Source organism: Leucoraja erinacea, chromosome 4, assembly GCF_028641065.1.
Source record: "Leucoraja erinacea ecotype New England chromosome 4, Leri_hhj_1, whole genome shotgun sequence".
Taxonomy (NCBI): Eukaryota; Metazoa; Chordata; class Chondrichthyes; order Rajiformes; family Rajidae; genus Leucoraja; species Leucoraja erinaceus.
In genome coordinates, this window is record NC_073380.1 from 13096626 (window position 1) to 13168714 (window position 72089).

The 72089-nt window shown below is 43.9% G+C and overlaps 1 protein-coding gene across 3 annotated transcripts; it reads left to right on the top strand.

Annotated features, from left to right (window-relative positions):
- The first annotated feature begins 6170 nt into the window (after window positions 1–6170).
- Window positions 6171–39155, top strand: plekhf2 (pleckstrin homology domain containing, family F (with FYVE domain) member 2). 3 transcript variants are annotated; one of them, XR_008723281.1, is made up of 2 exons: window positions 6171–6315; window positions 11045–11096. XR_008723281.1 is itself a non-coding variant. In XM_055633705.1 (2 exons), exon 2 carries the CDS (start codon window positions 34239–34241, stop codon window positions 34983–34985), a length of 747 nt encoding a protein of 248 aa, XP_055489680.1. In that variant the 5' UTR covers window positions 6171–6315; window positions 34231–34238; the 3' UTR covers window positions 34986–39155. The 3 variants fall into 3 exon arrangements, 2 of the variants coding, with proteins under 2 accessions (XP_055489680.1, XP_055489681.1); XM_055633705.1 differs by lacking the exon at window positions 11045–11096 and adding an exon at window positions 34231–39155; XM_055633706.1 differs by lacking the exons at window positions 6171–6315; window positions 11045–11096 and adding exons at window positions 6607–6624; window positions 34231–39155.
- The last annotated feature ends 32934 nt before the right edge of the window (window positions 39156–72089 follow it).

Consider the following 72089-nt stretch of genomic DNA (forward strand, 5'->3'; position numbering starts at 1 on the left):
AGCCAATTAACCTTGCAAAGTGCACGTCTTTAGACTGTGGGAGGAAACCGAAGATCTCGGAGAAAACCCACGCAGGTCACGGGGAGAAGGTACAAACTACCTACAGACAGCACCCGTCGTCAGGATCAAACCCAGGTCTCTGGCGCTGTAAGGCAACAACTCCACCGCTGCTCCACCGTGCTGCCTTGTTGCATTGTAAGCTATACCAGCGGAATATGGAGTGCTGTTCCTCCGTTCTGCGTGTAGCTGTTGGTATGGCTGTGGGATTGGTACCGTTAGTGATTGCCCGAGCATATTACCCCAATACAGTTTTCATGTGGAAGATTGACCTTGATGATGTGGAAAAAGGCTCAACTGATTAGCTGGTACTTTCTGCTTAGTGGCAGAGTTCTTATCTTACTGAATCAGAACGGCAACAAATAGGCAGATTCGGGAAAGCTGGTCGTGACTTGCAACCTCTATTCTAGAAGCATGATTAGCTTTAACCAGGAAGGTTGGCCAGTGGAAGTGAATTTCTGTTGAAAATTACATACCTTAGGGAGAAAATACATGGCCTGTGTAGGAGAGAACTGCCGATGCTGGTTTAAACCGAAGATAGGTTTAAAATTGAAACAGAAAAAATTAAATTCTTGGGTATCCAAATTACTAGAAAATATAAATCATTATTTAATGCCAATTTCATGCCGCTATTAACTAAATTGAATTCACAGATTAAATTCTGGAAAACATTGCCGTTAACATAGGCAGAATAAATGCTATAAAAATGATTTTTTATCCACAAATATTATACCTATTCCAATCAATACCATTATACATACCAAACAACTTATTTAAAAAACTAGACTCTAATATTACAAATTTCATTTGGGACTATAAATCACACAGAATCCAAAGAAAACATTTGTGTAAACCAAAAGATGCTGGGGGACTTTCACTCCCGAACTTTTTGTACTACTACTGGGCAGTGCATATAAAAAATATAATCTATTGGTCGGACAATTCTGCCCAACAGTCAGAATGGATAAGAATGGAGAAATAGGACTGTTCTCCTTTTAATATAGGAGCGATCCTCTTCTCCCCGACAAAAATGAATAACACAATATATAAGAAGAACCCAATCATCCATAATACAATACGAATTTGGAAACAAATAAAATTAACTTTAAAATTAAAAAACCTATCACTTTTAACTCCATTAGTTAATAATCCAGCATTTAAACCATCTTTCACTGATAAAACATATAACCAGTGGGAAAAACTGGGAATTAAATGGATCGGTGATATGTACGAAATGGGAACCTTGTTATCATTTCAACAATTACAATCAAATTACATGCTGAAAAATAACCAATCCTTTAAATATCTTCAGATCCGTGACTTCCTGAAAAAAACATATACAAGGATATCAAACTTTAACTCTAGACTCATTGGAAGAAGCAATGAACAATAAGGCTGAATCAAGGAAATTAATATCATATTTATACAATAGTATCTTAAATATAGAATTACCACCGACAGAGGCACTTAGAGATGAATGGGAATGAGAACTAACGATAAAAATCCCGAAAGAAACTTGGGAAAAACACTTGGTATATATACATAAATGTTCGATTAATGCAAGACATAATTAAAAATGTGTGTGTGTCTCCCTGTGTGTGTGTGTGTGAGTCTCCCTGTGTGTGTGTGTCCCCTGTGTCTGTGTGTCTCCTTGTGTGTGTGTGTGTGTGTCTCCCTGTGTGTGTGCATGTCTGTGTGTCTCCCCTGTGTGTGTGTCTCCCTGTGTGTGTGTCTCCCTGTGTGTGTGTCTCCCTTTGTGTGTGTCTCCCTGTGTGTGTGTCTCCCTGTGTGTGTATCTCCCTGTGTGTGTGTCTCCCTGTGTGTGTGTGTGTGTCTTCCTTTGTGTATGTGTCTCCCTGTGTGTGTGTTGTCACATCCTGGCCTTAGACAGGGTTGCCAACTCTCATGCTTTGAGCGTGAGAGTCACGCATTTCAGCCAATTCTCACGCTGATGACAGAATTCTCACGCTGTCTTCAGTCCCTGCACATGTTTGTCTTTTTGCGCCACATCAGAGCGATCTGTGCGGTCTGGGGAAGCGCGTCAATTGGCGGCTGTGAGTGACGTCGCGTCTCTTCTCTTCTCTTCTTTCTTGGTTGGATGTGCAGCCGCCGACAACATGAAGCAGCCGGAGATAAAACTAACCAGATGAATCAGTTGTAAAACATGGGGAGGACCACAATGAGGCCAAACATGTAGGACAGGGGTCGCCCGTAACCTACACATGGGCTGTAACCCACAAAAACCTGAACACCCTCCTCCCATCCCCCCCCCCCCCCCCCCCCCCCCCCGGTCGCAACGCTCCCTCGCAATTTCTCACTCTTAACTCTCACCCAATGTTGGCAGCCCTGACATTAACACTATCTTACCCTCACTAGAGACAATTTACACAAACACCAAGCCAATTAACCTACAAACCTGTACGTCTTTGGAGTGTGGGAAGAAAACGAATATCTCGGAGAAAACCCACACAGGTCACAGTGAGAAAGTACAAACTCCGTAGAGACAGCACCCGTAGTCGGGATCGAACCCAGGTCTCTGGTGCTGTGAGGCAGCAACTCTACTGCTGCGCCTCTGTGCCGCCCTTCTTCAGTCTGCTGGCAGCATCTCTGGATAGAAGGAATGGGTGACGCTTCGGGTCGAGACCCTTCTTCTGACTGGTCAGTCTTAAGAAGGGTCTCGACCCGAAACGTCATCCATTCCTTCTATCTAGAGATGCTGCTTCACCTGCTGAGTTACTCCAGCATTTTGTGTCTATCGCCACCTGGAACACCCATAATGAAACAATGACCAAGAAAACACACCAACACCTCTACTTCCTAAGAAGGCTTACGAAGTTCGCCACGTCCTCAAGAACTTACAGCAAATTTTGGACGCAGCCCAGACTATCACACAAACCAACCTCCCTTCTATTGACTCCATTTATACCTCACGCTGCCTCGGCAAGGCCAGCAGCATAATCACGGACGAGTCGCACCCTGGCCACTCCCAACCAGAGAGCAATGCTGATCTACTATCTACCTCATTGGTGACCCTCGGACTATCCTTGATCGGACTTTGCTAGCTTTACCATGCACTAAACGTTTTTCCCTTATCATGTATCTATACACTGTAAGTGGCTCGATTGTGATCATGTTTTGTCTTTCTGCTGGCGGGTTAGCATGCAACAAAAGCTTTTCACTATACCTCGGTACACGTGACAATAAACTAAACGACTAAACTCACAAAGGTACGGTCCACGAGAGGTGCGGAGAGAGATATACCATGTCGCAGCTGGTAGAGCTGGTGCCACCCAGCTCCAGAGATCGTTCCTGACCTCAGGTGCTCTCTGTGAGGAGCTTGCATGTTCTCTGTACAGAGTTTGTACGTGCTCCCTGTAACCTTGTGGGTTTTCTCTGGGTAGTCTGGTTTCCTCCCACACCCCAAAGATGTGCAGGTTTGTAGGTGAATTGGCTTCAGGTTCCTACGAGTAAGTATCACCAGCATCTTGTCCTGGACCAGCCATATTGAAGCAATGGCCAAGAAACCACTCCACTGCCTCTCCATCATTAGAAGGCTTATGAAGTTCGTCCTGTCCCCTACAACTCTCCCCAACTTTGAGAGATGTTCCATGGAAAACGTCTTATCGGGGTGCATCACAGTATGGTTTGGGAACATTTCATCCAAGACCGCAAGTGAGGCCCAATGCAAATTGGGAGGAACAGCACCTCACATTTCGCTAACAGTATTAATATTGATTTCTCTAACTTCAAGATAACTTCTCTGAACACTTTCAAGAGAGAGCTTGATAGGGCTCTTAAAGATAGCGGAGTCTGGGGATATGGGGAGAAGGCAGGAACGGGGTACTGATTGGGGATGATCAACCGTGATCACATTGAATGGCGGTGCTGGCTCGAAGGATCGAATGGCCTATTCCTTTACCTATTGTCTATTGTAACTCTTGCTTTCCCTCTCTCTCCACCCTTCCCTCACGCTACCTCGTCGACTAATTTCACTGTCCTGATTAATTTTACTGATTGTATGCCTCATCGTCCGCTTTGATCTGTCGTTTTCACACCTTCCATATGTCTAGTTCACCTTGCCCCTGTCTCTCTCTCTTCGGTGTAAACCAGCATCTGCAGTTCCTTCCTGCACGTCTCATCTACGGGCTCTCATTTCACTCCTACCATCGGGAAGAAGGTATAGGGGTGTGAAACCAGTGACCACCTGAGTCAATCCACCGGAATCCAATAGACAATAGACAATAGGTGCAGGAGTAGGCCATTCGGCCCTTCGAGCCAGCACCGCCATTCAATGTGATCATGGCTGATCATCCCCAATCAGTACCCCGCTCCTGCCTTCTCCCCATATCCCCTGAATCCGGAGGTAAGATAGACACAAAATGGATCTGAAGATGGGTCTCGACCTGAAACGTCACCCCTTCCTTTTTTGCGTCTATGTTTGGTGTAAACCAGCATCTGCAGTTCCTTCCTACACAGCATCTCGAGGTGTGTGTTTTCACACTTCTGTACCTTTTGCTTGCTGGGAGAGGTCACTCGCATGTAAATCCAAGGGCTGGATAACAAGCAGTGGTTATACATTCTGTTGTGCTGCTGCGAGTAAGAATGTCATTATTCCATAAAGTCATAGAGTGATACAGTGTGGAAACAGGCCCTTCAGCCCAACTTGCCCACACCGGCCAACATTTCCCAGCTACACTATTCTGGTCTGCATTTGGCCCATATACCTCCAAACCTGTCCAATGAACGTACCTGTCTGACTATTTCATTAAATGTTGGGATAGTCCCAGCCTCAACTACCTCGTTCCATACTCCTACCACCCTTTGTGTGGAAAAGGTACCCCTCAGATTCCCATTAAATATTTTCCCCTTCACCTTAATATATCCTATCATCCTTGATTCACCTACTCTGTGCATCTACCTGATCTATTCCTCTCATAGAAACTTAGAAAATAGGTGCAGGAGTAGGCCATTCGGCCCTACGAGCCAGCACCTCCATTCAATACAATCATGGATGATCATCCAAAATCAGTACCCCGTTCCTGCTTTCTCCCCATATCCCCACATTCGATTTTCCAGCATCTGCAGTTCCTCCTTAAACACTTTGTCTACTCCACTGCGAAATCTCCTCAAGGTATGCCTACTTTGAAGAAATTCTCCTCCTCCCTCCGAAAACAGTTTTCCTCTTCTTTTCTCCTTTCCTCTCCCCGCCCCACCCCCACCCTACATCAATCTGAAGAAGGGTTTTGGCCCGAAACGTTGCCTATTTCATTCGCTCCATAGATGCTGCTGCACCTGCTGAGTTTCTCCAGCACTTTTGTCTACCTTCGATTTTCCAGCATCTGCAGTTCCTTCTTAAACACTTCTCCCATTATCCCTTGTTTTATGCACCTCAAGAGACTCTGTGCATCTACCTGATCTATTCCTGTCATGATTTTACACACCTCTATAAGATCACACCTCATCCTCCTCCCCTCCAGGGAATAGAGACCCAGCCTGCTCAACCTCTCCCTGTAGCTCAGATCCTTGATAAGTACAAGCGTCAGGGGTTATTGGGAGTAGGCAGGAAATGGGGTTAGGAGGGAGAGATAGATCAGCCATGTTTGAATGGCGGCCTAGACTTGATGGGCCCCATGACCTAATTCTGGGAGGCCACCTGGGACATGAGACAATAAAACACTTTTGACTCTCTTGGTTTGCAGCCTTCATCAAGTCAAGTCAAGTCAAGTTTATTCGTCACATACACATACGAGATGTGCAATGAAATGAAAAGTGGCAATGCTCGCGGACTTTGTGCAAAAAGACAAACAAACAAACAACCAAACAAACTATAAACACAATCATAAACACACACATATTATTTTACATATTAAATATTGGAAGGAATATTGACAGTCAATGGCCATCTCACGTGATGTGTGTGTGGGGGGGGGAGGGGGGGGTTGCCCTCCTCCCAGCCAGGCCTCCCTCCCCGTCACGTGATGGCAAGTGAGGCTTGCCCTTCCCACGTGACGCGGGAGGGGGGGGGAGAAATTCCCTCCTCTCCCGGTGACGTAATGACGTGAGCCGACCGGGAGCTGTGCGTGGCGACGCCCGCGTTGCCCGTCCCGCCGCCGCCGCCACCGCCACCGCCATCTTGTGACCCCCCTCCCGCCCGCTGGGGGGTGAAGGCGAGAGCGAAGTGAAGAGTACTGGAGCGGCGGACAGCGGCCCAGCCTCAACCCTCACCTCCAGCCCGGTTAACGCCCGGCGAGGTCAATGGTAAGCGCGGGGGGAGCGGGAGCGGGAGATGTCGCTGGAAGTTGCGGTGGTTTGTGGTGACTTTTTTTACCTCAGGCCGGGCGGGCGGGCGGGCATCGACTTGACGCCGCAGTTTCACTTTGCGCGGTGTGGGAGTAACGGCGGAGTTTGTGCGCTGCGAGTTTTCGCCGTAGTTTGCGCGGAGTTGCGCCGTAGTTTGTGTGTGTGTGTGTGGAGCGGGAATATTGTTTGTGTGATGGAAATGACGGCGAGATTACTTTTTGTAGGCGGGTGAAGGGCTAACGACGCCGTTTGTGAGGCTGAGAGAGAGTAAGTTCAACTTGCGCCGTGTGGTGGGGGCTAAGTTCGGCGAAGATTGTGCGGTGCGGAGTTGCGCCGCAGTTTTGTGCCATGAGTGCAAGTAGTAGTTGAGTAGTTTGGTGCGGAGTTGCGCCAAACCGCGGTTGCGAGTTGCTCCGTCGTAGATGCGGTGGGAAGTTGCGCCCTAGTTTGCGCGGTGAAAGGTGACACTGGAACCGTGAGCCTTGGACAAGTTGGGCTGAGCCGAACCGTCTCCACACTGTCTCCAGGTCCCGGGGTCCCGCGGGTGGGGGGTGATCCAGCATCTGACGGGTGGGTTGGGTTGAGATGGGAAGGGACGGGATGGTTTGGGAGAGGGTGGGGTGGCTGGTCTAGTCCCATGCGCCTGTGAGGCTCCCCGACCCACCCTCTCCTTGTCCCTAACCCTGTGCTCAGATCACTGAAAACTTTTCATCTTCTAGTTTTATTATTGCGATCAACACGATCGTAAATAAACGGAGACAAGGCGCTTCGAGTCTGGTGTTCGGAATAAACGTTATATTTTGACAAAATGTTTTTAAGCCGCTCCCAGTTTTGTAAGAAAAAATACTGAGATCACATGCGTTCACTTAAAAAAAAAATCATCTTCGTTTCTGGGTGTGTACTTTCTGGCAGGACTGGTAATGTGAGCTTTGACGGTGCGATTCTTCGTGCAGGTTGTCACACACTAGAATTGCTTGCATGTGTTATGTATAAACAGACGGCCGTCAGTTGTATCCAGGGTGATTAAACTGGGTTGCCTGACACTTTTTTAAATGTTTATATGAAATCCGGAAAAAGACTGCGTGTATCAGCCAAACAAGCAAGATTATTATGCTTACACTCCCTTCTGCTTTAAACCTGAATTAAATATATGCTAGGTGAGGGTTTGGGGCTGATCTTGTGATACCAGGATCAGACTCTGTTAAGCACCTGATGCAAAAGTTGGGCATTTTGAGTTGAAGTGGTTAAGACAAAGATGGATAAAACTCTGTCATGTATCCTACCAGGAGATCTCAATCAATGCAGATAATTGGAAGTCAGTTATTGATTGACCTTCGGACAAGCTTAGGTATTTGAATGTACACAAAAATGCTGGAGAAACTCAGCGGGTGCAGCAGCATCTATGGAGCGAAGGAAATAGGCAACGTTTCGGCCCAAAACCCTTCTTCAGATATTTGAATGATCTGTTCCCATTAAAAATGATCGTGGTGGTCAAATAATTATTACTCTGGCTTGTGGTTAGTTGGTATTGTATGATGTATTACATTTATTTTGTGGCATTTTTTGGTTGTTTCCAGAATTATTATGTTGATGTGAACATTTAAACTTTTACGAACCAGTTTTAAATTAATACTAAAATGTGTGTAAGCTGTTTGACCCATAAGCCTGTTCCACCATTTTTTAGCTGCTGATTTTCCTTCGTGCTTTAATGAGCAATGTTTCGAATTAAGTTCTTGTAATAAGGCAAAATTTGGTTACTTAAATTTGAAAGTTCTTTACAAGGTTGCTGAAGTTGCTGTTGATAATAATACATTTGTTGCTTAGCTGAAAGATAGAATATGTTCTTTATCTCGCATGTACGGTAAAGATCATATCGCTGACTTAGTCAACTTGGTTAAAGCTTTGCAGATCATATAGATAAGTAGCGCATAAAACAGCACAAAAGCAGGTCCTTGATCCAGGATGTTTATGCCACAATTATGCCAATTTAAACTGCACATCCTCCTACACTTGGTCTATATTTTTTAATTCTGTCTGTTCACGTCTGTCCAAATGCCTCTTAAATGTTACTGTCATACTTGCTTCCACGAGTTCCCCAAGCAGTGTATTCTCAGCTCTACCACTTTCTATTTTAAAGAAAAACCTCCCACATGTGTTTAAAGTTTCCCCTTTTATGTTAAAGCCATGCTCCCTATTATTTGAAATTGGCTTCATGGGGAAAAGACTATCTGCCCTGTCCATGCCTCTCTTAAATTTTATATATTTTTATCGGGTCGCTCCCTCGGTCTCTGATGCCCCAGAGAAAACTTCCAATAGCTAATATCTTTACTCCAAGCAACAACCTGGTGAACGTCTCTTGCACCCTCAAGTCTCCACTACTTTACTGTAATGGACGAACAGAACTGCACAAAATATGCAAATATGTCTAACCAAAGTTTTGTAAGGCTGCAACATGACATCCTGTCTTTTATACTAAACCTGTGATGACAATCATGCCATAAACAGGGCTCTCGCTTAACTTTTTTTCCTTGTTGCCAGCCGGGCAACCTTGGCAGCTTTTTAGGTTGCCAAATGACATTTTAGGTGGTCATTTAAGATGGCTCGCATGACGCGTGCTCGGACGAAGTGCGCAGTTACCAGTCGGAATTATGCATTCACATATTATTTCTGCTTCAAATAAAGTCACAAACTAACATATTCACCAATCAAGACATGATATATACCACAATGACATGCAGTAAAATTATAATACGGTATCTCAACTCTTTTTACACATTGCAATTAATGCAATTTTTATTATTTATTTCCACTTCCAAACAAAAATGTGGTTGGATTATTCAGCGTATGATCAACCTGTGTCAATAAATCCTGGACCTTGATAACATATATGCTTAACCATGCACACTACAAGCATGTTTTCTGTGAAGGACCGAACATTATCATGACATGGCCATAGCATGGGTCGTTATTGCTATTGGTACAGAAACACACTCGCTTCCCACATAATTTATCCACAACAAAATGAATCGGTGTGGATTGGATGGATTGAGGCAGGGGAATTAGTGAGTGTTGGCTGGAGTAGGTAAAATTATGAGGGGAGAGCGCGGGGGATGTCAGTGGGGTTGAATGGGGGGGGGGGGGGGATCTGTGCAGGATGGATGGGGGGAGCAGTGCAGGATGAAGGGGTGAGCAGTGCAGGATGGATGGGAAGGGGGTCAGTACAGGATGAATTGGGGGACCAGTGTAGGATTGATGTGGAGTGGCAGGAGAATCGATGCGAGGTGGCTAGGGAGGTCAGTGCAGGATAAATAGATGATGGGGGGGGGGGGGGCACAGGGGATGTCAGTGAGGACTGAATAGAGACAGGAATGGGGATCAGTGCGGGATGAAGAGGAGGGCTCTCAGTATAAGGGGAGTGGAGGGGGGTGTGAGAGAGAGAGAGGAAGGGGCAGAGGAGGTGGGAAGGAAGGCCAGCGCTCCTCGTACAACACATGTCAGGCACAGAAATTGCAACCAAAATATAGAGTGGACCACGGACACTCACACACACGCGCGAGGCTTCTGTGAACGGTAATTTCAGCTCAATCCAGCGCTAAATGCAGCTCAGCTGCCTGTCTCGCCTACAGCCCCGTCTGGGGGCGCCGTGCCCGTCTGCCTCCCGACACCTCTGGCCATCCCCGGGCGTATGGAGGCTCTCGGGTGGGGACGGGGATGGTCCAGCGATTGCAGCGCCGGAGACCGGGATCGATCCTGGCTGCGGTGCAGGTCTGCCGAGAGTGTTTTCGTTTGTCTCCCTCCTCCAATCACCCCCCTCCCCCCTACCCCTACTCTACTTCTGCCTCTGACCGACATCTGCCTCCTCCAAGGGTCTGTTTTGAAAGCGCCGCTGGTGGAGTGGCAGCAGCTGCCGCTAACAGGCCGGGCGGGGCGGAGTGCGGGAGGAGGAGATGGAGCCGTCGCCGCTGCTGCCCATCTTTAGCTCCGACCCTCCGTCACGCCACACTTAGCATCTTTCCCACAACCGTCGCCGATACAAAACGTCACGTTCTTTTTCTCCAGAGATGCTGCCGGACCCGCGGAGTTACTCCAGTTTTTGTGTGTCTATCTTCGGTATAAACCAAGTTGCCAAGCTGGGCAAAATGACTCGCCGTTTAGGTTGCCCGGCGGCAGTTTGAGTGCTCATTGGCACCCGGGCAACCGTGAATTTCGAGCCCTAATAAACCTTTACCACCCTACTTATTTGTTTAGTTTACATAGATACAATGTGGGAACAGGCTATTTGCCCAAGCCCCCCCTCCCCTCCCGAATCTACACCGACAGGCAATACTAACACCCCATATACACACACACTAGGGACAACTAGTGATAGTCGGAGTATAGAAGTGAGATCGACTGATTGATCAAATGGTGCCAGCACAACAACCTGGCTCTCAATATCAGTAAAACCAATGAACTGATTGTGGACTTTGTAAGAGGAAGGATGAGGCCCCACAATCCTGTTTATATCAACGGGACGATGGTGGAGAGGGTAAAAAAACTTCAAATTCCTGGGTGTGCATATTTCTGAAGATCTTTCCTGGACCCAGCACACTGATGCAGTTATAAATTAAGCATATCAATACCTCTACTTCCTGAGAAGGTTAAGGAGATTTGGTATGTCAAAGAGGATTCCCTTGAACCTCTACAGGTGTACAGTGCAGAGCACATTGACTGCTTGCATCATGGCCTGGTTCGGCATCTTGAACATCCAAGAGCGGAAAAACCTGCAAAAGGTTGTGAACACTGCCCAGTCCATCACCAGCACTGACCTCCCCACCATCAAAGGGATATATCGGAGTCGCTGCCTCAAAGGCAGCCAGCATCATCAGAGACCCACACCATCCTGGCCACACACTCATTTTGCCATCAGGAAGAAGGTGCAGGAGCCTGAAAACTGTAACGCTATGGTTCAGGAACAGCTACTTCCCCACAGCCATCGGGCTATTAAACACAACATCAAATAACCTCTGAACTACTATAGACTATTTTTATTTTTATTATTATTAGAAACATAGAAATTAGGTGCAGGAGCGCTGCCTCAAAGGCAGCCAGGCATCATCAGAGACCCACACCACCCCTGGCCACACCACATCTCTCCCTCTTTATGCCATCGGGACCTCAGAAGGTGCAGAGAGTTCCTGAAAACTGCGTAACGCTATGGTCATCTCGGTTTTACAGGATTTCTACCTTCCCCACCTGGACTTCCCTAACATCGGGAACTATCTTCCTGCACACAACCCCTTAAGAATCAAATAAGATCCCCTCTGAATCTTCTAAATTCTAGAGAGTATTTCTATTTTTTCTTATAAGACACTACTATTGTTTGGTTTTTCCCCCTCTAGAGTGTGTCCTTCCTCAATTTGGATATAAAACTGTGTGTATCCATGTATATAGATATGTGTGAACCTCTCTGTGTGTGTGTTTGCAATGAAAGCTAACATACCCTTCGCGCTCGTTACTGCCTGCTGCACCTGCATGCGTACCTTCAATGACTGGTGTACCATGACACCCAGGTCTATCATCTCCCCCTTGTTTAGATAATATCTGCTGTTTTTTGCCACCAAAATGGATACTATGTTCCACATATTCTGTCAAACATTTTCCCACTGCTGCAGCAAGTAAGAATTTCATTGTTCTATCTGCGACATATGACAATAAAACACTCTTGATTTACATTTGTACCAAGCCAATTTATTGACAGACCTGTATGTATAGGGCAAGATTATAGTACATTCTAACACTTTATGTCTTTGGAGATTTGGAGGAAACCAAAGATCTCGGAGAAAATCCATGCAAGTCACGGAGAGAACGTACAAACTCCGTACACAGCACCCATAGTTAGGATTAAACCTGGGTCCCTGGTGCTGTAACGCCAGAATTGTGTTGCCATTTGCTGAAGTAACGTGACTGAGAGGACTGGAATAATGTATTGGGATGGGAAGCAGTGACTATCCCATGATATTGTTGTTATTGTGTGGAAATGGTGCCTTATTGAATTGCTGCAGTGCATGTTATATAACATGCCTATTGCACCCAATACGTTGTCAATTTTAGAAGTTGAATCAAATGACCAGGTTTCCCATCAGGTGAACTGCAGGGTATAGAGATAATGTTCCCCAAGACCTTGACTTTCACCCTGTTGCCTTTGTGCCCAGTGCACCATCTTTTGTCATTCCTGTCAGCTGCAATGGGATCGCGCCACTGGCCACGTCTTCTGCAGGGACCACTTTCTCTGAGACATTGGTCTGTTGTTTCTTATCCACCCACTCCTCCTTGACCCCCTAGCACATTTCCCTACAACTGCAGGAGGTGCAACACCTTTTCCTACACCTCCTTCCTCATCACCATCCATGGAACCGAATGGCCCTTCCAGGCAAGAATTCATCTGCACTGCCTCCAACCTCATCTCTTGCCTCTTTAAACTTTATATATTCTGATGCCCGAGAGTAAACTTTGGGCTCACAAACTGACTCTGCTTCATCGGCTGTTTTGTAAAACACTTGATAAAGGCACAGTGCTGGAGTAACTCGGTGAGTTAGACAGCCCCAACCTCATCTACTGTATCCGTTGTTCTAGATGTGGACTCTTATGCATCGGTGAGTCCAAACATAGACTAGGCCATAGTTTCTTGGGACACCTTCGCTCAGCGTGCCTGGACCTACCTGATATCCTGGTTGTCAAACACTTTAATTCCACTTCCCATTTCTGTCCAATGTCTCCTCCATTGTCAGAATGAGCCTAAAAGCAAATTGGTGGAACAGCATCTTATATTTTGCTTGGGCAGCTTACCGCCCAGTGGTATGAATATTGATTCCTCTCACTTCAGGTAGCCCCGGCATTCCCTCTCTCTATCCCTCCCCCACCCAAGTTACATCAGCTTCTTATTTTCACCCAACAAATAGCTTACAATGGCCTGTTTCCTTTTTCATCTTTATTTTTTTTGCATATCTTTTATTAATTGTTCTTTATCTCTCCACATCATCATCTACATTCCCACACATCTCTGGAAGATATGGACAGGCGACATTTTGGGGCTGGACCCTCTTCTGACATTCTGGTGGGGGGGGAGAGCTAAGAAAAGGGGTTGGACAAGACCTGGCAAGTGCTGGATATTTACAGGTGGGGGCACAAACCAGAGGAATAATTGTTCCTATTCTTCCTGGGTAGTTTACATCCCTATGGTGTCAAAATTGAATTTTACAATTTAAGTTAACCATTATTATCTTCCAATCCACCTTGACCTTTGTTTTTGCCCATACAGCCCCTTCATACATTTTCATCGCCTTCTGGTTGAATTCACCTACATCCAACACATCTTACCCACTAGATCTCCACCATCTAGCTCGATATGCCTTTTATCTCTCCCATAATAGATCCATTATCACATTTCTTACTGATCAGACTGGAACACGTAGACTTTGTCCCTTATCAGTTCATCCCCTCCCCACGTTGGTTCCATCTTCCCTCTTTCCTTGTAAATTTCCACCTATTGCCAGTCTGTATCTCCCAACCTGATGCCTCCCCTGGCTCCATCCATCTATTATCCATCACATATTTTACCTTCTACCCTCTCACCCATCCCCCTCTCCTGTTTATACCTGCTCTCTTCCCCCTCAGTCCCGCTGCAGGATCTCATCCTGAAACACTGACAATTTATTTTCAGTTCAGTCCCCCTCCCTTCATTCTCTTTGATTTTGTTATTCCAGTGGTTTGTTTCGTGTGTCTCTAATCAAGTGAACTGCTCTGTTATGTTATAAAAAAATGACATTTTATATTTCATTTGGTTTTCAATTTCACTTCTGATATGATTCTTGGAATTGAACCTTGAAATTGTGGAGAGGTTTTGAAGGAAGATAAGGTATTTGTCAGACCTTATCAAACTTCTGCACTACTTTTCTGGCTATCTTGTCTGCATGGCTTCTAGTTAATGGTGCCATTTCTTTTGTAGATGATAACAATGGGGAATCTTGCTGGTATTACGTCAAGGCCAACAGTGATCTTGAAACAGTGCCCAGTTGAAACCCCACTCCCAATGCATTGTTAATTTAGGTGAATGATCATGGAAAAATGGGCAAGTGGTCTGGGTTGATGGGCAAATCTCTATTTCAAAGGTTGGGAATTTTCATCTTTTTGTTTTTCACTTCTCTGCAGTGTTATTTCAGTGGCACAAGATTAACAGTATATCAGATGGGTACATTAGTATTATGTAGTAATTGCCCATATGTACGGTGTCCATATTTTTAGTGTTTTGGAGCACGTGCCAAATAAGATTTGGAGTGAAATCCTAAAGTTAGATTTGGTAATTTTTTCCTTATCTTAAAAAATGGTAATTACATTTAATTGAGCAGTATTTTATCGGATATAAATGAGACTGTAGACTCTGGAATCTTGAGCAGAACACAATGCCTGAGGAACTCAGTGTGTCGAGCAGCATCTGGTGAAGTAATGGACTGGTGAAGTTTTGGGATGGGACCCTTCTTCAGATTGAAGAAATATCAACCAGAAACATTGCCTGTCTATTCCCTCACCAGATGCTGTCTGAACTACTGAGTTCCTCCTGCATTTTGTGCTTTCCTCAGTATTTTATTGATACTGGTTTATTATTGTCACGTGAATGAAAATACAGTGAAAAACATTGTGATATTTGCAACTAAGTTATTGTGAAACTTTTTCAAATTTACAGTTGGTTCTTGGGCATAATTATTCTGCATATACGCTATAAAAGTCAGTTATGTGCTGGGCAGCTGTGAATTAACATTACACTGACTCATTTATAAAACAGAACATTTAAAAGAAAGGTCTCGATCCAAAAAAAATGTGTAAAAGGTTGAATAATGACCAGCTCCAGTGATGGGATTCAATCCTGACCTCCATTACTCTCTTTGTGGTTGTTCGTTTTTCATTCACCCCCTCCCCCCCCAGCCGGCATGTTTCCTCCAATAGCTCAATGGTGTGAGAATTGTTCGGTTAATTGCCACTATGATGAGCGTTTGTCGGCACTGGGCCTGTATTTGCTGGAGTTTAGAAGAATGAGGGGTGATCTCATTGAAATGTACAGAATAGTGAATGGCCTGGATAGAGTGAATGTGGAGAGGATGTTTCCATGAGTGGGAGAGACTATGGCTAGAGGTGATAGCCTCAGAATCCAAGGACGTTCTTTTAAGAAGATGAGGAGGAATTTCTTCAGTCAGAGGGTGGCGAATCTGGAATTCTTTGCCACAGAAGGCTGTGGCGGCAGTGGATATATTTAAGGCAGAGATAGACAGATTCTTGATTAGTACGGGTGTCAGAGGTTATGGGGGGGGGGGAGGCAGGAGAATGGGGTTAGGAAGGAGAGATAGATCAGCCATGATTGAATGACGGGCTGAATGGGCTAATTCTACTCAATTACACTCAATTATGTGCTGGGGAGGGGCAATTTATGGTACTGTGGGGAGAATAAAGTGGGATTAGTGAATGGGTGTTTGATGGCTTGTGCGGGCTTGGTGTACCAAAGAGTCTATTTCAAACAGTTTGTCTCTACTATCCAACTTGTAGGTTCACTTATTCACATCAAATTGTGTCAGAAATGTCTTAAAATTATATAAGGGATGCGTTTATAAATTTAAAAAAAAGGTCTCCCTCATCTATTACAGTGCCCTCTATAATATTTGGGACAAAGACCGATCATTTATTTATTTCCCTCTGTACTCCACAATTTGAGATTTGTAATAGCAAAAATCACATGTGGTTAAAGTGCACGTTGTCAGATTTTAATAAATGCCATTTTTATACATTTTGGTTTCACCATGTAGAAATTACAGCAGTGTTTATACATAGTTCATTCAGTACATTCAGCAACCATACATGCCCAGGCCATAACACACCCGCCACTGTGTTCCACAGATGAGGTAGTATGCTATGGATCTTGGGCAGTTTTCTCTCCATATTTTGCTCTTGCCATCACTCTGGTATGTTAATCTTTGTCTCATCTGTTCATAAGACCTTTTTTCCAGAACTTTGGTTTTTCTTTTTACTTCTTGGCAAACTACAACCTGACCATCCTATTTTTGCGGCTAACAAGTGTTTGCATCTTGCAGTGTAGCCTTTGTATTTCTGTTCATGAAGTTTTCCATGGACAGTGGTCATTAACAAATCCACACCTGACTTCTGAAGAGTGGTTCAGATCTGTCGGACAGGTGTTTGGGGATTTTTCTTTATTATAGAGAAAATGTTTCTGTCAGCAGCTGTGGAGGTCTTCCTTGGCCTACCAGTCCCTTTGCGATTAGTAAGCTCACCAGTGCTCTTTCTTCTTAATGATGTTCCAAATAGTTGATTTTGGTAAGCCTTAGTAGGCCCCCCCCTCGGTCATGATTGACCATGGGTGATGCATCCTAGTTTGCACGTGATGTATGGTCGGATGCAAGCCTGGGCGATGTCATATGGAGGACAGGCTGTTGCCCATGCAGTACGTCCCCCCTCTCTACGTTGCTGATCGATCCAAAGGAACAGCAGGACCGTTACAGTTTGGCACCAGCGCAGTCGCAGGAGCTGCCAGAGCGAGGTTGTAGACGACGACAAACTGTCTTGGGGGCTATGAATCCGGATTTTCTTGAGGTTTACTCCAGGAGCCTTTCCCATGACTGGATATGGCCACAAGGCAGTGGAGGTTTTAAATTGCCTTCCAAGGCTGACTAGCCCCATCTGCCCGAGGTAAGCTTAAAGTTTAGCTAATGTCTCTAACGGTTTTTCTTGTTTCTCAGTCTCATAATGGCTTTTTTGACTTTCATTGGCACAACTTTGGTCCTCATGTTGATAAACAGCAATAAAAGTTTCCAAAGGTGATGGAAAGACTGGAGGAAAGACTAGGTGTTGAGAGCTCTCTTAAACCTGCATTAAGATGGCATTTAAACACACCTGAGCAATTACAAACATCTGTGAAGCCATGTGTCCCAAACATTATGGTGCCCTGAAATGGGAGGGGGGAAACTATGTATAAACACAGCTGTAATTTCTACATGGTAAAACCAAAATGTGTAAAAATGGCCTTAATTAAAATCTGACCGTGCACTTTAACTACATGTGACTATTTCTATTACAAATCTCAAATTGTGGAGTACAGAGGCAAATAATTACATGATGGGTCTTTGTCCCAAACATTATGGAGGGCACTGTAAGTACTTTGCCATGAACTGGGGTTTCATTTATGTAGCATGTTTGTGACCTCGGGACTGTCATAGCACTTTGTAGTATGAAACTTCCAATGAAGGAAAATTTGACTGCCAATCTGTGTTCCCTGGTGATAGCAATGTGAACGCAATATGGCAACAAAGGAAGGTGTTTTTGATTCAAGTTTTTCTTTACTAAGGCCGATTAAGAAACTCATTTTAATCCAGAAACTGCCGCAAACTATTACTTAAAATGTTCCGGAGATAAATGTTTTGCCACCTACAAGGTAATATGACTTGCACTGATCCATTCTGACGAGTTTTAATGAAATTTTCGATTAGGTTTCCCTCTGCATTTTAAGATTGATTTTAATAGAGTTGCTGTAGTGCAGAAATTGTTTGTGCTGCTGCACAGCTCTGGTGAGCTGGGTGTGATTCTGATCTTGGGTGTTCTTTGTGTGGAGTTTGGACGCCTTTCCTGTGACTGTGCATTCTCCTGTGTGCTTTGGTTTCCTCCCACTTTCTGGCTGGTAGTGTAATAGACAATAGGTGCAGGAGTAGGCCATTTGGCCCTTCGAGCCAGAACCGCCATTCAATGTGATCATGGCTGATTATCCACAATCAGTACCCGGTTCCTGCCTTCTCCCTATATCCCTTGACTTCGCTATCTTTAAGAGGTCTATCTAACTCTCTCTTGAAATCCAGAGAACCGGCCTCCACCGCCCTCTGAGGCAGAGAATTCCACACACTCACAACTCTCTGGGAGAAAAAGTTTCCTCATCTCTGTTCTAAATGGCTTACCCCTTATTCTGAACCTGTGGCCCATGGTTCTGGATTCCCCAACATCGGGAACAAGTGAGTCACAAGAGAACATGATGGGGAGGAAAGGTTGGTGGGAAAGGAGTCGATGGGCATGTGAGAGAGAGTAGGTTACTGGAAAGTAAGTGGGAGAATAGTTCATGGGAATGCTCTGAAAGTCAGCAGAGACTAGAAGTCTGAATGGCCCCCGATATCGTAAGAAATTGAGAAATTCTTTAAAATTTGCAGTATTTTACAGGTAAATTGCAATGTCCATTTTGAAATGCAAAGCTTTGTAGGGCCAATTTCAATTCATAATAAGTAATTGAGTCAGCATTACTTCCTTTCCCCACTCAGTACTTTTGTGTGCTTTTTTTTAAACCACAATCCTCTATAGTCAAAGATCATATTGGTTAAAATAAAATTGAGTTAAAATGGATCTTGAGAATGAGCATTAATGCAGTATCCTGTATGAGAAATCTAGTTCTATTAAACCAATGTACATGCTCTGCTTGAGATTATTTTAAGGCTAACTGGCCGTAGAATTTTAAAAGCAAACTAATGTGGTATTTTCTATATACATTATACATATACATTTTGCATGACATTGATGGATCCTGCTCTTTGAAAAATAACTGATTAGCTCGAATACTTTACTATTCTTAAAATAATAAAGGGTGCATAGAATAGTTTGAAAAATTGCCTACAAAATGCATGGGACATTGTTTGTGTTGGTGTCATTCTGTTTGTAGCTCAAATTCAATTTTTATTTAAAAAAAAATCTGACCTTACCAGCTATTATCCACATATCTAGAGTGTTCTAAATATTCACAAACCAAGGAAATCTTGATAGAGTCATAGAGTGAAACAGTGTGGAAACTTGCCTGCACTTGGTCCATATCCCTCCAAACTTGTCCTATCCATGTACTTCCTAACTGTTTCTTAAATGGGATAGTCCCAACCTCAACTACCTCCTCTGGCAGCTTGTTCTATACACCCCCCTTTGTGTGAAAAAGTTACCCCTCTGATTCCTATTAAATCGTTTCCCCTTCACCTTGAACCTATGTCCTTGATTCCCCTACTCTGGACAAGAGACTCTATGCATCTACCCAATCTATTCCTCTCATGATTTTATACACCTCTATAAGATCATCCCTCATCCTCCTCTGCTCCAAGGAATAGAGACCCAGCCTACTCAACCTCTCCCTATAGCTCACACTCTCTAGTCCTGGCAACATCCTCGTAAATCTTTTCTGAACCCTTTCAAGCTTGACAATATCTTTCCTATAATATGGTGCCCAGAACTGAACACAATATTCTATATGCAGTCTAACCAACGTCATGTACAACTGCAACATGACCTCCCAACTTCTATACTCAATACTCTGCATGATGAAGACCAAAATGCCAAAAGCCTTTTTGACCGCTTTATCTACCTGCGACTTGACCTTCAAGGAACCATGTACTTGCACTCCTAGACCCCTCTGCTCTACAACAATCCCCAGAGGCCTACCATTTACTGTGTAGGTCCTGGCGTTGTTGGACGTCCCAAAATGCAACACCTCACTTCTCTGTATTAAATTGCGTCAACCATTCCTCAGCCCACCTGGCCAATCGATCCAGATCCTGCTGCAATCTTTCACAACCATCTTCACTATCTGCAAAACCACTCACTTTTGTGTCATCAGCAAACTTGCTAATCTTGCCCTGTATGTTCTCATCCAAATCATTGATGTAGATGACAAAGAATAACGGACTCAGCACCGAACCCTGAGGCACTAGTCACAGGCCTCCTGTTATCAATTTCCACTGGAGAAACAGCTTAATGTTAAGAACTCTGACCTTTCAAGCATTTAGTTTCCAAGGGATCTTGTCTCATTCTTCTAAATTCCATCAGTATGGGTCTATTCTACTTGACGTTATAGATAGCATTATAATTTACAGCTCTCATTAACAACCACTCTACTTATGAAGTAACATTTTGTTTTGTGCTGTGGAAAATCTTGCGGCACAGTTTGATTTCATCAGTCTGAAGAAGGGTCTCGACCCGAAACGTTGCCCATTCCTTCTCTCCAGAGATGCTGCCTCGCCCGCTGAGTTACTCCAGCGTTTTTGTCTACCTTCGATTTTTCCAGCATCTGCAGTTCTTTAGTGTGTTGGATGAATTTGTGGGGAAATATGATATGAAAGATCTTCAACTGACCACCTGAACCTATTTTTCCTTCCTTATTTCCCTGAAAGCCAAATCAAGTCAGGTCTGGAGAAGACTTGCACTTCTATAGAATTCTCATGTGGAAGAAATACTGTGTAGAAAATCTCTGGGTGAATGGACAATTATAGATTAATTAAGCAATGAGAAGGATTGGGAAATTGCATAAGAAAGTGTACCAATAAACACATTGGCTAATGCTTTAAACACTTGGTGTATAGGTAATGTTTTTTTAAGACAAATGTAATGAAAATATCGGCTGGCAAAGTGCCCCAGCCAAGGTTGGGGGAAATAAAATAAAGATAACATTGAATTAAAATTTTTTTTTAAAAGTCTTGTTATTAGAAAATAGTTAGGGCTGAGGATTTGGGAAAATTTAACAATTCAACTAAGGACAGCCAAGGCATTCATAAAAAATAATGTCACGTACATGAGAACGCCAGCAAGGAGGATAAAAACAGACTTTAGGAGCTTCTACAGATACATGGAAAACATTGTAGATTCCTTACAGACTGGAACGGGAGAAATTATGTTGGGGATTAAGGAAATGCCAGAGAAATTCAATATTTTGGTTTTTATTCTTGGAAAAAGATGTTGAAAATCTGGAAGTATTGGAGACTTGCAGGTCTAGAGCGAATGATGACCTCAAAAAACTGCCATTGATGAAAAATTAAATCCCCAACAACTTTTAGATAAGTGAGTAGAAATATTGATTGCTGATTCTTGAATGGTTCTCATGGATTGGAAAGCATTAAATGAAATCCCAACTTAAAAATGACAGTGTGAAATGGGAACCTGCGTATCAGTTAGCTTAACAGATGTAGGGAAAGTGCCTGAAACTCTTGGTAGAGGCAACAGACGTTTCAGACAATGGTCCCCCACCGATTTTCCGGCACCCTTGGTTCCAGAGCCTTGCCCTATTATCTATTTTGCTGGGCCACACAGGTGGTAGAGGGGGGGGGGGGGGGGGGGGGGGGGGGGGGGGGGGGGGGGGGGGGGGGGGGGGTGGGGTGCGAGATTCTGGCTCGCAAAGTCAACAGTGGAAATAGGCTATGGGAAAGGATCTGCAGGCTCCAGTGGGCTCGAGTACCCAGTGCTGGAGGAAATTCAACCCGCCGATCGGCAGAGAAGTCACAATGACATTGAGCGCCTCATCCGGACTAGGCGCCACATTTTCGGGGGGTCTTCTGAGGGGGAGTTCAAATGTGCTTTTGTAATTGTATCTGGTTTAAAGGAGGTGCCAGAGCACCAGTTTCTGGAAAATCTGTTGTGGACCTGAAGTAGGACTGGGCACAATTGACATGCAATAATGAAAGGGACACTTGTTAGTTTTTTTTGAGGTTGTAACTAAAGGATAATGGTGAACCTGCTTCAGTGAGATGCCCAATGAGATTAATGTAAAATTTGAGGACGTGTTTTTGGAGGTAAAGATTAAAGGTTGGTTAAAGCATAGAATGGATAGGATTAAAGAGAGCAAATCGTCCATTTCCTCATTGTTTAATTGCAGGAAAGTTTGGAACGTTTTGCAACAAGCAGCTTGGTTTGGTTTAGAGTACAGCATGGAAACAGGCCCTTTGACCCAAGTCCGTGCCAAGCAACAATTATCCATACACTATTTCTATCCCAGGGACAATTTACTGGAGCCAATTAACCTACGAAGCTGCACATCTTTGAAATATGTCGGTTTGGAGGGATATGGCCACAGCGCGTGACAGTGCGGCCGCACAGAGGGAGACGGGGCGGATGTTCTTTGAGTGACAGATTCTTAATTGATGAGGGTGTCGGGGTTATGGAGAGAAGGCAAGAGAATGGGGTTGAGAGGGAAAGATGGATCAGCCATGTTTGAACGATGGAGTTGACGTGATGCGCCTAATAGCCTAATTCTGCACCCGGAACGTGAATAATGTTATAATACTTTCTACCCGTGTGTTTTGAGTACACCTGTGTAGTCACTATATTTCCAGCCCCTTAATATCGCAGCATTGATGCCTTATTGCTGCACTTCCTCTGAAGAAGCAATGCTGGTCGCTTTTTAAAAACAAAAGTTAGGTTGGGATGAGCTCTGAAATCGGCATGCTTTAAATGACTTGTAGGAAACAAACATTCTTATCAATACATCAGTATGTTGATGCTAAAAGGCCTGTCCCACTTTCACGACCTAATTCACGACCTCTGCCGAGTTTGCCCTTGACTCGTACTTGCAGCACGGTCGTAGCAGTCCGTGATGCTAGTTGTAGGTGCTCGTGGCATCAAGTAGGTCGGGGCGTTTTTCTAACATGACGAAAAATGTCCATGAGTAAAAAGGGTTGTGAAACCTTAAGGGTTGAAAGGATCTCCAGCAGAGCTCTGTGGAATCTGAGAAATGATTTAATTTTTCATGATGCTGCATGTAATGTGAACTTGTTAAGACTTGTATTTACTGTATTTTTGCAACCAAAGTTAGGTAAATCATGTTAGCCATGGCTCGATGATGGAATCCTTTCTTTGTAAAAAATAGTAGGGAGTGGCTCAACTTTAGGAAATTGTGCAGATGCTTCTATGCTGTGGAAATATTATTGTACTATTACTAGTGTTGTTTCCAATAAAGCATTAAATTAAGGCCTTGTCTGTCTTTTAATGGCAGTTTAGAGATACAGCATGAAAACATGCCTTTTGGCCTACCGAGTCTATGCCGACTGTCGATCACCTGTTCTTACTGCTTCTATCTTAACTCACTTTTTCATCCACTCCGTACACGCATGGGGCAATTTAGTGGCCAGTTAGCCTATAAAACTGCACGTCTTTGGGATGTGGCAGGAAGCCGGAGAACCCAGAGGAAACCTGTGGTCACATCAAAAACATGCGAACTTTACACAGACAACACCCAAGGTCAGGATCGGACACGGGTCTCTGGTGCTGTGAGGCAGCAGCTGCATCATTGTGCCACTCGACAGCATTTTGAAGTCATAAGAAATTCTTTTGATTCCCAATATTTATCACTGAAGTAAAATTAATGACAAAAATCTGTCAATAACCAGAAAATGTGTGCAATTGAGCTGCCACTTCAATATTACACCAATAACTGCAATTTAAACATTTGTAAAGTGCTTTACAATGGCATAAGGCCACGAGTGTTGCAAATAAATTGTTTATTTGGCTCCTTCTCTTTATATTTTTTGCATGATTAAATTCTGGCTTTTCTTAGTTTATTCAGGATTTGTTTTTCTCATTAGTGAAGATATTGCAATAGGTAACTGGTATGAATTTGCTAAGTCTGAAGTGTTGATATTTTGTCAAAATAATATTGAGATTAAATATTGTTACTTGTAAATCGTACAGCAACGTGAAGCCAGGGGCAGAAACACGGTTGGGATCAACACCAAATATCCTGTCAGCAAAGTATAGGGGAACCTAAATTACTGGTGATAGACCTTGGTGCTGACTCTACATAGAAGATATGGAGTTTATTAAACCTGTAATGAATGAAACTACCAGGTGTCATGACATTCTCTGTTTTTCACCAATCTCCTTTTAGGAAGCAAAATCGTCCATCCTTGTTTGATTAAGATTTGACTCATAACTTGCTGTTGACTCAGAAATCACTCAGTTCAAGGACAATAAGTGGTGACTTTACCACATCTTGTGAACAAATTAAGGACATTTATGCCATTGTAAAGTTAATTTTGCTGAATGGCAAGTCCCCGGCTGCTGCTTAATTGAAAGCCGTGAAATTCCAGGGTTTGAGGTAGATAGAGACAAACCCGTTAGCAAATTTGCAGATGACACAAAGCTGGATGGCAGTGTGGACTGCGAGGAGGATACTATGCAAATGCAGGGTGATTTGGACAGGTTGGGTGAGTGCGCAGATGCATGGCAGATGCAATTTAATGTGGATAAATGTGAGGTTATCCACATTGGGAGCAAAAACAGGAAGGCAGATTATTATCTAAATGGTGTCAAGTTGGGAAAAGGGGAAGTACAACGGGATCTGGGGGTCCTTGTTCATCTGTCAATGAAAGTATGCATGCAGATACAGCAGGCAATGAAGAAAGCGAATGGCATGTTGTCCTTCATAACAAGAGGAGTTGAGTATAGGAGCAAAGAGGTCCTTTTGCAGTTGTACAGGGCCCTAGTGAGACCACACCTGGAGTATTGTGTGCAGTTTTGGTCCCCTAATTTGAGGAAGGACGTTCTTGCTATTGAGGGAGTGCAGCGTAGGCTCGCAAGGTTAATTCCCAGGATGGCTGGACTGTCATATGCTGAGAGAATGGAGCGGCTGGGCTTGTATACTCTGAAATTTAGGATGAGAGTGGATCTTATTGAGATCTATAACATTATTAAGGGTTTGGACACGCTGGAGGCAGGAAACATGTTCCTGATGTTGGGGGAGTTTAGAAAAAAGGGCCACAGTTTATGAATAATAGAAACATAGAAAATAGGTGCAGGAGGAGACCATTCAAGCCAACACCGCCATTCGTCGTGATCATGGCTGATCATCCCCAATCAATAACCCGTGCCTGCCTTCTCCCCATATCCCTTGATTCCACTAGCCCCTAGAGCTCTATCTAACTCCCTCTTAAATCCATCCAATGACGGCCTCCACTGCCCTCTGTGGCAGGGAATTCCACAAATTCACAACTCTCTGGGTGAAAACGTTTTTTCTCACCTCAATCTTAAATGGCTTCCCCTTTATTCTAAGACTGGCCCCTGGTTCCGGATTCGCCCAACATTGGGAACATTTTTCCTGTTAACATCTAGCTTGTTCAGTCCTTTTATAATTTTATATGTTTCTATAAGATCTCCCTCTCATCCTTCTAAACTCCAGTGAATACAAGCTTAGTCTTTTCAATCTTTCCTCATATGACAGTCCCGCCATCCCAGGGATCAATCACGTGAACCCTCGCTGCACTGCCTCAATCACAAGGATGTCCTTCCTCAAATTCGGAGACCAAAACTGGACACAATACTCCAGATGTGGTCTCACCAGAGCCCTATACAACTGCAGAAGAACCTCTTTACTCCTAATAAGGGATAAGGCATTTAGAACAGAGATGAGGAAACACTTTTTCACACAGAATTGTGAGTCTGTGGAATTCTCTGCGTCAGAAGACCGGTTCTCTGGATACTTTCAAGAGAGAACTTGATAGGGCTCTTAAAGATAGCGGAGTCGGGGGATATGGGGAGAAGGCAAGAACGGGGTACTGATTGTGGATGATCAGCCATGATCACATTGAATGGTGGTGCTGGCTCGAAGGGCCGAATGGCCTACTCTTGCACCTATTGTCTATTGTCTATAACCTCAAAATTAAAGGGCACTCTCTTGGAAAGGAGGTGAGGTGTAACTTCTTTCTTCAGAGAGTAGTTAATAAGGAACATTGCCACAGAGGGGTGTGGAAGCCAAGTCAGTGGATATTTTTAAGCCAGAGATAAACAAATTCTTGATTAAAACAGGTGTCAAGGGTTATGGGGAGAAGGGAGAAAATTGGGATTAGTTGGCAGAAATCAGCCATGTTTGAATGGCGGAGTAGACTCGATGGGCCAAATTACCTAATTCTACTCCTATAACTTGTGAACTTGTGAAATCCTCAAACTTGATCATAAATTGATGGTCTGTTACGCCAAAAAGTTTTCCCCTGATTCTAGATTCTTTATCTGAGGAAGCTTCCTCGCTGTATCTACCATGTCAACAACTCAATCTTGTGTTTGAGTAAGATTATGTCAAGGAATACTTGGCCCAAATTATTCTGTTTTTCCACATAAGACAATGTCTTAATTCTGAGTATCAATCAAGTGAAAGTCTGCACAGTTTTCAATACAAATATATCCTTAAAAAGGAGACAAACTGTACTCCAGACATGGTTTCAACAAAGCACTGCATAGTTATAGCAAGATAACTACTCTACCGTCTGGCAGTCATCATCGGCGGTCACTCAAAACTAGTATGACTGTCCTCTTTTGGGAGGACGCCTGTGTGAGACTTTGTTTAATGTGTGGAGACTGGTGCACAGACAGCCACCAGACGGTCCTTGACAGATCTGGGTCAGGATCCAATGGCATGGAGTCCAAGACGACCAGAGACCTTTTTCTGCTGCAGCCTTCATCCGCTTTCCCAGCCATGTGACGCTCCACTAAAGTCAGCCATCGTCCTCCGTCTGTTCCACCGTTGAGGTCTTGGTTGGATTGCTCTTTGTCGGGGACCTCCCCCTCAACCATACCGCCATGTGTGGCTCTACCAGGAGCATAGCTCCAATGTATCTACCGTGTCTTGTGTGAAGCTCCCACCCACAGAAGCCCATGTGGTCTTGTGGTGAACATGCAAACTCTGCCCTGAGGTCGCAGTGCTGACTGTAACTCTGTTACTCTGCCACCCTGCCTGTCTATTTTCTAATGTTCCTTGGAATCCACTTCTCAATATTTTTAAGCATCCTGAGAGTCATTGTGTCATATCACGTGGAAACGGGCCCTCCGGCCCAACTTGCCCACACTGACCAACATATCCCAGATACTTTAGTCCCACCTGCCTGCGTTTGGTCCAAACCTGTCCTATACATGTACCTGTCTAAATGTTTTCTTAAATGTCAGGGTAGTCCCAGCCTCGACTACCTCCTCTGGCAGCTCGTCCCATACTCCCACCACCCTTTGTGTGGAAAAAGTTACCTCTCAGATTCCTATTACATTTTTCATCTTAAACCTATGCTCTTTGCATTCTAAAATGTTAATCCTCTAGTCTACCGCAATCTTTTGCAATATTATCAGCTTTTCTTTGAATCTATACTAAGCCACAGATGGATCCCTTTTCTGGTAGAGTTTTTGCTTTAAAGTACATATCTTTATTAAGGTTATGATAAATTGTAATTATGTAGCCGTTTATTTGCTACTGAAAATTACATTTTGTGTGCAAAATCCGTTTCCTCAATTTAATTAGTATCTGCGATTAAATAAATTATATGTTTTCTTTTTTTAATTTCCCTTTTACTAACTGGATTTTTATGTGGTTTATTTGTATTCAAAGTTTGCACAGGGCTGTTTTGATTTAGGGCTGTTGAAGAGCTGCACTTTGCTGGTGCAAACCACAAATTTCCTGTCAGGTTTGCTGCTTTGGATCAGATAACAGCAAGTCACTGTATCGAAAACCATGAAAAATATTGCAGGCAGGTGATGACATAACAAACACCTTTACGGACCATAAAAATCCAGGCAAACATATCTCCCCTTTTTGCGTATAATGGTACTCTTGGTTACTTAGAAATGTACATTGGTGGGTCCTAATGTCAAGAGTATTTAACTGTCATATGTACTGAAAGTGGAATCATGATATTCTTACTCGCAGCAGTATAACAGGCCTGTAAACACAGTTCATAGATAACGTAATAAACAGAAAAAAGTCAACAAAACCCGAATCTTAGTACAAAAAAAGCTTGTCCTTAACGCAACAAAGACAGTTTGTAGTTCATAGTTTAGTTGGGGCTGTATAGCCCGACGAAGAAGTTTGTACTTGAATCTGGTGGTCACGGTTTTTAGAATGCTATAGATGGCAGGAGAGAAATGAGAGCATGGCCAGTGTGGTGTAGGTCCTTTATGATGCTGGCTGCCTCTTTGAGGCAGACCTCCTATAGATCCTTTCGAATCAGGGGAGGTTAATAAGATGGACCAGACTTTTGCCGAAACAATTTCTGAAATTTAAAAATGTACACGGACTGCTGGTCATGGTGCAGCACTGTTTCTTTTTTTTTTTTTTTTTTTTAAAAGTAATTTTACCAAATGTAAAATATATAGCAAAGCAATTTGCAGATATACGAAGACAAATGAAAGTTGCACGTGAATATATGGAAAACTAGATTAAGTGGGACCCGTTGGGTCCCATGTTCACACGGGAGGGCTGGTCCCCCGACGCAATATTCCACCTCTCCACCAATTCCAATATTGGTGGCCAGTGGGGTGGCTTTCTGGAGTGCTGGTATGGGTTCTTGGGGTGGCAGCTCAGTCCCTCAAGCCTCATCTACTGGCAGCTCACTCATGGCTGGTGGCTGGCAGTTGACTCATGACTATTCCTTGAAATTCCATTTCAAGCAGGGTGCAAGTCCACCAAATTCAAATCCATGTTCCTACCATTTCAAGCAGGGTGCAAGTCCACCAAATTCAAATCCATGTTCCTACCATTTCAAGCAGGGTTCAAGGCCACCAAATTCAAGTGCAGTTTCCAACCACTTCAAGCAGGGTGCAAGGCCACTGAATTCAAGTGCAGTTTCATACCACTCCAAGCTGGATCCATGCAGGGTGACACCACCATAAAACCCACACAAAACACCAAACTCACAGTTCAGTAGATATTCAATGTGTTCAGTTGATTCACATCTCAGACAGTCATAACCTCTCCCTCCCCCATCATGCAGAGACTGAGCCACACCCACACTTCTGGATTTTATAACCCCTCCCCCCTCCCACCAGAAAAGGTGTGGCTTTCAGGGAGTGATTGACGGGAGAGATTCTCAACATTTTTAAACACTAATAACACTTATTTTTCATTGATGGGAAGAATTCTCTGCACCTGCTCAGCGGAGGGGGGACCGTGTAAGATGGCCAAAAATCACAGCCGTAAGTAGCGTTTTATCTAAAATCAATATACAGTGCAAACAGGAAGTAAGTGCATTTGCAGTAAATAGTGCATTTCAACTTCAAGCCAAAGTCAGTAAGAACTTCAAGCCAAATCACCCGCCACCATTTGCAGTAAGTAGTGCCTTTCAACTTCAAGCAAAGCACCCAAGCCACCATTTGCAGTAAGTAGTGCCTTTCAACTTCAAGCCAAAGCATCCAAACAACCATTTTCAGGCAGTGCCTTTTTACTTAAAAAAAAACATATTTTCATTTTCAAACCACATTAAGGGTACTCACAGTTGTGTAGACATTTGTTCAGTGTTATTCAGAGCTCAGAGAGACGTGATCCTTGGCTTCATCCATCTTGCAGAGTGAGTGAGGTACACCACTTCCTGGTTTTATAGTCCCTCCCCCTCCTTCCAGCAGGGGCAGCAGAGAGAATGGTGAATTTTTAAAAAACATTAATATCTCTCTGATTTGTCATTGATGGGAAAAATCCTCCGCACCGGTAAGGCGGCGGGGGGCTCTGGGCGAGGTGGCCAAAAATGATGGCCGTAGGTGGCGGCGTTCTGTCGGAAATCGCAGCACAGTAGGCCAAAAGCGGTCAAGATAAGAGATTTAGTAATATAGATGAATAACTTTTTGAAACATATTTGACTTTGGGAGCTTTTGTGGGTTATAACTGCATGATTCCTAGTGCTCATCTTTTTGGACTTGGCTTTGACGAAGAATGTTGGTGAAAATTAATTGCAATTAAGGTTAAATCTACACAACCTGCAAGTTATCCAGAAAAGTGTGGGTGCATGGAACTGGGGCTGCTAGATCTTGCGTAGAACACTGGCCTAATTTAGCTTGTCATGCAGCATCTGGGGAGGACATGGATAGGCAACATTTTGGGTCAAGACTTCACAGAAATCCCTTCATCTAGCTGGAATAGCATTATCCAGAGTATTTTTAACCTAGATATCGTGGCTGATGGAGAATGTATTTCGTGCAGCTCTGCTACTATTGATCAATTGAGCTGCCAATGAAAAATACCACTCCTGTGCGTAGGAATCCTGTAGCACAGGGGTCTCCAAGCCATAGCCTGCGGGCCACATCCGGCCCGCCACGAGATATTATCCGGCCCGCAGCAAGCTCTTAAGACGTTCCGTGCTGTAGGCTATTTAGCGGGTTCTGTGGTAGCGCGGGAACTTACACATCAGTTTGCCACAGGCTATCATTAAGGGTTTTTGTGCACCTGCTGACAGGTTACCGTCGATGGCCCTGGGGAGACAGTGGCGACAGTGGGTGTGTGTGTGTGGATGGGTGGGAGTGAGTGTGTTTGTATGGCCTGCAAAAATGTGCCAAATATATAGTGTGGCCCTCATGCTGAAAGGTTTGGAGGCCCCTGTTGTAGCAGCATCCCTTGGGGTTAAATTATTTAATTATCTCAAGAACAGCATGTGCTAAACATTCTGCTAGTTTAAATACTAAATGCTGTCGATTTTAAAGAAAAACTCCCAATGTTATCCTCTAGTTGTACAGTGGAAATTAATGATTTTGTATCTCCTGTAATTCTTTTAATGCCATGTCCAAAATTTGTTGTGCTCCTGCTTGCTAACAGGTTTTGTTAGATTAACATCAATTCCTCTCAACTGCACAGTTATACTGCATTTTCAAGACTTTTTGCAACTTGCAGGATGACATCTGGTCCAGTACATCATGCCAACTTACTAGCAGCTGTCTATCCCCCCCCATGTACAACTTTTTCATTCCCTTTTTAAAGCAGTTAAGGTACGGGTTCCATTATTGTTTCTAGTTGAGCATTTCAAGACTGCACAAACATAATATTCCTAGCTATGTACTGACCAGAGGCACTTGTGAAATCTGCATAATTGATTTGCATTCTTAGTGGTATAACTTTTTTTTTATTCCTGCCTGGTTTCTTCACCTGTAAATTGAATAGAATCCCTTAATTATGGCATGTTTTCTCTGTTTGAATAAAGGCAATTTGTATTTGTATGGTTTGTATTGTATTTTGATGCAGGAAACCATTCAGTCCAATGGATCTTTACCAGGGTGCATTCGCACCAGTCCCACTTTCACCTCTATTTTTGTTACCCGGTAGCCTTGCAACTTGTTACCTCTCGCATGCCGATCAACTCTCCTTTCACTTCCCCCTTCACTGCACCATAGGGCAGTTTGCAATGGCCAGTTCCCTACAAGCACATTTTTGGGATGTGGGAGAAAACCTATCTGGTCACAGAGACCAAGGGTGCATACTGCACGCACACTCACTGAAAGATGGCCTAAAAACGAGGCGTCAAACCTGTTCCATTGTACTGCCTTGCTGAATAATGGTTTCATCCACTGTTAAGATCAATTATTAGTCTCGACTGTAGGGTCTAGAGCACAAAAATCTAGATACAGATCTCTTTTCTTTGGGATGTTAAACTGAGACCTCTCTTGGATAGAACAATAAACAATAGGCCCTTCGAGCCAGCACCAGCATTTAACGTGATCATGGCTGGTCATCCACAATCAGTACCCCATTCCTGCCTTCTGACCATATTCCCTGACTCTGCTATCTTTAAGAGGTCAATCTAACTCTTGAAAGCATCCAGAGAATTGGCCTCCACTGCCTTCTGAGGCAGAGAATTCCACAGATTCACAACTCTCAGGGTGAAAGTTTTTCCTCATCTCTGTTCTAAATGGCCTATGGAATAATGGCCTTATTCTTAAACTGTAGCCCCTGCTTCTGGACTCCCACAACATCAGGAACATGTTTCCTGCATCTAGCGTCTAAAATCCCATAATAAACTTATATGTTTCAATAAGGTCTCCTCTCATCCTTCTAAATTCCAGAGTACACAAGCCCAGCCACTCGATCCTATTAACATATGACAGTCCTGCCAATTAACCTTGTGCATCTACGCTGCACTCCCTCAATAGCAAGAATGTCCTTCCTCAAATTTGGAGACCAAAACTGCACACAGTACTCCAGGTGTGGTCTCACCGGGGCCCTGTACAACTGCAGAAGGACCTCCTTGCTTCTATACGCGACTCCTCTTGTTATGAAGGCCAGCATGCCATTCGCTTTCTTCACTGCCTGCTGTACCTGCATGCTTACTTTCATGTCATAGATGGGAAATGGATCACATGATGCTTTTTCAAATAAGGACAAGGGAGTTACTCCTGGTTTCCTCTGCAATATTTATCCTTCACTCACGATTACTAACAAAAAATGTTTAGCTACTAAAATGTCTATTGAAGCCTGTTTGATATTCTTGTAGACTGGAAAGTGGCAAATGTAGCAATTTTAGGAAAGGGGTGACAAGTGCAAACAGGAAACTATAGACCAGTTAGCACTAATCTATCAACTTGCACAGAATAGGGGAATCGAGGACCAGAGGACATAGGTTCAAGGTGAAGGGGAAAAGATTTAATAGGAATCTGAGGGGTAACTTTTTCACACAAAGGGTGGTGGGTGTATGGAATGAGCTGTCAGATGAGGTAATTGAAGTTGGGACTGTTCCAACGTTTAAGAAACAGACAGGTACATGGAGGTTTGGAGGGATATGGACCAAGCACGGGCAGGTGGGACTGGTGTAGCTGGAACATGTTTGCTGGTGTGGGCAAGTTGGACCAAAGGGCTTGTTTCCACACTGTATCACTATGACTATGACTATTAGTGATAACAGGGTACTTGGAAAATACAGTTAGGTTTGGGCTGTGTGGATTATGAAATGACATTCATGTTTGACAAATTATCGACTATTTAAATTGTAACAAGCAAAATGGATACGGGTGCAATAGTTGGTGTGTTTGGACAATCTGAACACCTTTGATAGTGACACAGATGAATTAGAGTCATACAGTGTGGAAACAGGCCCTTTATTCCAACTTGCCCACACCGGCCAACATGTCTCAGCTACACTCGACCCACCTGCCTATGTTTGGCCCATATCCCTCCAAACCTATCCTGTCCAATTATTAAACAAAATTGGATGTTAATTGAGAAAAGACAAATGAAGAAAGGTCACTCACTCTCTGGGAGGCTGTGGCAGTGGGATACTGCAAGAATTGGTGTTGAACACCTGCTGTTCACAATTTATTTGAATAATTTAGATGAGAAGATCATGTGTCATTTATCCAAGATTGCTGTTGTACAAAGCTAAGTGATTGACAGTGTGTGTTAAGAGGAAGGTAGAGAGGCTCTCTGGGATATTCTGGACAAGTTTGCAATAAAATAGCAGATGAAATATATTGTGTTAAAAAACCCCATTAATTCTACGTTCACAGGAGAAATAGAAGTATTTTTTAATGGTAAGAGATGGAAAATCGTTCAGAAGGACCATGTTGTCTTTGTACATAAACATAAAAATTAACATGCAGATTAGCAATTAGGAGCACAAATGAAAACAAGCTTAATAGCAAGAGAGGAATTGAGTACAAGAATTGACATGCCTTGCACAGGATTCTCGTGAAATCTGGAATATTGCGTGTTGACGATATTGGAAATCTGGAATATCGAGTCCGAAGAAGGGTTCCCACTCGGAACATCGCCCATCCTGTTTTTCCAGAGGTGTTGCCTGATCAGCGGAGTTACTCCAGCACTTTGTGTCTATATTGGGTTCAGGCTTGTTCTCCCTACATATCTGGGTATCTGTGTGTAGAGTTTTTGTGAAGGAGTACAATGAAGGCTCACCTGATTGATTCCTGAGATGGCGGGTTTGTCTTTACAAAAGCTATTCAGTGAAGTTTGCCAATACACTTGGATTCGGAAGAATGAGAGGTGATCTAATTGAAATTTGCAAAATAATTATGGGGCTAAACAGGGTAGAAACAAAGCAGGTTTCCCCTGATTAGAACAAGGGATATCCAGTCTCAAAAAATGTTATTTCCTAAAATAGAAATGGAGAAGCAATTGAATGGTTGAATGGTCCTTACCTTTCTTGTGTGAGTTCTTGCATTCTTATATTCTTAGATCTGTGTTTCTTTTCAATCCCCTGTGACATCCTGGGAGGATGCTACATTTTGATTAGGTGCTGATTTAGTAAATGTTGCTGTTTTGCCAAATGTTTGATGATTAATACCTTTTTACTTTGTCTCTTTGCCTTGCAGAAAACAAGATGGTGGACCGCTTAGCAAACAGTGAGGCAAATGCTCGACGGATTGGCATGGTTGAGAGCTGTTTTGGAGCAGCTGGGCAACCCCTGACCATACCTGGCCGGGTGCTCATAGGTGAGGGAGTCCTTACAAAACTTTGTCGAAAGAAACCAAAAGCCAGGCAGTTTTTCTTGTTCAACGACATTCTTGTCTATGGTAATATCGTCATCCAAAAGAAGAGGTACAACAAACAGCATATAATTCCATTGGAGAATGTTACAATTGATTCCATTGAAGATGATGGTGACCTGCGTAATGGCTGGCTCATTAAGACTCCAACCAAATCCTTTGCTGTTTATGCTGCTACAGCTACTGAGAAATCGGAGTGGATGAATCACATTAACAAGTGCGTTTCTGATTTGCTATCCAAAAGTGGGAAAATACCCAGCAACGAGCACGCTGCAGTCTGGGTGCCCGATTCCGAGGCGAATATATGTATGCGTTGTCAGAAAGTCAAGTTCACTCCAGTCAGTCGTCGACATCACTGCCGCAAATGTGGATTTGTTGTGTGTGGGCCCTGTTCAGAAAAAAGGTTCCTCTTACCGAGCCAGTCTTCCAAACCCGTGCGTGTGTGCTCTTTCTGCTTTGATCTTCTTTCCACTGGACAACTAACTGCAACTCTTCCAAATCGCTCTGAATTTTATCGCGGGTCACTGCAGTCCCCTAGAAATTTATCTGATGAAGATGACGATGACGACAGCAGTGATTAAACGTGAAATGTCAGCGTTGGTATTTAAGTAATGGGAGTACAGCTTCAAATGAACTGCTCTTGAGGTCTATTAACTTCCCTCAGTGTTTCTCTTGTGACGTTAGCCATAAACTATACCTGCAAACCTTAAAACAAAACCTGTGCCTAAATGTTCAATATACTAATGGTATCCTCCTCTACTTCTACAGGGATGCATTGCTGGCGTCAAATTATCATTCTTAGGCTTGTTGTAACCATTGATTATTTTTCTAGTTACTTGATTTTTTTTGCAGTATCTAAAAATAAATAAATCTAATTGCCCTCAGTTTGTATTATTATTTTATTTTCCCTAAAGTTTGCAATGAAATGCCCTGTAAATAAAAGCCCCCTCAAATACAGCTATGCAAAGGATTTCCAAACTTTGCAATTTGATTTAAGAGGAGCAGGATGTAAAACACAATTTTTCAAAGTAAACTTCGGATTGTCGAATTTGTCCAATTCTACACACTGGATTCTTCGTGCTTTTTAGTTAGTGCACCGAGCATTGATTATATTGTTCTGTAAGGCAAGTAAGTGACTAGGATGTGCAAACATGGGAACGTTTATTTTCTGGCACCCCCCCCGAGATAGTGTCTTGTTCCACGTAGTTATGAACACATCTTAACGAGCTCCGCTGAAAATGGCGAGAGGGTGATTCAGTCTGCTTTTATATTCGGTTCTGAAACCCTTCCACAAAATGTTATAGAGCTTACTAACAGTAGTCATAAAAGCAAGATTACTTTTGAAAATATTAAGGATGTTTTAATATTAAATCTTCAGTATTTATAGAACAATTTTGGTGTTTCGAGTCACTTGGCTCTAACTTGTTTGAGTGAAAATCCAAAGTAATTTTCCAGTTCACCTCAAAAGATCACTTTTGTGCACCAATCCTCCCAATTCTTGAACATTTGTCAATGGGAGAGGAATTGATCATTTTTGATGAGATGTTGGCACCTTATTTGTATAATGATTTTGTCACTCAGTTCGTCTCTGTGCATTAGTCCTTTGGCTGTGGTTTTCAGGCTTGATGCTGCAGCAAATGTTTATTAATCGAGCTACATTAAACAATGGAATCTTTATCGTCTCGTTATGCAAACCAGTAGAAAAACTAGAAAGATTGTGAGTGAGTTGATTTCCACTGTGTTCAGGAGCTATCTCTTTGTCAGTGCTACTTTAATGATCACAGATTTGAAGTACTAGGATTTCTAATTACCAGTGTGATCCAGTTGTACATTTGCTTCAGCATCTGTTACCTGACTATTTATGTAGTCGGATTAAGCCAAGCATTTGAAGGTTCGTCGATTTTGCTTCAAACATTGATTGAATGGTTAATCGTACTTATTGATGTGTTGGTGTATTATTGCGGAAATAATTTGCTAAGGAGGTTAAACGCATGATTAAGAGGCTGCAGATGGTGGAAATCTGAAATATCACAAAATGCAAAAATGTGCGTCAGGCAACACCTGTGAAGTTGATGTTTGCCAGCCTGGAATGTTAGTTCTGTTTCTTTTTCCACAGATGCTGACTGGCCTGCTGATTTTTTTTTTTTTCTGATCTGTGATTTTTATTATGAGCAATTTGGTTTTGGTGGTGAGATAAGTGAGATAATGTGAAATTGACAATTTCCTTACGAGCCACAACTTGTCTTGACGTAATGGGAAAGCAAGGAAAACGGATTGTTTCCCCACTGGTAATGCCTTGCATGGAGTTTCCTGTAAATTGTTTTATAGCGTCAGCATAATCTCATGCAGAACTGTTCTATCACTTTAATTTTGTAAACGTCAAATTTACTTTAAAAAAAAAAAAAAAAATCTAAATCAAACATTTTAAAATAGTGCTGTAATGTTTGTCAAACCACTTGTGTTTATCACATTCCTGCGTTGTATGCTACATGTTCAGTGAAAATCCAATCCATTATATGTCTTGTATGAACATGGTAGCTGTTTTAATGAGATGAAACATTTGCGACAAACGGCAATGACGACAGTCTTCAAACGTGAGTTCTATAATATATTTGTTTTTTAACTGGTTTTTATCTCCAGTGACCTGGTCTAACTAATCGCTCTCCACCATCATAATGTGGTTTACTTTGTGGTAGCATCAAAAGAGCGCCTAAAACTAGTGTTAAATCGGCTCAGATCTTATCTTCCCGTGCACCTTTGACCAAACGAAAGTGGTGATTCACATTTCTGACCCACTGCTAAACCACTTGCTCAGTTTACATTGGGTTGGGTTTATGGGTTGCACGATGCTACAATTAGCTGTATTTGTATCTAACCCTTGAGAAGATAAGAAAGCTAACCAACCGGTTGGTATTCTCAGTTTTACATGTGTGCTACATTTTGCTGGAAGATGAAACCTGCTCATTGTTTTTACTTGATGGGTTAAAATTCCTTTTGGCTCCTTTTACCATTACGTAGCTGGGTATATTTCCTTCCTTCTTATGGTAGAGCAGTTTTGTTTAATAATGTGGTATGGAATATAATTGTTTTAATAGTTAACTAATATTTCCCCGATTTTTTTTTTTTTTTTTTTTTTTTTTAATTTCCCCTTGTATTTAGTCAGTAATAGTACAATGAAACGTTCTTTAAAATGACAACTGTTTTGATCTCTGACACAGTGATTTACAAAGATTATTTCAATGGGCAAATCTTTCAAATTGCCTCTATTTAAATGTGCAGGGAACTGATATATCGTGGATAAACGCAAGGGATTTTTAAAATTTTTTATTAAGATTGTTTCCGTCAATGCAAATTCACACTACTCACTTCATCCACGTCTATAAAAGTACAGAAATAATAGCACACTGAAAATCGTTATTCAGCCTCCTTGAGTTGTTCTGATAACTTGGGGTTCAACAATTCTGGTGAACTGCATTGCAAAATTGTTTTTTTGTGGCTTTCTTTAGGTGCTAAAATAATAATCTAACAATGGATGGCTGCATGTGACCAGCCAAATTGTAGGTTAGACTGACCTGAAACCTGAGAAACAACTTTTAATGTTCTTCTCATATTTGCTCTGCAGGTGATTCCTGTTGATCTGCTGGAAAAAATTCTCTATCTTTTATACAATTTTAGTGTTCCTTATTGTACATTCAATTGATTAAAACATTATTACTTCCAGCTACAGCGAGCTATTGATTAAACTTTACAGGAATTGAATTGAGGTGTCCTAAAACTGAGGTTGGAAGATCTTATTTCCTTTAGCTAACTTTCTCAGGAATAATCAGTGCACAAAGGGCACACGTTTTAAGATGTGTAAAATGAAATTGATTTCTATTGTCTTTTGGGTTGTCGCTCTAAGATTCGATCGAGAAAATGAATTATTTTGCTTTAAAGGTATTTTGTCAATTTATTTTTTTGTATAATTTTTTTTTTTTCGCGCCCAAGTTTGGCACTTTATTTTGCTGACACAGATTTGTCACTTCGGTAAGAATCTTACAAATATATAAATGTGATGTCTTGTTACGCAAACTGTTTCATGCATCTGTTGAAACTCTGTCTTGCACTATACTGCACTGAGTTTGAGGATCTCAGTGATATGTCTCAACTTTTTAACACCGTATGAAGGGTTATCTACAATTACTTATCAAAGCTATTACTTTATGAATTGTATATGTTGGTGTAGAATACCCTCGGTTATTCATTTTCCAAGTTTCAAATTTTAATGTTTTACTCTTGTTTAGTACTCTTGATGTCTAAACTTTGTGAAAGGGCTCAGTATTTTGTAACAGATATATATTTTGTTACATTATATATTGCATTGCTTTCCTAAAATACTTTTGTTGGATATCTGACACTAATACCAAGTTTTATGAAGTGTTGATGTAATTTAATATGCATTCTCTAAACAAAGTGGCCCATCATAATATCTTTACAAATGTTTGATTTTTAGTGTACATTTGCCCTCAGATGTTTGTGTTTCAATTTGTGTGGTTGTAATCTTGGGGCTATTGGTGACCTTCCTTGTAATCATTCCTTTTTTTTCTGTTCTGCAGTGCAAGCAAATATGTGTAACCTGCCAGACCACATTTTTGTAACATTTTTGAGATGGAAAAATATTTCCTTTACAAATGGGGGAACCAGTTTACCCATATTGGTTAGGGCAACTTTGTCTTTGTCTTCTAAATGTATCTAATAAACTGATTATTATATTTGTGTATTGGACTTCACAGCTTATTGTTGCAATTGTAATTTTATTTAGACATTTTTCAGTAGAAAACCATTTAAAATTCAACTTGGTATCCTAACGCATTTAGTTTGGCTGTTTTAATCTGTCGCCATGTTTTCCTTGTTTGCTAGAAAATGCCAATCATTTTAAATGTTTAAGAAGGAACTGCAGATGCTGGAAAAATCGAAGGGAGATAAAAATGCTGGAGAAACTCAGCGGTTGAGGCAGCATCTATGGAGCGAAGGAATAGGTGACGTTACGGGTCGAGGGTCTTGACCCGAAATGTCGTCTATTCCTTCACTCCATAGATGCTGCCTCACCCGCTGAGTTTCTCCAGCATTTTTATCTACAATCATTTTAAATGGGTAATATTTGGATGAGGAGCTCTAATTGTCTATAAAGTTGTACTAATCCAATGGGCATATTAACTGTTTACTAATGGAGAGCAGCATTCAACAGTCAAATGTTGGAAATGGCAGATAAGGCATCTATCTTTTTTTAGTTTATTGTCACGTTTACAGTCAAGTTATAATCTGGGAGTGAGTGAGAGTTGATGTATCAAGTCTATATCCATTCTGCCAAAAGGTCATAGACCTGAACGAATAACCATTTCTCTTAACACTGGTCCTAACCAACCTGAATATTGCTCACATTTTAATTTAGATTTTTAATTAACATTTAAAAGCTTGTTTAACAGAAAAAAATGTTGCACTATTGGGAAGTGTGCAGGAAGGAACTACAGATGCTGGTTTACATCGAGGATAGACACAAAATCACGGAATGCTAGAGTAACTCAGCGGGTTAGGCAGAATCTCTGGAGAGAAGGAATGGGTGACGTTTCGGGTCGAGACCCTTCTTCAGTAAATTGTTTGTCTTTACACTGTACCGGTGCGAACGTTGGGCATTGAAATAGTCATCAATTGCTTGTGATTAAGAATTAAAATGAACTGATTTATGCTGCAAATCCCCCCCCCCAATTTCTGAGTCAGCAGAGGGACCGTTATCAGTGGCTGGATTTGGAAGAAAATTATTATGAGCCACCCTGAGAAAGATTTGCACCTTGGCCGTGTACTTTGCACATAATTTACCCGCTCGCCTCAGCTTGAAGCCGATCTCTGCCAATAAGCGTGATTCATATTGGCAAGCAGTAGGCAGAGAGAAAATGCATTTTGGAAAATGCACTGCGCCGCCTGATTGCAAATCCTTTTTCCCCCTTCATTCCTCAACTCCCAGCAGCTGTACAGTGTGAAGAACAGTTCCTACCCACTAGCTTGAAACAACATTGGTAGAGTTGCACAATTAAAAATTACTTGCAGTTACTGCAACTTGTGATGCAAAATCTGAAACGCCCAGTGGCGATGCCCTGCGTAACAAGAAACACTTTCTTGAAGGTAAGATCAAAGTTACTGAAATGAGCTTTGTAAACCAGGATCACTTTTATGTTGACATTTTGAAAAATGACAGGAAAACAAATGAGTCTGATTTTCACAGTGCGTGGACTTGGCAGCATTAGCCAGTTTGTATTTGGTCTTGGCTGATTTCTGAAGTAAATTGCTTTCATCAGGATTGTCATCTTAGAATATCAATTTTAAGTGCCCCAATTTGGGGGCCAATACAGTATATGAGGAATGATCTGCTGGCTATGGAGAGGGTCCAGAGAAGGTTTACAAGAATGATTCCAGGGATGAGTGAGTTAGACAGCACTGGGCCTCTACTCGCTGGAGTTTAGAAGGTTGAGGGGAGACTTCATTGAAACTTACAGAATAATGAAAGACATAGATATAGTGGATGTGGAAAGGATGCTTCCACTGGTGGGAGAGTCTAGGACAAAGGGCGTTCTATTAGAACGGAGGTGAGGAGGAACTTCTTTAGTCAGAGTGTAGTTGATCTGTCGAACTCATTGCCACAGAGGGCTGTGGAGGCCAATTCCGTGGATATTTTCTAAGGCAGAGATAGACAAATTCTTGATTAGAACGGGTGTCAAGCAGGAAAATGTGATCAGGAGGCAGAGATCAGCCATGATTGAATGGCAGAGTAGACTCGATGGGCTGAATGGCCTAATTCTATTCCAATTACTTGTGAATTTGTGAAGTGCTGTTAAGCTTTGTGCTTAAGTTTAATAAATTTGGTACCAAAGTCTTTAATACATCAATCCATATTTTTTGCAAATTAAGTGATGCAAAAAACATTTCCCTCAAGTCTCTATCAGGATGTGACAATAAGATTTATGTTTTGCCTGCTTCAAATATAGCAAGTAATTAGTATTAAGAACATTACATAACAAAGATTCTCTGGAGAAATAGGATGTAAATTGACGGTACAAACATTTGAAATTAATTAGGCATGATCAGTGTTATATTTGTATCTGATTTCAAGTAAATGATTGTACCCAATGTATTTTGCCATTCTTGTCATTGTAAAAAAATGAACAATTTTATTGTACTGCTATTAACAATCAAACTTCCTCAGAAAAGGAAGTGAAGGTAATAGGACCTTCTGTTGTGTAAGGTTCATAAACGTGATGGACCCCAATAGGATTGTGAATTGTAAATATGCCTGCATACCTGGCACACATGCACATAGTCATTAATTGGTGTTAAGTCTACCTGACTAGTACTCCACCCATCTTCGCCCCCCCCCCACCACACCCCCTCTTCATCTCTATCCACCTAGGTCTGGTATTGGCCAGGTGATGAGCGGTGCCTGGTTTCCTTCGGACGTGACGCTGGGCATTCAGGCCAAAGAGTTCAATCTTATAGGCAATAGACAATAGGTGCAGGAGTAGGCCATTTGGCCCTTCGAGCCAGCACTGCCATTCAATGTGATCATGGCTGATCATCCCGAATCAGTACCCCGTTCCTGCCTTCTCCCCATACCCCCTGACTCCGCTATTTTTAAGCCCTCTCTAGCTCTTTCTTGAAAGCATCCAGAGAACCTGCCTCCACTGCCCTCTGAGGCACAGAATTCCACAGACTCACCACTCTCTGTGAGGCGAAAGTGTTTCCTCGTCTCCGTTCTAAATGGACAATAGGTTTCATCAGACCAGAGAATCTTGTTTCTCATGCCTTTTGACAAACTCCAAGCGGGCTGTCATGTGCCTTTTACTGAGTAGTGGCTTCTGTCTGGCCACTCTACCATAGAGGCCTGATTGGTGGTGCTGCAGATATAGTTGTCCTTCTGGAAGGTTCTCCCATCTCCACAGAGGAACTTAGGAGCTCTGTCAGAGTGACCATCCGGTTCTTGGTCGCCTCCTTGACCAAGGCCTTCTCCCCCGATTGATCGGTTTGGCCGAGTGGCCAGCTCTATGAATAGTCCTGGTGGGTCCAAAGTTCTTCCATTTAAGAATGACTGAGGCCACTGTGCTCTTCGGGACCTGCAATGCTGCAGAAATTGTTTTATACCCTTCCCCAGATCTGTGTCTCGCCACAATCCCATCTCGAAGGTCTACGGACAATTCCTTCGTCTTCCTGGCTTGGTTTTTGCTCTGACATGCACTGTCAACTGTGGGACCTTATATAGACAGGTGTGTGCCTTTCCAAATCATGTTCATTTAATTTAATTTACCACTGGTGGACACCAATCAAGTTGTAGAAACATCTCAAGGATAATCAATGGAAACAGGATGAACCTAAGCTCAATTTTGAGTGTCATAGCAAAGGGTCTGAACACTTATGTAAATGTGATATTTCAGTTATTTCTTCTTAATTACTTTCGCAAAAATTTCTAAACGCCTGTTTTCGCTTCTTCATTATGGGGTATTGTGTGTAGATTGATGATTAAAAAAAATAATAATTTAATCCATTTTAAAATAAGGCTGTAACGTAACAAAATGTGGAAACAGTGAAGGGGTTTGAATTCTTTCTGAATGCTCTGAATAAGATAACAGAAGCACTATTTATTTAGTATTCCTTCTCTCCAGAGATGCTGCCTGTTCCGCTGAGTTACACCAGCATTTTGTGTCTCACTGTTTCTTCAGCCTAAATTTGTGGTGTTATGCATTCAGCCCAACTTGCATTCTGCCCCAGTAGAGTTGTTCACCATCTTATCCACTGCCAACATTCCCTATTTCTATCATCCAATTCGTTTGAACAATTCAATACCATCTGTTTCAAACAACATCTGTGGCATCTTTCTAGATTTCTTCCATATAAATGGCAGCAGATTTGCATATTACTTGTTGCCTTGAATGTATAATGAAGTTGCTCATTAAACGTTAGCTGCACTTTTACAAATGTGAAAAGCAATTCCAATTCTGAGTGGATTCTCAGTTACTAAAGAATTCCATCCAACAATGAAAATGTTCTCCAGAGATGCTGCCTGACCCGCTGAGTTAACCCAGCACTTTGTGTTTCTTTGTCTTTCTGCTGACTGGTTAGCACGCAACAAGAGCTTTAAACTGTACATTGGTACACGTGACAATAAACTAAACAGATAATTAATAATAATATATTTTATTGTCATTGCACATTAGTGCAACGAGATTTGGGTTTGCAGCTTTCATCCGATGTCATAACTTAAATAACTAATACAATTTAAATTTAGATACCCTGAGAACATGGTTTGTAAAAAGAACAGTAAAACAGTCAAAACAGACTAAAGTGCAGATGTGTCTGTGCGACGTGACCATCCGAGGGAGACAGTCCATGGCAGTGGGGGACACTCAGCCGGGCCGGTTCAGAGCCGCTATTGCTCTGGGAATTAAGCTGTTCCTGAGTCTGGAGGTTCGGGCGTAGAAGGCCTTGTAACGTCTGCCGGAGGGAAGTAGTTCGAACAGTCCATTACAAGGGTGTGAGGAGCCTTTATGGATGCTGACGGCCTTCCTGAGGCACCGTGTGTGGTAGATGCCCTCCAGGGCTGGTAGCGGTGTCCCAATAATCTTCTGCGCTCTGTGGACGACCTGCTGAAGAGCTCTCCTCTCCGCCTCCGTGCAGCTGAGATACCACACAGAGATGCCATACGTTAGTATGCTCTCTGTGGTGCAGCGGTAGAAGGTTGTCAGCAGCTGTTGGGGCAGACCAGCCTTTTTTAATGTTCTCACGAAGAACAGTCGTTGCTGTGCCTTCTTGACCAGCGCAGTGGTGTTGGTGGACCATGTGAGGTCCTCTGAGATGTGAGTGCCCAGAAACCTAAAGCTGGACACTCTCTCCACACTGTCCCCGTAGATGGAGATTGGGGCGTATTCTCCATTATGTGACCTCCTGAAGTCGATAATCAGCTCCTTGGTCTTGGAGGTGTTTAGTGACAAGTTGTTACGTGAGCACCAGTCCGCCAGGTTCTGCACCTCCGCTCTGTATTTTGTTTCATCATCGTTGGTGATCAGCCCAATCACTGTTGTGTCATCTGCAAACTTGACGATGGTGTTGGTGTCGAATGCAGGAACACAGTCGTGAGTAAAGAGGGAGTAGAGCATGGGACTTAGTACACAGCCCTGTGGTGTGCCGGTGCTCAGGGTGATAGTGGAGGACAGGTGCGGGCCCAGTCTCACTGCCTGCGGTCGCTCTGTCAGAAAATTCAGGATCCAATTGCATATCGGCGAGCTGAAGCCTAGCTGGTGGAGTTTGGTGGTGAGCTTGGTGGGGATGACCGTATTGAAGGCAGAGCTATAGTCTATGAACTGCACTAAACTTAATCGAAATTGTACATTACTGCTTCTAGATGTTTATATACTTTGTGTGACAGGCCAACTTCACCAAATGGCTTTATAACAAGCCTTGAATTGACTGAAGGTCTTATTTTACCTGTTTAATGGAAAAACAAATGCAATAGAGATTTTGCATGAGTTCTTTGACAGGGGTGGAGGGGAGTCAGTCTTAGTCTACCCCATGACAGAAGGGGGAGGAGTTGTACAGTTTGATAGCCACAGGGAAGAAGGATATCCTGTGGCGTTCTGTGCTGCATCTTGGTGGAACCAGTCTGTTGCTGAAGGTGCTCCTCAGGTTGACCAGTGTGTCATGGAGGGGGTGAGCTGTATTGTCCAGGATGCTCCATAGTTTGAGGAGCATCGTCTCCTCCAAGACCACCTCCCGTGAATCCAACAGATAATGATAAATATCCATCGTGGGAGCAAAAACAGTTAGGTGTTTATTTGAGATGAATGTAGGAATTATTATGTGGGGGAGAGATTTAGTGCAAATGTTGATACTGTGGCTTTGAAAGTAAATTTCATGAGAATTGTCATAAAAAGAAACTTGAGAAGACTTAAGGCCCTGTCCCACTTTCCCGAGTTACTCACGAACTCTTCCGAGTTTTCACCCCGAACTCTGGGAATGTCGGGTAATGTCGGTAGCGAGGTCGGAGGAGTCCGTAGATGTTTCGTAGCAGCTCGTAATGCCATCCGTAGGAACTCGGGGCAACAGGTAAGTCGGGACATTTTTTTCAACATGTTGAAAAATGTCAACGAGTAAAAAAAAAATAGCCCCGAGTACCTACAAATGGCTATTACCGTAATTCTCCGAGTTCAAACCAAGGGGAAAACTCGGGAGAGTTCGTGAGTAACTCGGGAAAGTGGGACAGGGCCTTTAGAAAGGAACTGCAGATACTGGTATATACCAAAGAGAGACACAAAGTGCTGGAGTAACTCAGCAGGTCAGGCAGCATCTCTGTAGAAAAAGGATGGGTGACGTTTCAAATCGACACCCTTCTTCAGACAGTCGGCGTGGATTCTGGGCTGAAGGGCCTGTTTCCACTGCTGTATCTCTAAAATATAAAAATAACGAAGGGATTTTATTGAGGTTTACGAGGATGAATTTGGACAAAAGCACATCACTGGTTGCAATCCGAGTTTAAAAGTATGAGATTTTAATTATTTGGTCAGGGAATGCTTTAAGTACATTTCCTTTTCCAAAGTACCTTTAGTTAAATACCACAAGCGCTCAAACATATTTTAAGTTATAACAAAGAAATGAACTAATAAAAATGTTGTTTTATTCACATGCACCAGTGTAATTTCCGTTGATTTTATATGGGACTGCACGCATTACTAAGTGCTTAATTTTGTCATTTCATTTAACAGTGTTAGTCATACAGCATGGAAACTGTAGGCCCTTCACCTCAACTCAACCCTGCTGACCAAAATGCCCCATCGAAGTTCATCCCGTTTGCCCCATATTCCTCTAAACCTTTCCTATCTATGTATCTGTCCAAATGTCTATTAAATGTTGTTATAGTACCTGCCTGTAATTCTTTCTCTGGCAGTTGGTTACATACACCCCGAGTGAGAATGATGTCCCTCGGGTTCCGAATAAATGTTTCACCTTCAAGGGCATCACGGTGGCGCAGCGGTTGAGTTGCTGCCTTACAGCGCTTGAAGCGCCACAGACACGGGTTCAATCCTGACTACGGGTGCTGTCTGTACGGAGTTTGTACGTTCTCCCTGTGACCTGCACGGGTTTTCTCCGAGTTCTTCAGTTTCCTCCCACTCTCCAAAGGTGTACAGGTTTATAGACAATAGGTGCAGGAGTAGGCCATTCGGCCCTTCGAGCCAGCACCGCCATTCAATGTGATCATGGCTGATCATCCCCAATCAGTACCCCGTTCCTATCTTCTCCTCATATCCCCTGAATCCGCTATTTTTAAGAGCCCTATCTAGCTCTCTCTTGAAAGCATCCAGAGAACCCGCCTCCACCGCCCTCTGAGGCAGAGAATTCCACAGACTCACCACTCTCTGTGATAAGTGTTTCCTCGTTTCCGTTCTCAATGGCTTCCTCTTATTCTTAAACTGTGGCCCCTGGTTCTGGACTCCCCCAACATCGGGAACATGTTTCCTGCCTCTAGCATATCCAAGCCCTTAACAATCTTATATGTTTCAATGAGATGCCCTCTCATCCTTCTAAATACCAGAGTATACAAGCCCAGCTGCTCCATTATCTCGGCATATGACAGTCCCACCATCCCAGGAATTAACCTTGTAAACCTACGCTGCACTCCCTCAATAGCAAGAATGTCCTTCCTCAAATTAGGGGACCAAAACTCCAGGTGTGGTCTCACTAGGGCTCTGTACAATTGTTTTGGGTCTGTTGGTAGGTTAATTGGCTTGGTATAAGAGTAAACTCCCTAGCGTGTGAAGGATAGTGTTAATGTGCGGGGATCGCTGGTCGGTGTGGACTCAGTAGGCCGAAGGGCCATTTCTGTGTTGTATCTCTAAACAAAAACATAAACCCGTCCTTTCCCCAAACCTGAGCAAAAGACTCTGCATTCACCCTATTCCAATTTAAAATTGACAAGGAATAGATTTAATAGGAAGAGATGATAAACTGCTTGCAAATTGTACAGATTCAATGAAGATTGTGATACTCTGGGTATTTTTTTTTTATCATAAACTTAAAATAGAACTTAACTAATACAACTTTAGTCACATTTTCCAATTGTGCCCAAAGCAGAAATTGTACCAATGTACCTTTTATGGGGAAACTGTCTCGAGCAGAAAAAGGGAAATGGAGAAATTGTGGGTTACAAAGTTTTTAAATTGCTCTAAAAAAAATAATCTGGCAGCAACAAGATGTACTGGCGATAGACACAAAAAGCTGGAGTAACTCAGCGGGACAGGCAGCATCTCTGGAGGGAAGGAATGGGTGACGATTTGGGTCAAGACCCTTCTTCAGACTGAAGAAAAGATTACTTCGGGGGAAAAATAAAATCCGAAGACATGAAAAATGATCTGAATCTAAAAAAAATTAATGCTTTAACATATATAATTCCAATTAATCAATGCCATGGGGGAGTTGATCAGTGCCATTATTAAGCTCTCAAAGCACTTCATCACTTCATATGCATGGAGCCACTGGTCATTGAGGCATGGCACCTTTGACTGGTATCATTGCTGCCCTTTAAAAGATGTCCAAGGCAAGATTTATTTTCCCCATACAAAGAGTGGTGGGCGCCTGGAATGTGCTGCCAGGATTGGTGGAGGCAAATTCCATCATGACAATTAAGATGCATAAATTAAAATCGCTCATTATAATTTGAACCCCATGCAGGAAGGAACTACAGATGCTGGTTTAAACTGACAATAGACATGTACAGCTGGAATAACAAGTTCCTTGGAGCGCAGGAGGATGAGGGGGTGATCTTATAGAGGTGTATAAGATCATGAGAGGTATAAAATGTGCAGTCTTTTACCTGGAGTCGGGGAATCAAGAACCAGAGGACACAGATTTAAGGTGAGATTTAATAGGAACCTGGGGGGCATCCTTTTTACACAAAGGATGGTAGGTATATGGAATGAGCTGCCGGAGGAGGTAGTTGATGCAGGTACTATCACAACCTTTTAAAAAAAATCCAAAAACATTTGGACCAGTGGCGCAGCGGTAGAGTTGCTGTCTTACAGAGGCCCGGGTTTGATCCTGACCATTATGTGCTGTTTCTACATTCTCCCTGTGACCATTGTGGGTTTTCTCCAGGTGTTCCCGTTTCCTCCCGCACTCGAAAGACGTACAGGTTTGTCTGTTAATTGGTTTCAGTAAAAATTGTAAATTGTCCCCAGTGCGTAGGATGGAGTTAGCGTTTGGGGTGATTGTTGGTCGGCGCGGACTCGGTGGGCCAAAGATGCCAGTTTCCCCCGATGTATCTCTAAACTGAAGTACGTGAATAGGATAGGTTTAGAAGGATATGAGCCAACCGCTGGCTGGTAGTTGGGCCATTTTGGTTGTGTGAGCAAGTTAGGCTGACTGGCCTGTTTCCACACTCTATGACTCGATGACACGGTGGCGCAGCGGTAGAGTTGCTGCCTTACAGCGAATGCAGCGCCGGAGACCCGGGTTCGATCCCGACTACGGGTGCTGTCTGTACGGAGTTTGTACGTTCTCCCCGTGACCTGCGTGGGTTTTCTCCGAGATCTTCGGTTTCCTCGCACACTCCAAAGACGTGCAGGTATGTAGGTTAATTGGCTTGGTAAATGTAAAAAAAGTTGTTTGTGGGTGTAGGATAGTGTTTGTGGTTGTTGGTTAAGTTGCTATGTGTAAATGTAAAATTGTCCCCATTTTATGTAGGATAGTGTAAGTGCGGGGATCGCTGGTCGGCGCTGACCCGTCGGGCCGAAGGGACTGTTTCCGCGCTGTATCTCTAAATTAAGGAATTAGGAAAACATTTTTCACACAGAGAGTGGTGAATCTCTTGAATTCTCTGCCACAGAAGGTAGTTGAGGCCAGTTCATTGGCTATATTTAAGAGGGAGTTAGATGTGGCCCTTGTGGCTAAAAGGATCAGGGGGTATGGAGAGAAGGCAGGTACAGGATACTGAGTTGGATGATCAGCCCTGATCACATTGAATGGTGGTGCAGACTCGAAGGGCCGAATGGCCTACTCCTGCACCTATTTTCTATGTTTCTATTAGACTTCATGACGAGGCAGCATGTAAGGCCTTTGACGAGTGATGAGGAAGCAGGGGCTGAGGGTTGGTGATGGCTGAGAAGTTGGAATACTCTGAATGAAGTGCCCACTTCCATTCGCATTCATCATCATTTCCCTCTTGTGAGACACACGCCACAACTTTCCAACCATGTTGACTTGTTGGCCTTGGGAGCAATGCAAGATTCCCCCATTCCCACTGCAGCCGAGAGCGTGACGCATGTACTGTAGCAAGAAGCTACAGTGAAATGAGAATGCTTTCACTGTCTAATCTATTCCTCTTTTGTGTACCTCTTATCAGCACGAGAATGTATGAACATGGAAACATTTGTAACTGATTATAATGACTAAATTCAGATATTTCTCATTGTTGAAGGCCAGCAGTGAATCTGACAGGGAGGGCTCTTTGTTCTGAAATTGTAGTGGTCCAAGGACTGAACTTTAGTTTCTAATGAAGTGAAATAAACATATATTTAAAATAATTGAAATAGTCGTTGAATTGGACCGTTGGGGAGGCGCAGTGGTAGAGTTGCTGCCTTAGTGACCCGGGTTCGATCCTGATCCGGGTGCTACCTGTGCGGAGTTTGTATGTTCCGTGCTCCCATTTCTTCTCGCACTCCAAATATGTACATGGTTGTAGGTTAATTGGCTTTGGTGTAATTGTAAATTGTCCCTAGTGTGTGTAAGTGAGATCCCCTCCCACCCCCCCCATTCTTCTAAACGAGTACAGACCCAGTGCCGTCAAACGCTCATCATATGTTAACCTACTCATTCCTGGGATAATTCTTGTAAACCTCCTCTGCACCCTCTCCAGAGCCAGCACATCCTTGGATATGGTGCCCAAAATTGCTCACAATGCTCCAAATGCAGCCTGACCCAATGCCTTATAGAGCCTCGGCATGGCATCCCAGTTTTTGTATACAAGCCCTCTTGAAATAAATACTAGCATTGAGTTTGCTTTCTTTACTACCGATTCGACTTGCAGATTAACTTTTTGGGAATCGGGCACTTGCACTTCTCAGCATCTCTGTGAGTGAGTGGCTGAACCAAAGAAAATTCCAAGCGTTCCGGATGCCTTATTGGAGAGAAGTCTTCTGCATGCTTCCGTTAGGCAGTTAACTTCGTCGTTGGATGTGAGCTTGCTTTGGAACTGAGTTTTCTCTGCCACCCCACAGTTTCAGTTTAGTTTATTGTCACGTGTACCGAGGTACAGTGAAAAGCTTCTGATTCGTGCTAACCAGTCAGCGGAAAGACAATGATTACAATCAAGCCATTTACAGTGTACAGATACACGATAAGGGAATAACATTTAGTGCAAGGTAAAGTCCGAACAAGGATAGTCTGAGGATCACCAATGAGGTAGATAGTAGTTCAGCACTGCTCTCTGGTTGTGGTGGGACGATTCAGTTGCCTGATAACAGCTGGGAAGAAACTGTCCCTGAATCTGGAGGTGTGGGTCTGAAGAAGGGTCTCAACCCGAAGCGTCACCCATTCCTTTTCTCCGGAGATGCTGCCTGTCCCGTTGAGTTCCTCCAGCATTTTGTGTCTATCTAGGGAACTTTTCAGCTTTTGATGAGCTGCGGAGATCCACAGAATAGATTATTTTCAGTCTGGTTTTTGATAGGCACAGCTCGCAGTGAAAAGTTTACCGCTAGTGGCAATATCTCTCTGGGCAAAATGGATCATTGAACATGCAAAAGACATTTGGTCTGGTACAGGGATAGGAAAGGGTTAGAGGGATTGTGGGCCAAACACGGACAGGTGTGACTGGTGTAGATGGGGCATCTTGGTCAGCACGGGCAAGTAAGGCCTGTTGCCATGCTATATCGTAATAATACTTTATTAGCCAAGTATGTTTTGCAACATACGAGGAATTTGATTTGCCATACAGTCATACCATTAAAAAGCAACAAAACACACAAAATACATTTTAACATGAACATCCACCCCGGTGACTCCTCCACATTCCTCACTGTGATGGAAGGTGAAAAAAAAGTTCAATCTTTTCCCTTTGTTCTCCCGGGGTCGAGGGCCTCGAGCCTTCTGTTGACTGGACGATCTTGACTTCTGTAGCCCGCGGCGTTTGGGGCGATCAAGCTTCTGCATGCGGGGAGGGGGGGGGGGGGATCTCCGCTCCCCACGCCGGGCGATCAGACCCCAGGTCGAACCTTCCACGACTTTGGAGTTTCCCGGTCTCTCCCCATGATTTGGAGCTCCTCGATCGTGAATTCCGCAGGCCGCGGTTGGAGCGTCGATCCCAGCCAAGGGATCGGCTCCGATGGTAAGTCCACGTCCCCGCGGTGGGGCTCAAAGTCAGTCCCGAGCGAGGCCTCCAGCTCCATGATGTTAGGCCGCAGAGCGACCAGAGATACAATCCGGAAAACAATCGCATCTCCGGCAAGGTAAGAAATTGAAAAAAAGATTCCCCCGACCTCCTCCCCCACCTTGCCACATAAAACAAACCAGAGAACATTAACACTAACTTTTAAAACACAGTAAAAATAATTTTAAAAAAAAAGACAAAGAGACAGACAGTCTGTTGGCGAGGCTGCCATCGTGCAGCGCCCCCTGGTGGTATATGGCTCTGAGTGAAAGATGTCATACTAGCAGAGTGGTGCAACTAGCAGAGCGACCGCCTCACACTGCCAGCGGTCCGGGTTTAATCCCAATTCTGAGTTCTGTCTGTGGAATTTGCACTTTTGCCCAGGGGTCGACTTGAGGTACAGTGGGAAAACCTTTGTTGCTTGCGGACCAGCTTATTTATTTAAAACAAAAAAGGTTTAGTATACAAAACAACTTCTCTTTTGAGAAGCAAGGAGAGGGAGGAATTACATTTCATGTTTTTCTTCACATGACACCAGTTTGCACCAAAGAGCTAGATAGGGCTCTTAAAGATAGCGGAGTCGGGGTAGATGGGGAGAAGGCAGGAACGGGGTACTGATTGGGGATGATCACATTGAATGGCCGTGCTGGCTCAAAGGGCCGAATGGCCCACTCCTGCACCTATTGTCTATTGACAAGGTTGGTGTCATTGAGTGCTCAATGGGCTGAAGGGCCTGTTGCTGTGCATATTTCACGATGACATTAGAACGGGTGTCAAGGGTTATGGGGAGAAGGCAGGAAAATCGGATTAGGAGACAGATATCAGACGTGATTGAATGGCGGAGTAGACTGGATGGCCTAATTCTACTCCTACAACTTGTGACCTTGTGACACTGCCTGGAAATGTTCTACAATTTAGGATAAAGTATTACTGCATCGAATGCTGGGCAGAACAGAGAAGCTTGTGTTTCCGACTCGTGTCACAGCTAGCCTTGAAGCCTTGGGCGGTGACTGTGGTTCCTGAAAATTGAAACTGTTTCATTCATTGTAAATGCAAAATCATGAGAAATGAAAACGGGAGTAGTTTTGATTAGAGATACAGCGCGGAAACAGGCCCTTCGGCCTGCCGAGTCCATGCCGACCAGCGATCCCCACACCTTAATACTATCACACACACACACACACACACACACACACACACACACACACACACACACACACACACACACACACACACACACACACACACACACACACACACACACACACACACACACACAACATTTATACCAAGCCAATTAACCTACAAACCTGTACGTCTTTGGAGCGTGGGAGGAAACCGAAGATCTTGGAGAAAACCCATGCAGGTCACGGGGAGAACATACAAACTCCGTACAGACAGCACCCGTCGTCGGGATCGAACCCGGGTCCCTGGTGCTGTAAGGCAGCAACTCTACCACTGCGCCACCGTGCCCACCCTTTGTTTTGGAGTAGCTTTGCCCCTGGTATATTCCGTAATAATATCGTGAGTCTTTTTACCTCTCTAATCCCACATCCCTAAATTCATTTAATAGCCCAGATTCTAGTGGATCTTTGTTCTGAATGTATTGAGTCAATGTCCACCATTCCAGGGTTAACCACATCATTAGCTGGCGACTACAGTTTCTCTGCCCTGCCCAGCCCAGCATTTGCTGCAGTGGTTTGATATCCTACATTTTCTACTCTCTAGACGAATACATTTTCCATCTCAATTCGTGAATGATCAAACTATCACGCTGAGACTAATGTTTAAGAAAGAACTGCAGATGCTGGTAAAATCGAAGGTAGGCACAAATTGCTGGAGTAACTCAGCGGGTGAGGCAGCATCTATGGAGAGAAGCACTAGGCTACGTTTGAAGAAGGGTCTCGACCCGAAACGTCACCAATTCCTTCTCTCCATAGATGCTGCCTTACCCCCGGGGTTTTGAACACCCTTGACCACGGGGACATCAAGCCGGCACGGTGACACAGCGGTAGAGTTGCTACCTTACGGCGCCAGAGACCCGGGTTCAATCCTGACTACGGGTGCTGCCTGTACGGAATTTGTACGTTCTCCCCGTGACCAGCGTGGGTTTTCTCCGGGTGCTCCGGTTTGCACACTTGGGGGCAGGTGAAGAAATGGGGGGGTTAGGGTGGTATTACTTGAAATTGGAGAATTCATGGTTCATACGGGTGAGTTAGGTACTCCTCTCTTCGAAGGCTTCCTTGTCTACCTACTAAATGTTGCTTGCAAATCAGATCCTCAAGGGCCTGTCCCACTTACGTGACTTTTTCGGCGACTGCCAGCACCCGTCATAGGTCGTTGCAGGTCGCCGAAAATGTTCAACATGTTGAAAATCCAGCGGCGACCAGAACAAGGTACGACTCTTTGGGCGACTACTCACGACCATACAGACTTCACCCAGCGACATGTCGCCAGGATGTCGCCTGTATGGTCGTGAGTGGTCTCCTCAGTCACCCAAAGAGTCGTAGCGTCTTTCTGGTCGCCGCTGAATTTTCAACATGTTGACATTTTTCGGCGACCTATGACGGGTGCCGGCAGTCGTCGAGTAAGTGGGACAGGCCCTTAACTTGTAAATACCAGAGGGCATAACTTTAAGGTGATGGGGGCAAAATGTAACGGGGATGTGCGGGCATTTTTTAATTTCTACTAAGGTTGGTGAGTTTCTGAAACGTCCTGCCAGGGATAGACAATAGGTGCAGGAGTAGGCCATTCGGCCCTTCGAGCCAGCACCGCCATTCAATGTGATCATGGCTGATGCTGGTGGGGGCAGACACATTGGTGGCATTTAAGAGACTTTTCGACAGGAAAATGGACGTGCAGGGACTGGAGGGCAATGGTTTACGTACAGCCAAATAAGAGTGTAGCTCCCGCCTCGCAGCGCCAGAGACCCAGGTTCTATCCTGAACCCGGGTGCTGTCTGTCTGTGTGAAGTTTGCACGCGTGGGTTTCCTCCAGGTGCTCTGGCTTCCTTCCACATTTCATTGACGTGCAGATTTATTGGTTAATTGGCACTCTGTAAATTTTCCCTGGTCTCAGTAGGGAGTGGATGTGAAAGTGGGATAACATAGAACTAATGTGAACGGGTGATCAGTGGTTGGAGTGGACACTGTGGGCTGAAGGGACTGTTTCCATGCTGTTTCTAAACTAAAGTTCATCTATTTTGTTATTGATGCTGCACATGCAGGACTGAGCACCACAGGACACCTTTCTTCCCCGTGGCTATCAAACTGTACATCTCCCCCTTCTGTCATGGGGTAGAGTGGGGTAGAGCTAATTTTGCAGATGACACAAAGCTGGGTAGCAGTGTGAACTGTGAGGAGGATGCTATGAGGATGCAGGGTGACTTGGACAGGTTGGGTGAGTGGGCGGATGCATGGCAGATGCAGCTTAATGTGGATAAATGTGAGGTTATCCACTTTGGTGGCAAAAACAGGAAGGCAGATTATTATCTGAATGGTGTCAAGTTGGGGGAAAAGGGGAAGTACAAAGCGATCTGGGGGTTCATCAGTCACTGAAAGTAAGCATGCAGGTACAGCAGGCAGTGAAGAAAGCTAATGGCATGTTGGCCTTTATAACAAGAGGAGTTGAGAAAAGGAGCAAAGAGGTCCTTCTGCAGTTGTACAGGGCCCTAGTAAGACCACACCTGGAGTATTGTGTACAGTTTTGGCCTCCAAATTTGAGGAAGGACATTCTTGCTATTGAGGGAGTGCAGCGTAGGTTTACAAGGTTAATTCCCGGGATGGCGGGACTGTCATATGTTGATATAATGGAGCAGCTGGGCTTGTACACTCTGGAATTTAGAAGGGAGGGGATTGTATTGAAACATATAAGATGATTAAGGGTTTGGTCACGCTAGAGGTAAGAAACATGTTCCTGATGTTGGGGGAGTCCAGAACTAGGGGCCACAGTTTAAGAATAAGTGGTAGGCCATTTAGAACAGAGACGAGGACAAACTTTCTCACCCAGAGAGTTGTGAATCTGTGGAATTCTCTGCCTCAGAAGGCAGTGGAGGCCAATTCTCTGGATGCTTTCAAGAGAGTTAGATAGGGCTCTGAAAGATAGCGGAGTCGGGGGATATGGGGAGAAGGCAGGAACGGGGTACTGATTGTGGATGATCAGCCATGATCACAGTGAATTGTGGTGCTGGCTCGAAGGGCTGATGGCCTTCTCCTGCATCTACTTTCTAGGTGATAGTACCAGCCACAACCACCTCCGCCAGCAGCTCGTTCCATACACCTATCACCCTTTGTGTGAAAAAAGTTACCCCTCTAATATTCAAAAATAATTAATAGAAAAGATTGTGTATAACTGGCAGTGGGCCAAGATAATTGTTTGCCTGATTTTGAAGGGAAGTAATGTAGGCTTCAAAGGAAACTATATTGAGGCAATGTAGGCTTCAAAGGAAACTATATTGAGGCAATGTGATAGAGGAAAGTAAATAATTCATTTCATAATTGGTAACCATGCATAATTTAAAACCAACTCAAATCCTTGTCATTAATTTCAAACCATTCTTCGCCTGTGCTCAAACTTGCCTCCAGGTCTATGACTAGTCTTGGTTGCAAATCTGCTTTTGGAACAAAGACATTAGTTTATAGTATATCGAGGTATGGTGAAAGGGTTTTCTTGTTGCGCGTTATCCAGTCAGAGACTATACACGATTACAATCAAGCCGTCCACAGTTTACAAAAATAGGATAAAGGGAATAATATTTTGTGCAAGGTAACATCTGATTACAGAGTTCCGAGGGTCTCCAATGAGGTAGATGGGAGGCGAGGACTGCTTTCGAGTTGGTGATGGGATGATTCAGTGGCCTGATAACAGCTGTGAGGAAACTGTCCCTGGATCTGGAGGTGTGCCTTCTGTACCTCTTGCCCTGTGGAAGAGGGGAGCAGAGGGAGTGACCAGGGTGACAATAGGTGCAGGAGTAGGCCATTTGGCCCTTCGAGCCAGCACCGCCATTCAATATGATCATGGCTGATCATCGACAATCAGTACCCCGTTCCTGCCTTCTCCCCATATCCCCTGACTCCGCTATCTTTAACAGCCCTATCTAGCTCTCTCTTGAAAGCATCCAGAGAACCCGCCTCCACTGCCCACTGAGGCAGAGAATTCCACAGACTCACCACTCTCTGTGAGAAAAAGTGTTTCCATTTCTCCGTTCGAAATGGCTTACTCCTTATTCTTAAACTGTGGCCCCTGGTTCTGGGCTCCCGCAACATCAGGAACATGTTTCATTCCTCTAGTGTGTCCAAACCCTTAATCATCTTATATGTTTCAATAAGATTCCCTCTCATCCTTCTAAATTCCAGAGTATACAAGCCCAGCTACTCCATTATCTCAGCATATGACAGTCCCGCCATCACGGGAAGTAACCTTGTAAACCTACGCTGCACTCCCTCAATAGCAAGAATGTCCCTCAAATTAGGGGACCAATTTACCCTACATAAAATTGTCCCTGTTTTATGTAGGATAGTGTAAGTGTGCGGGATTCGCTGGTCGGCACGGACCCGGTGGGCCGAAGGGCATGTTTCCGTGCTGTATCTAAACTAAACTGATCGGGCAAGTGAGAGTGCAGAATATAGTACCATTTTATTATTGATGCTGTTTTCTTGCGGTTTGGATTTCTCCTTGGTGAACTGGTATTAAATGAACATTCTTTATGAGTCTGGACAGATTCTTGGCCGAATATTTTGCCCCAGGAAGGCCAATTTATGAACCCTCTTGCTAATTATACAATGCACACTCACCAGCAAGTGGTCAGTTGTTATTAGAATATTCTCTCTCTTCATTAAATGTGAATCAATAGATAATTTGCATTTATACTGGAAAATGCTATCTTGCTTTTGCTTACAATGACTGGGATGCATTCTAACGACCTCTGGCTGCCCAATCTCTATTTAATTGCTTAATATTTATTTTATTATTTTACGTTATTTAATTCTTAAATAACATTTAATCTTTTGATATTATACAGAAATAAAGGCTTGCACTACTCGGAGCAAGTGGAGAGAAACAAGCTAATGTTTCAGATTGACTTTAGGCTTTGGAGATCCAGTGCGGAAACAGTGCCCTTTGGCCCACTGAGTCTGTGCCGAACAGCGATCGCTAGTTCTATCCCACAGACAAGGGACAATTTACAGGGGTAAATTAAGCTACAAACCTGCACGTCTTTGGAACAGGAGAGGGAACCGGAGCACCGTGAGAAAACCCATATGGTCATGGGGAGAACGTGCAAACTCTGTACGGACAGCACCCGTTGTCAGCATTGATCCAGGCTCTCTGGAACTGTCAGGTAGCAGCTCTACCGCAGCGCCACTGCGCCACCAACACAAATGGTCTGAAAATAAATTGTATTTCGAAACATGGAAAATAGGTGCCGGAGTAGGCCATTCGGCCCTTCGAGCCAGCACCTTCATTCAATATGATCGTAGCTGATCATCCAAAATCAGTACCCCGTTTCTGCTTTCTCCCCATATCCCTTGATTTCGTTAGCCCAAAGAGCTATATCTAACTATCTTGAAAGCATCCAGTGAATTGGCCTCCACTGCCTTCTGTGGCAGAGAATTCCACAGATTCACAACTCTCTTGGTGAAAATTAGAGGGCCCCAACTAGACTTGTTCTCCTTGTTACCAAGCTGACAATCTCGTGCAGAGATTATCAGTCCGAACCTGAGTGCCCTCCGCCCATTCCCCACCCCAGATTCAGTCTGAGCTGCTGAGATACTCCACTACTTTGTTGCACAGTCCCATGCGTTGCCAAAGATCCCATCTGCATTATCAAGGCTCATTTAAAACCGATTTCACACTTGCAAATCTGCTGTAAATATTTTGTTTAGTGTCATTAAGCTGAGAAGAAAGAATTATGTTTGATTTCAGTTTTTTTTGTCTCATTTTAACTCTAGTAATATTGTTCACTGAAAGAGGTAGCAATGAAAGATGCCTGTTAATAAACTGCATACAGCAACATTTCTCACTAGTCTGAAGAAGGGTTTCGGCCCGAAACTTTGCCTATCTCCCTCGCTCCATAGATGCTGCCGCACCCGCTGAGTTTCCCCAGCATTTTTGTCTACCTTCGATTTTCCAGCATCTGCAGTTCCCTCTTTAACACATTTCTCACTAGTTTTCATTTTGAAAAAAATATATAAGCTGCATGAAGTACTCCATTACAAAGTTGCTCAAACTAAATCAAAAAGCTGTGAATGCATCTTGTAGAAGTCGTGCAACGTGGAAACGGGCCCTTTGTCCCATCTTGAATACGTTGACCAACATGTCCCGTCTACACTAGTCCACCTCCAGTTTAAATTCCATTTGGAATATTTTGGAGGACCAACAACCTGCCTGCGTTTCGGCCATATCCCTCTAAACCTGTCCGATTCATGTACCTGTCTTAATGTATCATACATGTTATGACAGTACAGGCCTCAAATACCTCCTCCGGCAGCTCGTTCCGTACGCCCACCATCCAAAAAAAAGTGACCCCTCTGGTTCCTATTAAATCTTTCCCCATTCACCTTAAACCTCTGTCCTCTGGTCCTTGATTCCCCTACTTTGGGCAAAAGACTGCATTCTCCTATCTATTCCTCTCATGATCGTATACACCTCTATAAGATCACCCCTCATTCTACTGTGCTCCAAGGAGTAAAGATGTTTTCAAGAGTGAGTTAGATATAGCTCTTGGGGCTAATGGAATCAAGAGATATGGGGAGAAACCAGGAACGGGATACTGGTTTTGGATGATTAGCCATGATCATATTGAATTGGCTTGAAGGGCTGAATGGCCTACTCCTGCACCTATTGTCTATGTTTCTAAGTCCTAGCCTGCCCAACCTCTCCTCACAGCTCAGGAGCAGGTAGGCATAGATTTTCCTCGGAGATGCTGTAGAACATATAACATTACGGACACAAAAAGCTGGGTTAACTCAACAGCTCGGACAGCATCTCTGAGTTTTTAGTTTTAGAGATACAGAGTGGAAACAGGCCTTTCGGCCCATTGAGTCTGCGCCGACCAGTGATCTCCGCACATTAACGCTACCCTACACACACACTAGGGACAATATGCACTTAGACCTAGCCAATTAACCTACAAACCTGCTCGTCTTTGGAATGTGGGAGGACACTGACGATCTCGGGGGAAACCCACACGTGTCATGGGGAGCACGTACAAACTCCGTACAGACAGTAGGTATGTAGCAAAGCCTACCTGAAGACTCGCTGAAAATCTGTCCCAGCCCGTGTGCGCGATTTTGGCGCCGTTTAGAGGGGGCAGGTTCAAAACGCGATTTTCCCTAGGCTGTTCAAATCGAGGATGTTCAGCCTAGTTAATTATTAACGGAAAATCGCTGGAATATTCTGTCGCTTTAGCTATTTTTAGTTTTAAAGGCTTTATATAATTGTTATAGTAGGTTAAAAATTAACCTCTAAACCCCCGACCACCGGCAACCGGCAGGGTCTCATACAGCAGACAACAGAAGGTAGGCTGTTTATTTTTACATTAAAAAGGGCTTCTTAAGATCCCTTTATACAAAGTTTAAAGTTGCGAGTAGCTCATTTTGGGCCCATTATATCCCGCAGTATTTTTCTGGGCATTTGAGGGCACAAATCTAGCGCAATGTGAACGTTCTAAACCAGCGCGTTCACAGGGACCCACTAGAAAGCTGATTTAAATTGACTTTAATTTACTGCAATTGAACACTAAATTCCTTCCATTTGGCCTATAAATTAATGTAAATGAGATTTAAAAATCATGTTTTATTGTGAATTATTTGTGAATATTATTTGGACACTTAGGCTATTTAAAAATGTTAATCATTTATTAAGAAATAGATAGATGTTTAGATCTAGTAATTGAAGTTTGAAATTAGCTCCAATTGGGCAACTAACTAATTATATGCTAAAATTTCAGGTCATCCAAGTAAGATTGATTTATATTTGTTTCAGACTGCTTCAATCTATGATAACTGAAACTTTCATTCAGTTCTCTTAATTTTTAAGAAAGTTATGGGCTTTTGACTGTCCACGATCACAGCTTTTTTGTCAAGTCCATAGAAAATCAATAGGAACAAGATGCTAATTTCCGAGTATGAAAATTGGCATAACTTTTTAAATACTTGAGATATGAAAGTAAATTGGGTGTCAAATTAAACTTCTTTTTATGCTTTATCTGATGGGATAAATTGCAGACTTGATTTTTAAAATCTCAAAATTTTGTAACATTGCTACAGACAGCACCCGTAGTCGGGATTGAACCCGGGTCTCTGGTGCTGTAAGGCAGCAACTACTGTTGTGCCACTATGCCGCCCAGCTTTTTGTGTCTTATCTTTCAGTTTCAACCAACATCTGCAGTTTCAACCAACATCTGGGGAAAATGGTTCTGACTGTCTACCCAATCTATTTGTCATGATTCTATATATTTTGCTCTTGTAACTTTAATGAAATGCAGCAGATATGCCCAAGCTACGACAGTGCAGGAAGGAACTGCAGATGCTGGTTTAAACCAAAGATAGACACAAAATGCTGGAGTAACTCAATGGGACAGGCAGCATCTCTGGAGAGAAGGAATAGGCGACGTTTCGGGGTGAGACCCTTCTTCTAAGCTACAATTGTTGGTTCATTATTTGTAAATGCAAATGCCTCCAGTAAATGAAGGGTTAACACAAAATGCTGGAGTGACTCAGCGGGATTTGGGTTTGGGTACGCCGGAGGCAGCAAACATGTTCCCAATGTTGGGGGAGTCCAGAACCAGGGGCCATAGTTTAAGAATAAGTGGTAAGCCATTTAGAACAGAGATGAGGAAAAACTTTTTCACACAGTTGTGAGTGTGTGGAATTCTCTGCCTGGAGGCTGGTTCTCTGGATGCTTTCAAGAGAGTTAGATAGAGGTCTTAGGGATAGCGGAGTTATGGGATATGGAGAGAAGGCAGGAACGGGGTACTGATTGTGGATGATCAGCCATGATCACGTTGAATGGTGGTGCTGGCTCGAAGGGCTGAATGGCCTACTCCTGCACCTATTGTCTATTGTGAATTGATCATTGGGAACAAGCACATGGCAGACCAATTGAATAACTACTTTGGTTCTGTCTTCACTAAGGAAAACTTAATTAATCTGCAGGAAATAGCAGGGGACCGGGGGTCAAATGAGATGGAGGTACTGAGTGAAATCCAGGTTAGCCGGGAAGTGGTGTTAGGTAAATTGAATGGATTAAAGGCCGATAAATCTCCAGGGCCAGATAGGCTGCATCCCAGAGTATTTAATGAAGTAGCCCCAGAAATAGTGGATGCATCAGTGATAATTTTTCAAAACTCTTTAGATTCTGGAGTAGTTCCTGAGGATTGGAGGGTAGCTAATGTAACCCCACTTTTTAAAAAGGGAGAGAGAAAACGGGGAATTACAGACCAGTTAGTCTAACATCGGTAGTGGGGAAACTGCTAGAATCAGTTATTAAAGATGGGATAGCAGCACATTTGGAAAGTGGTGAAAACATTGCACAAAGTCAGCATGGATTTATGAAAGGTAAATCATGTCTGACGAATCATAGAGTTTTTCGACGATGTAACTAGTAGAGTGGATAAGGGAGAACCAGTGGATGTGTTATATCTGGACTTTTAGAAGGCTTTCGACAAGGTCTCACATAAGAGATTAATATACAAACTTAAAGCACACGGTATTGGGGGTTCAGTATTGATGTGGATAGAGAACTGTCTGGCAAACAGGAAGCAAAGAGTAGGAGTTAACGGGTCCTTTTCAGAATGGCAGGCAGTGACTAGTGGGGTACCGCGATGCTCAGTGCTGGGACCCCAGCTATTTACAATATATATTAATGATTTGGACGAGGGAATTGAATGCAACATCTCCAAGTTTGCAGATGACACAAAGCTGGGGGGCAGTGTTAGCTGTGAGGAGGATGCTAGGAGGCTGCAAGATGACTTGGATAGACTGGGTGAGTGGGCAAATGCATGGCAGATGCAGTGTAATGTGGATAAATGTGAGGTTATCCACTTTGGTGGCAAAAGCAGGAAAGTAGACTATTACCTGAATGGTGGCCGATTAGTAAAAGGGGAGATGCAACGAGACCTGGGTGTCATGGTACACCAGTCATTGAAAGTAGGCATGCAGGTGCAGCAGGCAGTGAAGAAAGTGAATGGTATGTTAGCATTCATAGCAAATGGATTTGAGTATAGGAGCAGGGAGGTTCTACTGCAGTTGTACAGGGTCTTGGTGAGACCACACCTAGAGTATTGCGTACAGTTTTGATTTCCTAATCTAAGGAAGGACATTCTTGCCATAGAGGGAGTACAGAGAAGGTTCACCAGACTGATTCCTGGGATGTCAGGACTTTCATATGAAGAAAGACTGGATAGACTCGGCTTGTACTCGCTAGAATTTAGAAGGTTGAGGGGGATTCTTATAGAAACTTACAAAATTCTTAAGGGGTTGGACAGGCTAGATGCAGGAAGATTGTTCCCGATGTTGGGGAAGTCCAGGACAAGGGGTCACAGTTTAAGGATAAAGACAAAATCTTTTAGGACTGAGATGAGAAAAACATTTTTTACACAGAGAGTGGTGAATCTCTGGAACTCTCTGCCACAGAATGTAGTTGACGCCAATTCATTGGCTATATTTAAGAGGGAGTTAGATGTGGCCCTTGTGGCTAAAGGGATCAGGGGGTATGGAGAGAAGGCAGGTACAGGATATTGAGTTGGATGATCAGCCATGATCATATTGAATGGCGGTGCAGGCGCGAAGGGCCGAATGGCCTACTCCTGCACCTATTTTCTACGTTTCTATGTTTGTCTATTGGGCCAGGCAGCATCTCTGGAGAGAAGGAATGGGTGGGGTAGTCTCGACCCGAAACGTCACCCATTCCTTCTCTCCAGAGGTGCTGCCTGTCCCGCTGAGTTACGCCAGCATTTTGTGTCTGTCTTGGATTTAAGTTGGTATCTGCAGTTCTTTCCTACAAATGAAGGGTTAATGCGGATGCTGCCAAGTTTGGAACCAGGGCTGGTATAGAATGGGGGAAAATGCTGGCACACCTCATAAGATGAAGATTGCAGATTATATTTTAGTGAATGAATCCCGAGGAGTAATGTATTCACTCAGAGGGTGGTGCGTACAAGGCAAGAGCTGCCGGAGGAAGTAGTGGCGGCTGGCACTGCAACATTTAAGAGGGACTTGTACAGGTACATGGATGGGAAAAGTTTAGAGCGCAGGAACTGGCCCTTCGGCCCACAATGTTTGTACCGAACATGATGCCAAGTTTAACTAATCTCATCTATCAGTACATGATCCATATCCATCTACCTTTTGTACTTCCATATGCCTATCTTAAAGCCTCTTGAATGCCGTTCTCATATCTTCCTCCACCATCACCCCTGGCAATGCGTTCCAAGCCCCCACCAGTCTTATAGACAATAAGTGCAGGAGTAGGCCATTTGGCCCTTCGAGCCAGCACCGCCATTCAATGTGATCATGGTAGCAATGTTACAAAATTTTGAGATTTTAAAAATCAAGTCTGCAATTTATCCCATCAGATAAAGCATAACAATAAGTTTAATTTGACACCAAATTCACTTTCATATCTCAAGTATTAAAAAAGTTATGGCCATTTTCATACTCGGAAATTAGCATCTTGTTCCCTATTGATTTTCAATGGACATTACAAAAAAGCTGTGATCTTGGATAGTCAAAAGCCCATTTCTTAAGGAAAGATTAACATTTTTAAATAGCCTAAGTGTCCAAAGATTATTCACAAATAATTCACAATATAACATGATTTTTATATCTAATTTACATTAATTTATAGGCCAAATGGAAGGAATTTAGTGTTCAATTGCTGTAAATAAATGCCCATTTAAATCGGCTTTCTAGTGGGTTCATGTGGAACGCGCTGGTTTAGAACGTTGACATCGCGCTGGATTAGTGCCCTCAAATGCCGAGAAAAATACTGCGGGATATAAAAAGCCCAAAATGAACTACTCGCTATAGATAACTTGATATATAGGGTTATATATATGCCCCATTTAATGTAAAAATAAGGTACATACCTTTAATAGTTTGCTTTATAAAACCCTGGGGCTGCGAGAGGTTGCGGAGTGAACGAGAGCTTTTAAAACTATTATATCTATTATTCGAGGCCTATAAAACTAATAATAGCTTTTGCGACCGGGTCTTGCAGCGATTCTCCGTTAATGATTTACTAGGCTGAACATCTGCGATTGGAACAGCCTAGTAAAAATCGCGTTTTAAACCCGCCCCCTCCAAACAGCGCCAAAATCACACACAAGGGGTGGGGCAGATGCTCAGCCACGATTCAGGTAGGTTTTGTAACATACCTAATCATGGCTGATCATCCCCAATCAGTGCCCCGTTCCTGCCTTCCCCCCATATCACCTGACCGCTATTTTTAAGAGCCCTATCTTGAAAGTATCCAGAGAACCTGCCTCCACCGCCCTCCGAGGCAGAGAATTCCACAGACTCACCCCTCTCTGTGAGAAAAAGTGTTTCCTCGTCTCCGTTCTAAATGGCTTAATCCTATTCTGTGGCCCCTGGTTCTGGACTCCCCCAACATAGGGAACATGTTTCCTGCCTCTAGCAGGTCCAAGCCCTTAACAATCTTATATGTTTCAATGAGATGCCCTCTCATCCTTCTAAACACCAGAGTGTACAAGCCCAGCTGCTCTATTCTCTCAGCATATGACAGTCCCACCATCCCGGGAATTAACCTTGTAAACCTACGCTGCATTCTCTCAAGAGCAAGAATGTCCTTCCTTACATTAGGGGACCAAAACTGCACACAATACTCCAGGTGTGGTCTCACTAGGGCTCTGTACAACTGCAGAAGGACCTCTTTGCTCCTATATCCGATTCCCCTGTCCCCTGTCCCACTTTGGAGACCTAAACAGCAACCTCTGGTGACCTTGCCCACCACCCAAGGTTTCCATGAGGTCACCGGAGGTTTTGGTCACTCTCCCTAATGGTCGAAAGTGGTTTCCGCGTGGTCGAGGCTTCATCTAGGTTGCTGCTATTTTTTCATCCTGATTAAACCCGGCCTCGACTAAAAATAGGTTGCTGTTTTACAAATCCATCATCACTTTTTTCTTCATCGTCGAGGAAGGTTTTCAACATATGCATGGGAGGTGGTAGGAGGTTGCAGGTCACCTTGAACTCGATTTTTTTTGGGTGGCGGGCAAGGTCACCAGAGGTTGCTGTTTAGGTCAAGTGGGACAGGGTGTTAAAATGTTATTAATGTTTAAAAAAAAAAAAAAAAAAAAGAATAACTTCGAGGAGCAGAATTAGGCATTTGGCCCATCAGGTCTACTTTGCCACTCAATCACGGTAGATCTGTCTTTCCCTCTCAACCCCATTCTCTTGCCTTGTCCCATTAACCCCTGACATATTGCCCGCACGTCTCCATTGAAACGTCCCCTCTTACCTTAAAGCTATGCCCTCTAGTTTAGTTTAGAGATACAGCACGGAAACATGCCCTTCGGCCCACCGGGTCCGCGCCGACCAGCGATCCCCGCACATTAACACTATCCCACACCCACCGGGGAAAATATTATTACATTTACCAAGCCAATTAAATTACAAACCTGTACGTCTTTGGAGTGTGGGAGGAAACCGAAGATCTCGGAGGAAACCCAGGTAGATCACGGGGAGAACGTGCAAACTCCGTACAGGCAGCACCTGCAGATGGGCTCGAACCTGAGTCTCCAGCGCTGCATTCGCTGTCAGGCAGCAACACTACCGCTGCGCCACTGAGACTACCCTGACTGTCTACCCTGTCTATGGTTCTCATCATTTTGTATGCTTCTATCAAGTCTCCCCTCAGCCCTCGTTCCAGAGAAAAAGGTCGGTCTTTTTGAGTTATGGGCCAGTTCCAATTTCACAACCTAATTCACGACCTCGGCAGAGTTTGCCCTTGACTCGTACCCGCAGCATGGTCGTCACGAGGTCGTAGGTAGGTTGTAGGTTGCTAGTCGTAGGCACTCGTGGCATCAAATAGGTCGGGGCGTTTTTTCTAGCCTGATGAAAAATGTCCACGAGTAACAAAGGTTGTGAATTAGGTGGTGAAAGTGGGACAGGCCCTATAGGCCGCAGGGCCTGTTTCTGTGCTGTGTGACTTTGACTCTGAAAGGGAGCGATGTGCGGTTAACCAAGGTGTTGTGATTCTGGGAGTCGCTCTTGCAACTGGCAACAGACGGCTATTGCGTCACCTCGGGAGCACAGATGCTTCCTGCTTCACATTCTGTCATTGCATTCAGCCCCTCTCTGGTCTGGGACACTGTAGGTGAGGCCACTGAGTTGATGGGGCATGCTGCTGTGGGCCTGACCTGCATCTAGCCTAATTTGAGGAAGGACATTCTTGCTATTGAGGGAGTGCAGCGTAGGTTTACAAGGTTAATTCCCGGGATGGCGGAACTGTCATATGCTGAGAGAATGGAGCGGCTGGGTTTGTACACTCTGGAGTTTAGAAGGATGAGAGGGCCTCTCATTGAAACATATAAGATTATTAAGGGCTTGGATACACTAAAGGCAGGAAACATGTTCCCGATGTTGGGGGAGTCCAGAACCAGGGGCCACAGTTTAAGAATAAGGAGTAAGCCATTTAGAACGGAGCCGAGGAAACACTTTTTCACACAGAGAGTGGTGAGTCTGTGGAATTATCTGCCTCAGAGGGCGGTGGAGGCCGGTTCTCTGGATGCTTTCAAGAGAGAGCTAGATAGGGCTCTTAAAGATAGTGGAGTCAGGGGATATGGGGAGAAGGCAGGAACGGGGAACTGATTGTGGATGATCAGCCGTGATCACATTGAATGGCGGTGCTGGCTCGAAGGGCCGATTGGCCTACTCCTGCACCTATTGTCTATCCCTGAGCTTCTTATTGGACCACATTACAGAAAGGGTAGGAGACGAAACAGCAGTGTTTCAAGTGTCTCACGGTGGTGCAGCGGTAGAGTTGCTGCCTTGCAGCGCTTATGGGCCTGTCCCACATGGTGATTTTTTTTAAGCAACTTCCGGCGACTGTCATAGTCGTATCAGGTCGCCGAAAAAAACGGCGACAACCTACGTCATCCTGGTGACAACCCACGACAGCACCCACATCAGGAGAAGTCGAGCTACGCTCATTGGCGTCAAACCCACTGTCGCCAAAAAATGTTCAACATGTTGAAAATTTAGCGGCGACCAGAAAGACGCTACGACTCTTTGCGGGATTGAGGAGACGACGCCCGGCGACCGTGTGGCGACAAACTAGTCGCCTGTAGTTGCCTAAAAAAATCGCCTAACTGGGACAGGCCCAATACAGTGCCAGAGACTAGGGTACAATCTTGCGTACGGATGCTGTCTGTACGGAGTTTGTACGTTCTCTCCATGACCTGCGTGGGTTTTCTCTGGGGGCACCAGGTTCCTGCCACATTCCAAAGACGTACAGGTTTGTCGGTTAATTGGCTTGGTATAAATTTTCCCTAGTGTGTGTGTGCAGGATAGCGTTAGTGTGCAGGGATCGCTGGCCGGTGCAGACTTGGTGGGCCGAAGGGCCTGTTTCCGTGCTGTGTCGTTAACCTAAACTAAACGAAGCAAGGAATCGGCCCCACGTGTAGAAAGGTACTGCAGGTACTGGTTTATAACGAAGATAGACACAAAGTGCTGGAGTAACTCAGCGGGTCAGGGGGTATCTTTGAAGAACATGGATCGGTGATACGTTTTCTGCACAGGTGCTGCCTGACCCACTGAGTTACTCCACCACATGTCGATCCATGGAAACCTGGCCCTTCGGCCCACCGAGTCCATGCCGACCGTCGATCACACGTTCGGTGTTATCCCACTTTCTCATCCACTCCCCACACGCTGGGGGCAATTTACAGAGGGCCTTGGGTTCTTTTGTAATGTCAAGGCTGTGGGAATGAAATTTTGTTCAAACCTTGTCGGTTTGAATGACAATAAAAGGCATTCTATTCTATTAACCTGTACGTCTTTGGAGTGTGGGAGGAAACTGTAGGTCTCTGAGAAAACCCACACAGGTCACGGGGAGACAAACTCCGTACAGACAGCGCCTGTAGTCAGGATTGAACCTGGGTCTCTGGCGCTCCAAAGCCATAGTTCTACCTCTGCACCACCGTGTCTATTAACTGGGAATTCTCTATGAATAGTTTATATTGGAGCAGGAATTCATCCAAAGGGGTTGCTTGGTATGAGTCCATGGTTCAATGGTACTTTATTTATCAAGTACAAGTCGGGGGTGACAGACAGCCCTGCTTGCGACTGCGGACATCCAGACACATCCCACACATCATGCAGGAATGCTCACTGAGGCTTTTCCCCAAAGCCATCCACCCAGTAACAGATGCTGTCCTGGCCCAGATATCTCCCCTTGATCTACAACTTTAGGCTCTGCACGCTGTATGCAAGAAGAAGTATCAAGTACTGAGGTACAGTGATCTTCATTTTTGTATACAGTACAGGTATCGCTGATATCCCCTCCAAAATGGCGCCCAACACAGGCAATTATTTCCGTGCTGGACACAGAAGCAGATCTAGAAACATAGAATATAGGTGCCGGAGGAGGCCATTCGGCCCTTCGAGCCAGCACCGCCATTCATTGTGATCATGGCTGATCATCCCCAATCAATGACCCGTGACTGCCTTCAACACATATTACAATCGCTCCACGTTCTTTAACATTCCTTTATCATGTATCTAAACACTGTAAATGGATTGATTGTAATCATGTATTGTCTTTCTGCTGACTGGTTAGCACGCAACACAAAAGCTTTTCACTGCACTTCAGAACGGAGATGAGGAAACACTTTTTTACACAGAGTGTTGTGAGTCCTGAAATTCTCTGCCTCAGAGAGCGGTGGAGGCCAGTTCTCTGGATACTTTCAAAAGAGAGCTAGATAGAGTGTCAAGGGATATGGGGAGAAGGCAGGAACAGGGTACTGAATGGGGATGATCAGCCATGATCATATTGAATGGCGGTGCTGACTCGAAGGGCCGAAAGGCCTACTCCTGCACCTGTTGTCTATTGTCTACTTCCTTGGGGTACGTGACAATAAACTATGTGAATAAATTAGTATAGTTTAAGTTTAGAGGTACAGCGGGGAAACAGGCCCTTCGGCCCACTGAGTCCGCACAGACAAGCGATCTCCGCACGTTAACACTATCCTGCACACATTAGGGTTGATTTACATTTATACCAAGCCAATTAACCTCAAACCTGCACGTCTTTGGAGTGTGGGAGGAAAACAAAGATCTCGGAGAAAACCCACGCGGTCACGGGGAGATTCAAGAGAGTTTATTGTCATTTGTCCCAAATAGGACAATGAAATTCTTGCTTTGCTGCAGCACAACAGGATATTGTAGTCATAAATACAGATCAGATCAGTGTGGCTATCTATATCTATATTACTAAAAGTCTGATCTTGACTGCTTTTGGCTCGCTGTGTTGTGATTTCCAAGAGAACGCCGCCACCTACGGCCATCATTTCTGGCCACCTGGCTCAGAGCCCCCCTCCGCCTTCCGGGCCCGGAGGATTTTTCCCATTGATGATAAATCGGAGAGATATTAATGTTTAAAAAAAATTCCCCATTCTCACTGCTGCCCCCGCTGGCGGCAGGGGGGAGGGACTATAACACCCGGAAGTGTAATCCCTCACTCAGTCTCTGCCAGACCCAGGAAGCGAGAGGGTCACAGCTCTCTGAGCTGCGAATATGTTCACAAAATGAATTTTGGTTGTCGGGTGGCTGCTGCCCAATTGTTTGCCTCGCTTTTTTAACAAGTTTGTGTTCACAAAATGAATTTTAGTTGTCAGGTGGCTGCTGCCCAATTGTTTGCCTTGGGTTTTGAAATCGTTGCAATAATTGGCTGCCAGCCCAAAAATCCATTCGGCCCACAATGTCTATACTAGCCCTCTGGAAACCAGTACCTTCGGCCCGCAACACCCATACTAGCGCAACAGAAAGCCCCCCCACTGGCGAGCAATATTGGAATTGGTGGAGAGGTGGAATATTGCGTTGGTGATCAGCCCTCCTGTGTGATGCTGGGACTCAACGGGACCCACTTAGTATATATATAACCTCACTGATCTGATCAGTGTGTGTGCTCTTTGTGTATATATATATATATATATATATATATATACATACACACATACACACACATATGAATACACACAAATATATAACACACACATATATATATATATATATATATATATACACACACACACACACACACACACAAAGATAAAGTGCAATAGGCTGTTAACGTGCAAACTCCGTACAGACAGCACCCGTAATTGGGATTGAACCCGGGTTTCCGGCGCTGCAAGCGCTGTATGGCAGCAACTCTACCACTGCATCACTGTGTCTGATGACTCAAAGGTGTTAATCTAAACTCGGGTTAGCTCTCTGGTGCCTCTGGAATCTGCTGCATCCAGCCAAACCTATCTCCTTGTCAGCTGCCAACAGCTGGATTGTTCGACCCCTCCCATGCACCAACTCTCACTGTTTACCAGTTGTCAGGGAACTGTCCTTGGCTGTGGACAATCTCTGATGTTTTCCCCGTACAGCTGGTTCATCTGGCTCTTGATAGACGCAAAATGTGGAAGTAACTCAGCGGGTCAGGCAGCATCTCTGGAGAGAAGGAATGGGTGACGTTTCGGGTCGAGACTCTTTGCGTCATTTATGCTGGGAACAAAAGTGAGACAAAACCTCTGTCTCCTCAGTTCAGGGGCAACAAGGAATGGACAATAAGTACTGGCATTGCCAGGGGAATCCATACCCTGTAAACAATAACAGGCTCTATCATCCAGTGAATTAACTATTCCTACAATGTGACACGTTTGGTTTAGTTTTGAGATACACCGCGGAAACAAAGTCTTTGGCCCACAGAGCTGCAACGACCAGCGATCCCCGCACATTAACACTATCCCGCACACACTAGGGACAATTTACATTCTCACCAAGCCAATTATCCGACAAACTTGTACGTCTTTGGAGTGTGGGAGGAAACCGAAGATCTCGGAGAAAACCCACTCAGTCACGGGGAGAACGTACAAACTCCGTACAGACAGCACCAGTAGTCGGGATCGAACGGTGTCCAGGCTATAAGTTTGTCCAAAGCATTTTTTTACAACATTTCTCCTCTTCCACCCTCATTGATCAGAATCAATGCTTTCTTTTTAGTTTAGTTTATTGTCACGTGAACT

Excerpts from the sequence above, each read along its gene's own strand:
- plekhf2 (XM_055633705.1), top strand. The coding sequence starts at position 34,239 with ATGGTGGACCGCTTAGCAAACAGTGAGGCAAATGCTCGACGGATTGGC.